The sequence below is a fragment of the Nicotiana tabacum genome, chromosome 17, assembly GCF_000715075.1.
Source record: "Nicotiana tabacum cultivar K326 chromosome 17, ASM71507v2, whole genome shotgun sequence".
In the NCBI taxonomy this organism is placed as follows: Eukaryota; Viridiplantae; Streptophyta; class Magnoliopsida; order Solanales; family Solanaceae; genus Nicotiana; species Nicotiana tabacum.
The window spans coordinates 96,430,341-96,502,429 of record NC_134096.1 but is presented as its reverse complement, the minus strand read 5'-3'; the positions used below and the strand labels follow the sequence as shown (position 1 = coordinate 96,502,429).

General features: G+C 34.4%; 2 protein-coding genes and 1 long non-coding RNA gene across 3 annotated transcripts; 1 reads left to right on the top strand and 2 right to left on the bottom strand.

The window, feature by feature from the left end:
• Positions 1 to 23,582: 23,582 nt before the first annotated feature.
• Positions 23,583 to 23,984, bottom strand: LOC142171987 (uncharacterized). The gene has a single exon (XM_075235732.1). The coding sequence runs from the start codon at positions 23,982 to 23,984 to the stop codon at positions 23,583 to 23,585; it is 402 nt and encodes a 133-aa protein (XP_075091833.1).
• Positions 23,985 to 35,196: 11,212 nt separating this feature from the next.
• Positions 35,197 to 36,881, top strand: LOC107804337 (zinc-finger homeodomain protein 8). Its single transcript, XM_016628215.2, has one exon. It carries the CDS (start codon positions 35,499 to 35,501, stop codon positions 36,582 to 36,584), a length of 1,086 nt encoding a protein of 361 aa, XP_016483701.1. The 5' UTR covers positions 35,197 to 35,498; the 3' UTR covers positions 36,585 to 36,881.
• Positions 36,882 to 48,340: 11,459 nt separating this feature from the next.
• On the bottom strand, positions 48,341 to 49,505 carry LOC107804335 (uncharacterized). The gene is made up of 2 exons (XR_012701344.1): positions 48,996 to 49,505; positions 48,341 to 48,588 (listed from the first exon to the last, which is right to left on the bottom strand). It is a non-coding gene; the product is annotated as an uncharacterized LOC107804335 (long non-coding RNA).
• Between the last annotated feature and the right edge of the window lie 22,584 nt (positions 49,506 to 72,089).

Sequence of the window (72,089 nt, the reverse complement as noted above, 5' to 3'; positions counted from 1 at the left end):
AGGACCACTCCATTTAGACTTATGCTTCCCCGGAAACATCTTCAACCTTGAGTTAAACAACAATACAAGATCGCGCACCTTGAACTCTTTGTTCCATATGTATATGACATGAAGATATTTCATCTTTTCTTTGTACAAGGACGAACTTGCATAAGCATGGTATAGGAACTCGTCCAATTCATTCAAATGTGCAACCCTCAAGTTAGCGGCTACATCCCAATCAAGATTCAACTTCTTTATAGCCCACATGGCCTTGTGCTCTAGTTCTACCGGAAGATGACAAGCTTTCCGAACACCAACCGGTATGGTGACATCCCGATAGGTGTTTTGTAAGCCGTCTGATAAGCCCATAATGCATCATCAAGCTTCTTGGACCAATCCGTCTGATTAGCATTCACCGTTTTGGACAAGATACTTTTTATCTCCCGGTTGGAAACTTCCACTTGTCCACTAGCTTGTGGGTGATAAGGAGTCGTGACTTTGTGAGTAACACCATACTTGCTAAGCAAGGTGTCAAAAGTCTTGTTGCAAAAATGTGACCCCTCATCGCTTATAATAGTATGTGGAGTACCAAACCGTGGGAAAATATTCTTCTTCAAGAAAGCCACCATACTTCTCGCCTCGTTATTGGGTAAAGTAACGGCCTCAACCCTTTTGGATGCATAATCAACCAAGACCAAGATGTAGGTGTTTCCACAAGAACTCACAAAAGGGCCCATGAAGTCAATACCCCACACATCAAAAATATCAATCTCCAAGATGGTTGTGAGAGGCATTTCATTCTTCTTTGAGATTCCACCGGCCCGTTGACATTCATTACATCTCTTCACTAGCTCACTTGCTTCCTTGTAAATAGTGGGCCAATAAAAGCCGCAACTAAGAACTTTGGCCACCATTCTTGCTCCACCATGATGACCACCATATGGCGAAGAATGACAAGCCCCATGAATTTCACCTTGTTCTTCTTCCGATACACATCTTCTAATCATCTCATCCGTATAAATTCAGAAAAGGTATGGTTTATCCCAATAATAATCTTGACAATTCCATTTGAGCTTCTTCCTTTGGTTCGAAGAGAACTCATTCGGAAAGATTCCACACACAAGAAAATTTGCTAGATCAGCGAACTATGGTACTTCTTTCATTGAAATAGCCAAGAGTTGCTCATCAGGGAAGGAGTCATTGATTTCAAGGCCATCATGCGCCTCCCCTCCTCCTCTCTTTTCTATGTTGGATGTCAATATCAAACTCTTGAAACACCCATCTCATAAATCGAGCTTTGGAGTCCTTCTTGCTCATAAGATAATGAAGTGCCACATGATCCGTGTGGACAATGACTTTTGCACCCATCAAGTACGGGCGGAACTTCTCAATTGCAAACACAATAGCAAGAAGCTATTTCTCCATAGCGGTATAGATGACATGGGCACTATTCATGGTCTTACAAGTATAGTAGACCGGATGAAAAATTTTGCTAATGCGTCTCCACAAAATAGCCTCAACCGCTATGTCACGTGCATCACACATGAATTCAAAAGGGACACTCCAATTTGGAGCGGTGATGATGGGAGTAGTTGTCAACTTGAACTTCAACAATTCAAAATCTCTCATGCAATAATCATTGAAGTTAAACTTAGCATTCTTCTCAAAAAGCTTGCACAACAGGTTCACCACCTTAGAGAAATCTTTTATAAAACGCCGGTAAAATCCCACGTGGCCTAAGAAACTCTGCACACCCTTCACCGAAGTTAGAGATGAAAGTTTAGAAATCACATCAATCTTTGACTTGTCAACTTCAATTCCATTCTTTGAGATTTTGTGGCCAAGGACAATGCCTTCCTTGACCATGAAATGACATTTCTCCCAATTAAGCACTAAATTTGTTTCTTCACATCTAGCCAATACTTTAGCCAAATTTGCAAGACAATCATCAAGAGAATCTCTAACCACCAAGAAGTCATCCATGAAAACTTCAAGGTAGTCCTCCACCATGTCCGTAAAGATAGCTGTCATACACCTTTGAAAAGTCGTCGGTGCATTGCACAAACCGAATGGTATCCACTTGAAGGCAAAAGTACCATAGGGACATGTAAAGGTTATTTTATCTTGATCTTCCGGAGTAATAAGAATTTGGTTGTAGACCGAATACCCACCAAGAAAGAAATAGAAAGCACGTCCAGCCAATCTATCAAGCATTTGATCTAAGGAAGGAAGTGGAAAGTGATCCTTACTTGTGACTTTGTTGAGCTTGCAATAGTCCATACAAACCCTCCATATGGTCACCGTTCTTGTAGGAATCAACTCATTCTTTTCATTGGTGATCACCGGCATGCCCCCCTTCTTTAGAACACATTGAACCGGAGAAGTCCATGAATTATCGGAGATGGGATAGATAACTCCGGCATCGAACCACTTGATAATCTCCTTCTTGAAAACTTTTTGCATAGCCTCATTGAGTCTCCTTTTACGTTCAATAAATGATTTGGCTCCATCCTCCAACTTGATCTTATGCATGCAAAAGGCAGGGCTTATCCCCCAAATATCCGCCAATGTCCACCCAATAGCCTTCTTCCTCTTGTGTAGCACTGCCAATGTGAAATCTACCTGCACGTTAGTCAAACAAGAGGAAAAAATAACCGATAAAGTAGAACAAGGGTCAAGAAATTCATATCGAAGATGCGGAGGCAATGGATTCAACTCCAAGGTGGGAGGCTCTTCAATAGAAGGCTTTGTATGAGGAGTTGTCCTATTTTCAAGATCCAAAGATAATTTTCAGGGGCATAGTTGTACGGCTACATTCCTTACAAAGAGTTCACACATTAGATGAATCCATCCATCTCGTCATCATCAACGTTGAGCAAGACGCTCTCCAACATATCACCAACATAGATTGTAGCACTTGTGTCATCAATAATAACATCAGTCACCAAGTCTACAAAAGAGCACACCTCATTGCTATTTGGTTGCCGCATGGACTTGCATACATGGAATACCACTTTTTTATCACCAACCCGGAATGTAAGTTCTCCGGCTTCAACATCACAAAGAGCCTTCCCTATAGCAAGGAAAGCTCTTCCAAGAATAATCGGCACCTCATAATAAATTTCACAATCTAGAATGACAAAATTCGCAGGGAGAATGAATTTATCAACACAAACCAAGACATCTTCAATCACTCCCAAAGGTCTCTTCATAGTACGATCGACCATTTGCAATCTCATAGAGGTGGGTCTTGGTTGCCCGATCCCCAAAATCTTGAAAATCGAATAGGACATCCAATTGATACTTGCCCCAAGATAACAAAGAGCTTTAGAAAACTCGGCACTTCCAATTGTATAAGGAATCGTGAAAGCACCGGGATCCTCCAACTTAGGAGCCATTGAATGCACAATTGCACTCACTTGATGAGTGACTTTGATAGTTTCAAAATTCATTGACCGCTTCTTTGACATGAGATCCTTCATAAACTTAGCATAACCGGGCATTTGTTCCAAAGCTTCAACTAATGGCACATTAATTGAGAGACTCTTCATCATTTGAATGAACTTATTGAGTTGATTCTTACCATTTTGCTTGGCAAGTCTTTGAGGGTATGGAGGTGGAGGCTTAGGCAATGGTGACTTAGCCTTTTGAACTACCAGCTCCGGTATGTCAATAATGTGATCCCTAAACGGGTTTACCTCCTCTTAAGTGTCTTCCACAATATCATCAATATCAATCCGAACTTCATCATTAGGTTGCACCTCATTGCTCGGGCTCTCTTATTCTTGCACCACTTGCTCATCATCCACAAGTTGCCCTTGACTTGAGGTGGGTGCATTCCCACCTCTTCAACTTCTTGTAGTAATGTCCATGGCATGCCCCGTATTATTTCCACCCGTTGGGTTTACTACCGTGTCATTTAGTAGTGCCCCCTTAGAACGAGAATTTAGAGCTTGAGAGATTTACCCCATTTGAACTGCTAAGTTGCAGATTGATGTGTTGTGTGAGGTAAGTTGGGCATCCGAATCGGCATTCTTTTCCATCATTTGCTTGAACATGTTTTCAATTCGCCCATCTCGTTGTTTGAAGAACTTTAACCATGGTAAGGACAGGGAGTTGTTCGGTTGTTGATACATTGGAGCCTTTGAATGCCCGACCCCCGGTTGCCTTGATTATTGTTCCATCCTTCTTGATTGTTACCCCCCTCCCCTAATTTCCTTGATTATTTCCGCTCTGATTTCCTTGATTGTTGTTGTTATGCCAATTCCCTTGATTGTTGCCACCACTCCAATTTCCTTGGTTGTTAGAATTTCAATTGTCTTGATTGTTTTGAGGTCACCATTGTTGTTGGTTAGGGCCTTGGAAGTTGTTTCTTTTCCCTTGAAAGTTGTTCACATATTGCACCTTCTCTTCTTGTTCATTTTAAGAACAATCTTGATCAAAACTATTATCTTCTTGCGCATAATTCTCCACTAGATTTTGCTTTTGTGGGCCTTTAGTCCTCCTTTTGTTCACCATTATGTTCACTCCCTCCATGGCATTGACTTGCTTGGGCCTTTCCTAGTTGCATCATAGTGGTTGTCAACTCGGTAATGGCTTGCCCATGGTCTTGCAATTCTTTGTGAAGGTGAATCATGTTTGGGTCACCTTGTGGAACATTGGCCCGGGATTCCAAGCCGATGACGTTTCTGCCATCTCATCCAAAACCTCACATGCCTCCGCATAAGGGGTAGTCATGAAATTTCCACCGACAAGTTGATTCACTACATATTAGTTGGTTGTATTAATCCCACAATAGAAAGTTTGTTGAATCATATTCTCCGTCATATCATTGTTGGGACATTCCTTAGCGTTCCTATATCTCGTGTAGTGGTTCATTTGGCTCTTGCTTGAATGCCAAAATCTAATCTCGAAGTGTAGCCATGTGCCCCGGAGAGAAAAACTTAGAAATAAACTTTTCTGCCAACTTAATCCAAGTGTGAATGGAATGGTTCGGCAATCGTTCCAACCAATCTAAAGCTTTTCCCCCGTAAAGAGAAGAGAAAAAGCCTTAGCCCCAATACATCCTCGGAGATATTTGTTTGTCTGTTCCCCCAACATGTATCCACAAACCCCTTCAAATGTTTGTACGTATTTTGAGTTGGAGCACCAGTGAAAAAACTTTGTTGCTCAAACAAAGTGAGAATCACATTGGTGATTTGAAAGTTGCCCGCCCTAATACGGGGATGGACTATTACACTTGCATATCCTTCATTGGGTAATATCCGGTGTGGATCCGCTCATGGTAGAGGAGGGGGTGGAGCAGGGACATTGTCATGAGGAACTCGGCCTCTTCTATTAGCTTGAGTTCAAGAGGAACCTCATCAACTTGATCATCCTCGACGTGCACATCCCCTAAAGATAAATTTCCGAGCTGATTGTTTTCCATGGTTGTACCTGTGGTTTCTCAAACAAGTTAGTAACATGGAAGGAAAAGAAGATATTCTAAAAACACACCTAAATATATAGCTAACACCGTTTTAACTCCCGGGCAACGGCGCCAAAAATTGATGACGTCCACAACACACCTCTATAGGAGATATGATACGGTCGTATGCAATAATAATTACCCAACTATGAGTCGGGGTTGAATCCACTGGGAGTTATGAGGGGTGTTATGAGTATATATTTGAAACAAGCAAATGGGTTATCTAATATTGCACTTCCACAACAAGGTTTTGTGTTTTATTTCTACTGTTACTCTAATAAATGTAAGCTAAAGAAAATAGATTAATAGATAAATATTTTTGAGGTTTTTTCAATTGGATTAAAGGCCTAGGGCTGTGACCATAACCTAGGTGTTTTCCTAGTGGGATAAAGATGTTTATACTTGTTTTGTTTGTTGGGGTATATTATAACTCTCAACTCCAAGTTACCCACTCAATACCTCTCGGTCAGAGAGTGATTTTGCCCAATTTAGCTTTCTCAAGTCCAAATGGGTATCAACCAAAATAGTTGATAAGAGCTCAAGTCGGGTTCTTACTATCTCTAGTTTGAACCCTTTAATTATGTTAATCAATCTCTTATTTAATCCAATTCCTTGTTAGCTAAGTTATCCTAGACTAAGTCCCTCTTTCTCAAGTAGAGACTAAGTCAAATGGGCATGAATCAATATTTGCAACCATTAATTCTAAAATTGAAGCATGAACTAAGTTAAATAATCAACACCCAATCATGAACAACTATAAAATTAATCACCCATAAGGTTTACACACTAGGGTTGGGTCACAATCCTAGTAAAAATCTTGCTACTCATAATGGGATTTGAAGAAAATAAAGATGAAAAGCTAATTAAACTCATAATGGAAGATTAAAATGATGAAATCTAATGTTAACATACTCAAATAATCTAAAACTTCCTAAAATAGCAAAGAGAAACGAGTACAATAATTTTGTCATGTACCATGGAAAAAGTAAAGTTACTATATTTAATCACTCTTTTTCGTCGCGGTGTTTACTATGACAACAATTAGATCTTGGTTTGAGAGCTTTATGTAAAATGCAACTCAGAGAAAGTGACAATTTGAATTTCAGAAGGCAAGTTGAAGGTACTTATTACACTTGAAATGGTATGTAGAAACAATTTAGAGGTATATGTAAGCATGCAAAATTTATTGAATTTAAATTCAATAAAATATTTTGGACTATACTTTAAATATATATTAGTCCAAATAAATATTATGGACCTATATGATTGGATTATTTATATTAGTCCAATATATGTTGATTAAATAAGTAAATCCAAATTTATTGGGCTAACCCATTCACTTGGGCCACAAGTGATGGGCCCACTTTATTAGGCTCAAGATGTCATCTTCCTGAAGGCCCAGTTTAGTACCACGTGTCAAATGACGTGGCGCGCCAAGTCAAACAAAAGAGCCAATAGGATCATGCTACATGTCAAAATGACGAGGCACGCAAGTCAAATTAAAAGGCCAATAAAGCTATGCTACATGTGCAAGTGACATGTTCTGGCCAATCAAATGCGGCCTTGTCACACTTCAATCCGATTGGTCAAAAAGAGTTTATTCTCATCACAACTCTTCTCTTCCACAACTATAAATAGGGATCTTCATAACTCAAAAATTGGACCATGAGTTATAATAAGAAGACACAAGGGAGCTCGTGGATCAAATGCCATAATTCTCTACAAACTGCAAGTGTTCATGCATTCAAGCAATTCAACACAAATTTCAAGTATTCATCAAAATCAAGACTGAAGTCAAATCAAATACAAGGCGTTCAAGATCAAGACTACTTGTTCGTGATAAAATTTGTGGCAACAATCAAAGCGTTCGCGGCGGATAAATTAAGTTCAAATTCAAGATCAAGTTTAAAGGCTCTTGAATTTATATTGGAAAAGTAGAATTAGAGGAACCATAGAGATTGTAATACTCAAACTATTTGAAATCAAATACTACAATTGTTGTAATATTTTCGGTCTCGATTATTTTTCTTGACGCAAATTTATTGTCTACAAATTCTGGCACGCCCAGTGAGACAATCTCTACTTTTCGATCACCAAAGGTCAAGAACATCAAAATGTCTTCAAATAAAATCAACTCCAAATCAACTTCCACTAAAGATGCTAATTCCAAGTTTTGTGCTAATGTGGAAAACATCCTCAATATTACCTTTGGAAGATTTGGGCCAGTTATAAGGAGCAAACTAAGCTCTTTAGGAAAACAAACACTTCAAGTGTCATCCACATCAACCCCTGTTGTCGGATCTTCATACTCAAAAGGAACAAGTTCCTCTACAAGCGCGACCCAAAAAGGGAACGATGTCGCCGAAAGGATCGAAAAGGTTCTTGCTCAACTTAGTTTATCTAAGTCCAAGAAATTTTTCATGCAAGTCAATGATGATGACTTGAGAGTTGGATCTCCTCTAGTCTCCATTAATGCAACCTCTAAGCTCTATCCCAATAATGATCTATATTATTTTTCATCCTCTACGGCGATCATGCAAGCAATGGTTATTGAAGCTTCTACTATAGAAGAACAACTTGCAAATTTGACGAAAGCTGTTGAAAGCCTATCAAAGCGAGTGCAAGATCAAGATGATAAACTTTCCAAGTTAAAAAATATATTGGATAGCATAGTAGAGGGAGAATCCACACAAGCACCTTTAAATCTTCAAAGTTCAAAAGAGAAAGAAGACTCCTCCGAAAAGTTAGCAACAACCAAGGAGATTCAAGTCTCCGCTGAAGGTCTGATTCTTGTTGAGAAAGGACTTCATCATGGAGGCTATCAAAGATAAGCCTGAGTCGTCCAAATTATCTCTCACATATGCAAAGCCGTACATGCAAAGAATCGATAACTTGAAGATACATGTTGGTTATCAACCTCCTAAGTTGCAATAATTCGATGGCAAGGGAAATCCGAGACAACATGTAGCACACTTTGTTGCAACAATGCTGGAACTTATGGAGATTATCTTGTCAAAACATTTGTGCGATCTCTCAAAGGTAATGCATTCGATTGGTGCACAGATATCAAATCTAGTTCCATCGATTGTTGGGAGCAGTTGGAGGATGAGTTTCTCAATCGTTTCTATAGCACAAGACGCATCGTAAGCATAATCGAACTTACAAACTCTCATCAACGAAAGGATTAGATAGTTATTGACTTTATCAACCGCTGGAGAAGCTTAAGCCCCAACTGCAAAGATCGCCTTAGCATAACTTCTGGCATCGAAATGTACATTCAAAGCATGCATTGGGGTCTTCGATATATCTTATAAGTTATAAAGCCCAAAATATTTGAAGAACTAGCAACTCGTGCTCACAATATAGAACTAAGTATGGCCATAAGTGCAGACCAAGGGCTACCTGTGTTTGAGGCTTACGAAGAAGAAGAAGAAGAAGAATGAAGAAGAAGAAGAAGAAGAAGAAGAAGAAGAAGAAGAAGAAGAAGAAGAAGAAGAAGAAGAAGAAGAAGAACAAGAAGAAGAACAAGAAGGCGAGGATGGGGGAATGTTTTCGTCCGAAAATGAAACCGAATAGGCTATGCATGTCACTATGCTCCTTAACGCATGAGCCTATACTGCAAGTTATAATGCTCCTTAACGTATGAACCTAAACTGCAAGTTATAATGCTCCTCAACGCATGAGCCTAAACTGCAAGTTATAATGCTCCTCAACGCACTAGCCTAAACTGCAAGTTATAATGCTTCTTAGCACATGAGTGTATATTGTATGTCACCAAGCTCCCTAATTTTGAACTAAATCTTTAAGACATAAAGCTCTTCAAATTCAAGCAAAGTCTTCAAGTTTCAAAGCTCTTCAAATTCGAGCAAAGTGTTCAAGTTGCAAATTTTTTCAAATTCGAGCAAAGACTCAAGTCGAAAGCTCTTCAAAGTCGAGCAAAGACTTCAAGTTGCAAAGCTTTTTAAATTCGAGCCAAACTTCAAGACATAAAGCTCTTCAAATTAGAGCAAAGTCTTCAAGTTGTAAAACTCTTCAAATTCGAGCAAAGTGTTCAAGTTGCAAAGTTCTTCAAATTCGAGCAAAGACTCAAGTTGAAAGCTCTTCAAAGTCGAGCAAAGATTTCAAGTTGCAAAGCTTTCTAAATTCGAGCCAAACTTCAAGATGTAAAGCCCTTCAAATTCGACAAAAGTTTTTATATTGTAAATCTCTCCAAATTCGAGCAAAGTGTTCAGGTTGCAAATCTCTTTAGCTTTGAGCTAAATCTTTAAGTCACAAACCTCTTCAAATTCGAGCGGAACTTCAAGTAGCAAAGCTCTTCAAAATTGAGAAAGTCTTCAAGTCGCGAAGCATTTCGAATTGTAAGGTAAATCTTCAAATTACAACGCTCCTAGACGCACGAGCCTAAACCTGCATGTCATGAAGCTCTTCAAATTTGAGCAAAATCTTCAAGTTGAAAAGCTCATCAAAATACGAGTTTAAATTTCAAGTCACTACGCTCCTAACCCAAAAGCATAAATTGCATGTTACTCCTAGCCCGCAAGAGTATAAACTGTGTGCGTACCATAAAAAAAGGGAAGTACGCTAGGTCAAAAACCTCAAAAGAAGCGGTCTAGGCAAAAGTTAGGATATTAAAATAAATAAATAAAAAACTCACCCGTTCTGAACTACGGTATGACTTGATCTTTTTCACCAAGGTACGTAGGCAGCTTGGAGTTTCTTTCTAAGTTCAGTCACATGAGTTCAAAAATATATATCGCTTTTATTGAGCTTCGTGCCTTATCGGATATCGATGATTCAATGGGGGCAAGCCTCCAAAGGAAATTGACATCTATGATAGGATGGTTGTAGTATTCCTGAAAGAGGCCAAATATTCAAGTTGCTCTCTACAAGTCCACCGGTCTTCAAGTTGTAGTTTTCAAGTTCGACGGCACGTGAGTTTAAGTATTCGATCCCTCCAAATCTTCAAGTTGAACTCCGCGAGTCCTTCAAGTCTTCAAGTCTGCTAATTCTTCAAGTTGAAGTTTTCAAGTCCACCACTCTTCAAGTTGAAGTGTCAAAGTCTGCCCAATTTTCAAGCCCGCCTTAAAGTCTGCAAAATCTCAAGTTTGTTGGTCTTCAAGTTGAAGTCGGCAAGTCCGCCAAGTCTTCAAAGTTTGTCAAGTGTTTAAGTCGAAGTCGTAAATTCCATCAAGTCTTCAAGTTGAGCTTTATAATTTTTCAATCTTAAGGTGGGCATTTAAGTCCCTTTGCACCTTAAGTTGGCCTATTTGCGGGGTTGTCCTTAAAAGAAACTATAATTTTCCAATCTTAAGGTGGATGTTTAAGTCCCTTTACACCTTAAGTTGGCCTATTTGAGGGTTTTTCCTTAAAAGGAACTATACTTTTTCAATCTTAAGATGGACGTTTAAGTCTCTTTGCACCTTAAGTTGGTCTCTTCGTGTGATTGCCCTTAAAAGGATCTATAATTTTTCAATCTTAAGGCGGACATTTAAGTCACTGTGCATCTTAAGCCGGTCTTGTTGCGGTTTGATTCTTCAATATATTGTTAAGAATTTGTCCTTCTTTATGTTTCCATATGGATTTGTCCTTATATATGCCATATGAACCTTTGCGCTTTAAGATCACGCCTCTGATTTTCGTGCGGGGATGAGTATCCATCCCTTCATACCCTAAGATTATCTCTTTGATTCTGAGGCGGGGATAAGTATCCATCCTTTCACATCCTAAGATTGCCTTATTCATGGATCATTTTGATAAACAAGAACATGTCCTTCTCGTTTGACCTAAAAAAAAAAAGAGGAACAAGCAAGAAAATGCAAAAGAAAAGAAAAAAAAGTTACCTCGACACTGTATTTCTTGTGAATTGCAACACTGTAAATTAGTGTTCAATGAAGGAAAGCAGGTAGCCTTGTATAGGTAATTAGATTAGATACGGCGTTGAAACTCTAATTTCGGTATGGCACTAGGTGTAAAGGCGGCGGAAATAAGTTGTCGTAGACAAGGACTCTAAGTGTAGTCTTTAATATCAAATATTCATAGTCTCTCTCCTAAAGAGATTTGGATAGTGATGGTGCAGTGATACAGGAGGTTTGGGATTGAGCTACGTGGCAAACGCATGCACTGGACGTATACTACACATATGACAATATAATGATTCTCAATTAAAAGAGATATTTGTTTTATCAAAGTTAAAATAGAACATTAGCAAGCAATTACAATGTTCAACGTGACTGGAAATTGAAAATTTGGTGTTTCAAGCTTTGGAGTTATCATTATTAATTTAAGGTAGATTGGCCGAATTTTACGTGAAAGAAAGAGAAGAAAGGTATGCTGCTTCATAATACTTTAAGCCTAGTCTTAAAGCTTATATCTAGATAAGTCTTGAAGTAGGGGTATTTGTAAGCATACAAAATTATTGAATTTAAATTCAATAAAATATTTTGGACTATACTTTAAATATATATTAGTCCAAATAAATATTATGAACCTATATGATTGGATTATTTATATTAGTCCAATATATGTAGATTAAATAAGTAAATCCAAATTTATTGGGCTAACCCATTCACTTGGGCCACAAGTGATAAAATTCATGGTAACAATCAAAACGTTCGCGACGGATAAATTAAATTCAAATTCAAGATCAGGCTTAAAGGCTCTTGAATTTATATTGAAAAAGTAGAATCAGAGGAACTATACTGGAGCATAGTTTTAGCCTCCTGAATCAACTAAGGAGAGAAGCCAGTGATTAAGAGGTCATCGACATATATCAAGATAATGACCAATTCAGTGCCATACTGCTTGCTAAAAAGGGAATAGTTATGGTGACTCTGCACAAAGCCTGAGGATGAGAGGGCCTCACTTAGCTTCAAGTTCCATTGTCTAGAGACTTGCCTGAGCCCAAACAATGATTTCTAAAGCTTGCAAACTCTAGGAGGCTCCCCTTCACCTAGAAGACCAGGGGGTGGAGTCATGTAAATTCTTCCAGTAAATCATCTTGAAGAAATGTATTGAAGACATCCATTTGGTGGAGCTTTCATCCTTTCATAGCAGCTAAGGACAAGACAGTCTTTACTATGACCATCTTCACCACAAGGGAGAAGGTATCTTGATAGTAAAGACCCTCTTGTTGTGTGTAACCTTTGGCCACCAAGCAAGCTTTATAGCTTTCCACCTCCCCTTTGGCATTGTACTTTACCATAAACACACATTTACACCCTATAGCCCTCTTGTCGGCTGGAAAGGGAACTAAACTCCAGGTGTAGTTATCCTGTAAAGCCTGCAATTCTTCATCCATGTCAGCAATCTATTTGGGATCTTGAAGAGCATCAGCATAGGAAGTTGGTTCTGTAACAACTGAGAACGAACAAAGTGCCTTGAAGTAAGGTGGAGACAATGAAGCGTAGGACATGTAGGCAGATATGGGGTAGCTGGATCCCAAAGCAGTAGAAGGACCAGTTATTGGCATTCCATGAATAAAATCATTGAGCCAGCCAGGTGGCTTGGAGGTCCTAGTAGACTTCCTTAAACCCTCTTCTGGCATGTCATGTAAGGGAGCTATAGTTGTGTGTGACATCACTGCTGCAAGAAGTGATGTGAGGTGAGACTGTTGTAGGGCCTCAGGAGCTAGACCATCAGGGTCAAGAGTTGAGGAAACCTCAGGAGAAGGTTGAGGTGCAACTGATGAATCAAGAGCTGTCTCTGAGACTTCTGAGGTTGGATCTTTGATGAATGCATCATCAGCATCAACAAACTACTCAACATTAGGCCTCATGTTTGTAGATGTTTTTGTCTTGAAGGGAAAAATATATTCCTTAAAAGATACATCCTTGCTTACAAAAAAATGTTTATTAGTAAGAGTATAACCTATAACCCTTTTGAGTAGATGAGTATCCCATATGTACTGTTGGTTCTGATCTAACTCCAAATTTGTCACTTCTATCAGTGACACTTGCATAACATAAGCTTCCTAGAACCCTGAGATGTTGCAATCTAGGTGGTCGGCCATAGAATATTTCAAAGGGAGACCTCCCTGCTAATGTTGTGAAGGGAATTCTATTGATTATATATACTGCATTTTGCACACAAAATCCCCAGAACTTCAATGGAATGCTCCCCTGGAACCTGATGGCTCTAGCAACCTCAAGAATATATCTGGGTTTCCTCTCTATCACCCCATTCTGTTGGGGTGTATAGACACAGGATCTTTGATGAACCACACTTGCAGCCTTAAATAAATCTGTGCAATGAGAATTAAAGAACTTTGTTTCATTGTCTGATCTGAACACCTTTATTGCACTATTAAACTGAGTCTTTACAAGAGTTATGAAGTCCTTTATTATAGTAGGTACATCACTTTTAAGCTTGAGCAGAAATATCCAAACCATTCTACTATAGTCATCTACTAAAGTGAGAAAGTATCTATTCCCATCATAGGTAGGGGTTTTATAAGGACCTCATACATCACCATGTAAAAAATCAAATGCTTGTCACACCTCCTTTTTACCGAATGAATAAGGAATTTTTTCTAATTTAAGTGACATTAATCGAAATGAGATTATTTATTTGATCAGAGCCGCCACTTGGAATAAGTTATGGTGTCCCAAGTCACCGGTTTATTTTAAAATTCCAAATCGAGGAAATTTAACTCTATTTATGGTCCACGAATACAGAAGACCGGGTAAAGAAATTCTGTTAATCCGGGAGAAGGTGTGAGGCACTCCCGAGTTTCGTGGTTTTAGCACGGTCGCTCAACTATTAATAATTGGCCTAATTATCTGATTTATTATATGTTTAAAAGCCTATTGTGCATTTTTAATTTTTAAACCGCTTTTAGTATTTATGAAATTTATTTGAACAAGTCGCGATGTCGCACACTCGTTTGTTTTATACATATTATGAATCACGCCACGTGAAATGCACCCGCGATTTACAACATGTTAATTGTTTATTATTATTCAAAGTTGTGGTCGAGTCGCGTGAAACGCGCACTCGAATTGGGGATTACGTATCATGACTATGCCATGGGAACCATATTCATAGTCACGATGATTTATTAATCGCGCCTAAAGCAACTAGCGCATTTATGATTATTTCTTAACTTTAAGATTATTGTAAAGGCCATGATTTATGAAAATATAAAATTATGGAAAAATGTGAAATTGATCACTAAGCGTATTCAAAGCTTCTCTTCCAGCACTTATCAAATGAAGTATCAATGATATTGAATAGAGAATCGGGATACAAATCAACCTAAAAAAAAGGTTCATGTCATCAACTCTTTTAGCTTATGTGGAGTCCAAATCAAATCAAATTAAGCAAATACAATTTCAGGATATTCATCAATACATAAAGCAACAAACAAGATAGGATTGAACTTAAACTAGTAAGAATATCATCAGTAAAGAAAATAAAAGTAACATGATGAAAGAAAAATTGATCCCTATTTACTACAACAAACAAGCTTTTACTGCAATATGAACTTTCAAAATTGCCAAACTCATATAAAACAAACCATGAGAATAACATAAATGCTTGCCAAAACAGTTCATAACTCAAGGTGTTAGAATCACAGCTTCATCACTACCTGGAACCACTTTTGTTCATATTTCACACAGATTTTAAATTAATAGCATGTACAATGAAGGATGGGGGGATCGTAAGCTGAATTCTCGAAAATTCATGTAATACAGGCAAGCAAATCAAGTGAACTCAGAAATCAATAAACCAAACAACATATTCAGGATCCAAATCAAACAAATTTGAGTATGTAAATTGAGGTGAGTAACTAGTCGTGCGAAAACAAATAGAGAATGCCAAATAAAGGCTGAGAAGGAAGCAAATGAAGCTGAGCGGAGCAGTAATCAGAAGCAATGAACTTAACCTTCAGCAACCTTTAAACCCAAAAAATCGTTTTTCAAAGCTTGTTTTCAGATCTCCTTTTTTGAGTTTTTGAATTTTTGGAAAGTTTTTGTTTCTACCTCTATGGTGAGCTCTTTTCGTGTGTGAGCCGTGAGTGAGAGGTGTGCATATGCCTCTGTATTCAGACGGGAGTGAGGCAAGAATGAGCTTATGTGATAGAGAGAAAAGAAAAGAGAGGGGCGGCGACTAGGGTTTTTTTGGGTGTAGAGGGGGGAAATCTGATCTCTTCTTCAGGTAGTGATGGAGAGGGGAACTAGGTTGTATTTTAGACATGAGGGGGGGATTTTGGGCCGGCGGGTAGTGGGCTGGGGCGAATGGAAGGAAAATGGGCCACTAGAAGCACCTGGCCCAAAGATGTAATGAGATCCCATAGCCTTCTCTTTTCTTTCTTTGTATTTTGCAAGACTAATCAATTTATTTAACACTCCTAATTCTAACTAATTTGTAAAATTAACCAAATGACCTATTTTTCTATAATTAACTAATTCATTTAGCTAACCAATGCATGTAAAGTTACTAATGTATTTTTTGGTATTTTAGTATTTTACAAATGCAATTGATTATGCAATTAAAATCTAAAAAATGTAAAAATTTAAAATATTTTTGTATTTTCTTTAAGATTTAAAATGAAACTTAAAAATGCATCAAACATGAATACGTACAAAGCAAACTAAGTAAAAAAAAATAGAAAAATAATTTAAAGTTATTTTTTGGATTTTTTAGGATTACTTTTATATAAGGGCAAACTTTAGGTGCTCACAGCTGCCCCTCTTTACTTGGAAACATGAAGAGTTTTCGGGCAAAGATAAAGTGAGCAATTACGAGCAATTTTTGCACATTTGGATACTCCATGGGAAGCGTTTTTTGAAACGTTTGATCGAACCTTACTTCAGAGGTTGCCTACATATCCTTGGCTATAAAAGAATCAGGTTAGTGTAGTTCTGGAAGTTTAGATAGCTGGAACTACCGAGAAGCTGTGATTTCACTGTTATTGTTGTTGTTTACTGCTTGCTGAGCTCCTTATTACACCAAAGTCAAAATGAAAAAGACTAACTAAGCCTATTAGCTACGAGTTACAAGATTCCTATCTATGAGTCTTTTGAAGCTTGATCTTGAGTTTTGGCTGGTTCTTCCTGCAGACTCTGATCTGAACCTTGATGCTTGCTAGCTGCAGGTGCTAGTTCATTCTTCTTCGGCTTTTCAGATCAAGATGCGACATGCAAAGCTTGCGACTTCAATCATGTCTTGGTCATCCTGGACTGTCGACTTGCATTCTTGAGGTGAGCTTCTGTACTTCTAACTTGAATTGAATTCTGAAATAACTTCCCTCATTCTTCAGGTGGGCACCTGCAACTGACTTGAAATTTGAACTGAATTCCCTCGTTCTCCAGGTGCCTGCTAATGACTTGAAAATTGAAACAAATTCCCACATTCTCCAAGTGGGTGCCTGCCGCTAACTTAAAACTTGAAATAAATTTCCTCATTCTCCAGGTGGGCGCCTGATGACTTAAAACTTGAAATAAATTCCCTCATTCTCCAGGTGGGCGCCTGCTGACTTTAAAATCTTGAAATGAATTCCCTCGTTTTCCAGATGGGTGCCTGATGTTGACTTAACACTTGAAATGAATTCCCTCATTCTCCAGGTGGGCGCCTGATGTTGACTTAAAACTTGAAATAAATTCCCTCGTTCTCTAGGTGGGCGCCTGATGACTTAAAACTTGAAATAAATTCCCTCATTCTCTAGGTGGGCACATGCTGACTTAAAAACTTGAAATAAATTCCCTCGTTTTTCAGGTGGGTGCCTGATGTTGACTTACACTTGAAATGAATTCCCACATTCTCCAGGTGGGTGCCTGATGCTACAACAAAATAGACAAAACAAAAGAAACTTTTCTGCCCCAGTTTGTACTAGGAAGATTTGTGAGTTGTTAGCAGAACTATAAATCACCTATGTTATTGATGAATGATGCAATGATGAGAGTAAAATTAAAGACTCGACTAGGATGTGCGTCTCCTAAAGAAATAAAAATCTGAAAAACCTAAACTAGAAAGTGCGTCTCCTAAATTTTAGATTGAGCTTGCGGAAAACTATAAACTAAGCTTGACTAAACTAAAAACTGACCCTATTCTCCAGGCGGGACCCCTGATTTCAAGAAAACTAAAGATTGATAATTTAAGAAAACTGAAAATTGACCCTTTCTTTTTAAAAAAAGAAAAAGAAAAAAAAATCCAGACTTCCCTTTTTTTAAACTTATTATCGTAGCAGAAAATTCATTAGATTAGGTTTTAATCTTAGGAGAAAGATTCATCAGACTAAGATTTTGATCCTAGGAAAAAAATTCATCAGACTAGGTCTCTTTTTTTTTTTTGGTATCTTTGGAGAAAGATTCATCAGACTAAGATTTCTATCCTAGGAGAAAGTTCATCAGACTAGGTTTTCAATCTTAGGAGAAAGATTCATCAGACTAAGATTTCGATCCTAGGAGAAAATTCATCAGACTAGGTCTCTTTTTTATTATCTTAGGAGAAAGATTCATCAGACTAAGATTTCGATTCTAGGAGAAAATTCATCAGACTAGGTTTTCTATCTTAGGAGAAAGATTCATCAGACTAAGATTTTGATCCTAGGAGAAAGTTCATCAGACTAGGTCTTTTTTTTTTTGTTATCTTAGGAGAAAGATTCATCAGACTAAAACGTTTATCCTAGGAGAAACTTCATCATACTAGATTTTCTATCTTAGGAGAAAGATTCATCAGACTAAGATTTTGATCCTTGGAGAAAGTTCATCAGACTAGGTCCTTTTTTTATGGTATCTTAGGAGAAAGATTCATCAGACTAAGATTTTGATCCTAGGAAAAAGTTCATCAGACTAGGTTTTCTATCTTAGAAGAAAAATTCATCAGACTAAGATTTTTATTGGGAGAAAATCCATCAGACTAGGACTATTTATCCTAGGAGGAAAAATGTGAAAAGCAATGGAAACATTTTATGCACACTAGTAAGACAGATAAAGGCAAAGATTTGAGAAACTTCCTTTTGTCGGCTCTTCTCTTCTTCTTTTTTTGGTCTTTCTTTTCTTCTCTTTTTTTTTTGTTTTTGAACCAACTTCCTTGCACTGCTTTGTTCCTATTTCAAACAAAGAAAATTTTATAAGTTTTAAAAATGATGGTCGGTTTGTGGCCTTGAGTCTTGGGCAGCTTGGCTTTTGCTCAATCAGCTTGAGTCAGTTTCAAGAAACTTTTTGCTCTGCATCAACCCTGATTGTTTCACACTCAGTACCATTTGTATTTGTGGCTCAATCAGCCTTATCTCAAAAAAGAGATTTCTTTTCTTGGATAACCTTTTCTGATATCTTAAATGGCTTTGCTTTTGGAGCAATTTGTCTATCAGAGAGAATCACAACGGGTAAGAGCCTTTTGCACGATATGCACACTTCGTAGTTATTCTTCGATACTACAGAGAATCTTTGATTAACCTTGAGGTTATCTTTGCTTGCTTTACCCGAATAGGCTGACATCTTTTGGGGGAAAGCCTTTGCGTGAATCCGCAAGGCATGTTGACAGTAACAACTAAGTGTGCTGGCCAAATTTACTTTGTGCAACTGAAAAGCTGGTAGCAGATTTTGAAATCTTTTCTTACTTATTTTGACAAGGACTGACCCAGAGTGAAGGGACACAATGGTGCAAAGAAACAGTATTAACAAGAAGTGCCCCTGTCAGGAAGGACAGAAGGAAGAGTTTTTTTTTTCAATAGCTAGCCTTAATGATCATGACATGCATTTTGGACTTAACAGTCTGATCTATCAAACTGACCAAATCTTCCCTTTTACCATTCTTATGATTTTGAAGTCGGGCTTGTTCGTGCCAATCATTTGCATCAGCTTCACGACTCACTATCGACTAATGGTGCCCCGAGAGGTTTTTACCAACAAGTCTCTCTCATTTATTCATCTCTGCTTACCGTCGTCTTACAATGCTCATGAGGGTTTTCACTAGTAAGACTCTCATTTTTTCTTCTTTATTTTTCTTTTTCTTTTGCTTTCTAGTGTGAGCAACTGACAATGTTTTATGTTACGTGACAATCGTTGCTCATTGCATACTTCTCTTGGCATTCTTAAAGGCATATCGGGAGGTCTTTATTCGGAAGGTTTTTGGATGGGTTGGAAAGAAAGGACGGCATTAGACTCAAAATACACTCAAAATGAGGGGTTGTAGACTTACAACTCTTGGAATCGACTCTTTCAAAAGTGGAATAAAATCTTTGTCCCTGTTTCTGATACTGGGGATTTTTGGATTTTTTTATTTTCTTTTTTTTTTTTGAATTCTTATTTGGTTGGACCGAACCGTGTAAAGCTGCCTACGTATCCTTTTTTTTAAGGAATCAGATCTAACGTAGTTCAAACATATGACTTAACTTTTTTTTCATCTTTCTTTCTTTTTCTTTGTCTTCTTTTTTCTTTTTTCTTCTTTTTCCAAAACAAGTTGCCCCAACTTTTATTTTCGGAGGGCATGAGACTTTGACTGTTCTTTTCTTCTTTTTCTATTACTTGAACTTTCTAAAATCAAATAATAGACAAAAACTAAGTATAACAGTTATTCTAAGCTCGAATTCTGAACTCTGAACCAGAGATTCTGGGTTCTATTCTCCAGCAGAGTCGCCAGAGCTGTCATACCTCCTTTTTCCCGAAGGGATAGGGTTTTTTTTCCAATTTAAGTGACATTAATCGAAATGAGATTATTTATTTGATCAGAGTCGCCACTTTGAATAAGTTATGGTGTCCCAAGTCACCGGTTTATTTTAAAATCTCAAATCGAGAAAATTTGACTCTATTTATAGTCCACGAACACAGAAGACCGGGTAAGAAATTCTATTAACCCGGGAGAAGGTGTGAGGCACTCCCGAGTTCCATGATTTTAGCACGGTCGCTCAACTATTAATAATTGGCCTAATTATCTGATTTATTACATGTTTAAAAGCCTATTATGCATTTTTAACTTTTAAACTGCTTTTAGTATTATGAAATTTGTTTGAACAAGTCGCGATGTCGTGCACTCGTTTGTTTTGTACATATTACGAATCGCGCCACGTGAAACGCACCCGCGATTTATAACATGTTAATTTTTTATTATTATTCGAAGTTGTGGTCAAGTCGCGTGAAACGCACACTCGAATTGGGGATTACGTATCATGACTATGCCACAGGAACCATACCCATAGCCACGATAATTTATTAATCGCGCCTAAAGCAACTAGCGCATTTATGATTATTTCTTAACTTTGAGATTATTGTAAAGGCCATGATTTATGAAAAAATAAAATTATGGGGAAATGTGAAATTGATCACTAAGCGTATTCAAAGCTTCTCAAAGCTTCTCTTCCAGCACTTATCAAATGAAGTATCAATGATATTGAATAGAGAATCGGGATACAAATCAACCTAAAAAAAAAACTTCACGTCATCAACTCTTTTAACTTATGTGGAGTCCAAATCAAATCAAATCAAGCAAATACAATTTCAGGATATTCATCAATACATAAAACAACAAACAAGATAGGATTGAACTTAAACTAGTAAGAATATCATCAGTAAGGAAAATAAAAGTAACATGATGAAAGAAAAATTGATCCCTATTTACTACAACGAACAAGCTTTTACTGCAATATGAACTTTCAAAATTGCCAAACTCATATAAAAAAAACCATGAGAATAACATAAATGTTTGCCAAAACAGTTCATAACTCAAGGTGTTAGAATCACAGCTTCATCACTACCGGAACCACTTTTGTTCATATTTCACACAGATTTCAAATTAACAGCATGTACAATGAAGGATGACGGGATCGTAAGCTGAATTCTCGAAAATTCATGTAATACAGGCAAGCAAATCAAGTGAACTCAGAAAGCAATAAACCAAACAACATAGTCAGGATCTAAATCAAACAAATTTGAGTATGTAAATTGAGGTGAGTACCTAGTCGTGCGAAAACAAATAGCGAATGCCAAATAAAGGCTGAGAAGGAAGCAAATGAAGCTGAGCGGAGCAGTAATCAGAAGCAACGAACTTAACCTTCAGCAACCTTTAAACCCAGAAAATCGTTTCTCAAAGCTTATTTTCAGATCTCCTTTTTTGAGTTTTTGAATTTTTGGAAAGTTTTTATTTCTACCTCTATGGTGAGCTCTTTTCATGTGTGATCCGTGAGTGAGAGGTGTGCATATGCCTCTGTATTCAGACGGGAGTGAGGCAAGAATGAGCTTATGTGATAGAGAGAAAAGAAAAGAGAGGGGCGGCGACTAAGGTTTTTTTGAGTGTAGAAGGGGGAAATCTGATCTCTTCTTCCGGTGGTGATGGAGAGGGGAACTAGGGTGTATTTTAGACATGAGGGGGGGATTTTGGGCCGGCGGGTAGTGGGCTGGAGCGAATGGAAGGAAAATGGGCCACTAGAAGCACCTGGCCCAAAGATGTAATGAGATCCCATAGCCTTCTCTTTTCTTTCTTTGTATTTTGCAAGACTAATCAATTTATTTAACACTCCTAATTCTAACTAATTTGTAAAATTAACCAAATGACCTATTTTTCTATCATTAACTAATTCATTTAGCTAACCAATGCATGTAAAGTTACTAATATATTTTTTGGTATTTTAGTGTTTTACAAATGCAATTGACTACAATTAAAATCTAAAAAAATATAAAAATTTAAAATATTTCTGTATTTTCTTTAAGATTTAAAATACAACTTAAAAATGCATCAAACATGAATACGTACAAAGCAAACTAAGAAAAAAAAATAGAAAAATAATTTAAAGCTATTTTTTGGATTTTTTAGGAGTAATTTTATATTAGGGCAAAAATTAGGTACTCACAATGCTTTAGAAGCTCTGCTACTACTTTGTGGAAAAGAAAATCTTGTTTGCTTCGCCAAAGGACAAATAGGATAGACATTATTATTATGCAACTTATTGTGCTTTATTATATGCATTTGTTGTAAAACCTTAGGTGGAATGTGCCCAAATCTTCTATGTCATAGCTCTTCTTCATTGGTCACACACAGTATTGCTGAAGCGTGAACCCTGTCTTTATCACTGTGAGGCCAATAGTATAGATCTCCTTTCAACCTACCAGTCCCCTTCACCTTTCCAGTGTGAAGGTCCTGCATTAGGCAAAAATCAGGAAAGAACAACATACAACAGTTTAATTCCCTAGTCAGTTTCGACACTGACACTAGATTGAATTTAAAACCTGGGATGCAAAGCACATTGGATATAATCCCTTGATCTAACTCAGAATTTCCTACACAAAAAATGGCCAAGCTATCTCCATTTGGTAAATAAACTTTTCCACCAATACAGCTAGATTGCTCCTTAGGCTTAGAAATCATTTCACTATTTGAAACCATGTGATCTGTTGCACCTGTATCTACTATCTATTTATCACCCTTTTCTTTACTGTCAGTAGAACTAGTTACACTAACTGCATTTCCAAGCATTAGAGGACCAGTTATACCTGCTGCATTAGCTGTTGGCTCAGGTGTATTGTCTTTTTGTAGCATCATCAGAATTTGATCATACTGTTCTGGAGTGAATGGCATTGGCATGCTCAATCCTGTGTACCCTGCATTGGTATGATCAACACTTGGACCTAATGGTCGTGTAGCTCCATGACTTGTGTGTCCATTTCTTGGATTATTTCCCATTCCTTGATATTGTGCATGATTTCCTAATTGTGTAGAGTCACCAAAGGGCGCTGAATTAGCCACTTGCTTCCTTCTGCCTTTGAAATCTGCTAGATATCCAATCAATTGATAGCAATTCTCCTTACTGTGTCCTTTCATTTTACAGAATTCACACTGTATACTAAAATTTTTTCTAGGTTTCTGCATCTGAGATCCTTTAGCACTCCAAAATGCAATAATGTCATTTCCTTCCACTAATAAGTTGAGACCTGCAGAGTTATGCCCTCGTGATCCTCTCTGAGTCTCATCCTCAATAACCATGGAATATGCCTCATTTAGACTTTGTTCAATGGATTTCATTAGGATTTGGCGTCTTGCCTGACTATACGAGTCATTTAGACCTCCTAAAAATTGAAGTAGCCTCTACTGACTTAGGTGCTAAACATAGTCCTTCACAGAGCTAGGAGGCGGCACTATGGAGTCAAATTCCCCCCCCCCCCCCAATTCCTTCAATTTTGTGAAATATGTAGAAACAGAATCAGTACCTTGATATTGTTGCAATTTCCCTATGTAGCTGATAGATCCTCCTTCGATTGACTTTGTCAAGCCTTTCACGAAGATCCTCCCATACAGCTTGGGCATTCGATGCATACATTATCCCACTGAGTAAATCTGGTGATACAGTATTCATAATCCATGAAAGGACTATAGTGTTACAAGTTTTCCAATTCTCATGCAATGCTGCCGGAAATAAGGCCTGGGTGTGTTTACCATCAACGAACCCTAGCTTTCGCTTGGCTTGAAGTGTAATCTTCATCGATCTCCACCACAAGCCATAGTTCTCGGATTCTTTGAGCTGAACCGGAATTAGCACTGAGCTCGAAGTATCTGACGGATGCACGAACAACGGATGAGTATGATTAATTTTGTTTTCCCCCATTTCTAAGTCGAAGAAAACATAATTGCAAAAGAAATTTCGCAAATGCCAGAATTTTGAGAAATCAACTATCTTCTAACGAGCTTTAGCTTCTGTAATCTAATGATCGAGAAGCGTACTCAGATCTTCTCTGATGGCTTTGATACCATGTCAAAGTCAGCATGGAAGCACTCAAGCTAGAACTTGGTCGCAGTAGAAGAGAGAAGAGAGACTGGAAATGTAAACTGTTTTTATTGAAAAACAAAGCCACAGTATTAATACACATTTACTGACCGACTAAACTAACAAATGCACAAATTACATAATTATCCCCAACACACTAACTACATAACTACCCCTATGCCTATGTTCTCAATATAAACATTAATACGTTGAAATCGAAGAACACATAGACGCCCCAAAGCAACGGCAATCAGGAGTGACCCATTCTTTTCCTTGATTATACCAGTGATCACTTCTTCTTTTGCAAGCCCAAAAGTGTTAACTATTTTTCTACTAGTATTTGTAATTATTTCTTTACGAAATAACATCCACATTGAGCATTAACCATTTGATAATGAGATTCAAGGCATTATTTGTTTGATTCACCACATCTGCCTGATTTCCAAATATTTTTCCTTATACTTTCACACTTTCTTTCTAACGAGAATTTATTTTCAAAATATATGGAATCTTGCAAATAGCTACAGATTCAAGGCAAGTTATTTGTAAATAAAACTCATATATCAAAATATACTCATGTATCGACATCCACCAGGAACTTCTGAACTAACTCCCTTTCTTCTTGCTTCACTCCACCCAAATCATTCAGTTCCCATCAATATTCAAGTTTTTCCGTTGAAAGAAATATGAATCAGTGTACATGTGTCGATATGGTACATCAACATATAAATAAAAAATAAATTTTATACAAATTTAATGCAAATTTGAATATCTACAATAACATACATAGTAAAAATAAATTTCATACAACTAATTATACATTATACAATTTATTTACAACTTATGTACAACTTTCATACATTATTTTTACCCAATTAAATGCAACTACAATATCATACAACTGAAATATAATTTTTATACAAATTTTATACAATATGTCTTTTTTATATTTTGTATAAGATTTTATACATAATAAAAATAAATTTTATACAACTAATTATATATTATACAACTTATCTACAACTTTCATACATTATTTCTATCCAGTTAAATACAATTACAATATCATACAACTTAAATATAATTTTTATACATATTTTATACAACTAGTCCTATGTTACGCGCGTTGCGCGTGTACTCTATGTCGATGGGTAACAGATTTTAAAAAATTACATAAAAATTATCTATTGAGTTATAAAATAAAAGTAAAAATTATTAAGAATTATCTACTGAGTTATAAAAAGTAATTTAAATTCCTTGAAATAATGGATATTGATTCTACTTAGCAAACTCAATAACGGAAACAATATTATTCCACATAAGTCCTCATAGCCTCAACTCAAATTATTTAGTAACTTATTTTTCGTCAGAATATTTTATTTTTCTAAGAGAATGATTTGAAGTCCGAATTGAATATATATGCTAATTATCTCTATAGTGTGTTTGTTCAAGTGAGATTTATATTTAGAAAATTCTTTTAGTATTAGTTAAATTCAAACCCTAAACATTTATTTCCTATAAGTTTTGGACTTTGAAGCCCGTCTTTGTAGTTTTGTAACCACGTATCATATTAGTAGACTCTATCATTTCATATAATTGAAAATTATTATAGATATTTATCAAAAATTAAATCAAAACGTACAATAGCTAATTGTGCAAACAAATCTCTATTTTTTCCTTATAAATATGGTTCTCGCAAAGAAGTATTTATTTGAACATATAATATGTAAAAACATGTAATAAAACCTTAACAATATAAATGAGAAATAAAATTTGAAAAAAAAAAAATTGCCTTTAAAATCCCGTCCTAGTCGGCTCTAAGTCTCAATCACACGCTCCACATGAATCTTTTTTCATCTGCACAATAATATTAAAGACTCGATCAAGAATGACTTACATAAATTTGTTAAATATATATTGTTTGAAGAAAGTGAAAAGTCTAATAACTTTAAAAAATAACAAATATTGATAAGGAAATAAGTAAAAAAAGAATAGCAGTATCCATAGAACATTAGATAAGGGAAAAAGTAGAAAAGAGTTAGCTTGTTTTGAACCTTGAACGCATGTCGATGGGGAACTAACAATAGGATGAAATATTCCAACGAAGTCAAACCTAAAGAAGCCTAAACCTAAAAGAAAGCAACACGTTAGTAAATACTAAAGAATGCTAATCCTAAACAAATAAAGCCTAAAGAATCCTAAACATAAATAAAGTCATCTCCAATAAAAACGGTGATACACGACAGTTTTGGTTTTATCCTCAAAAATAAAATAAAAAATTAGTAGTGATTACAATTACAATTATATCCAACATAAAATAAATTTACGAAGGATAAAAAAGGCGAACAACATTTCGATAGGGGTTTCGTGCTTTTAATATAGTATAGATATATCTTTTGTATATTTTGTATCTGATTTGTATATATTTTGTATGTGGTGTGTGCTTCTTCCTCTCTAAAATTCCAATCAAAACTTACTCTCTTAATACAATTTTGATACATATCAACAACTTTAGGTAAAAAGATAGTATTGATAACTTAAATACAAATTTTATACAACGATTCATACATTATACAATTATTTTTCAACTTTCATACAACATTCAAATAAAATAAAATATATAACTACAACAGAATACAATTTACATACAATTATAATATAACTTTACTACAATTTCGTAAGTATATTGTATGCCATGTGTTCTACTTCTTCTTCTTCGAGTTTCAATCTGAAATTCAGTCAAAATCAAGTCTAATCTTTACCAAAACACCCTCAAAATTGAGATATAAACTCCAAACAATATTCTTAATTATTTGCAACAACACCAAATCCAAACAAATAATGATTTTTGAAAATCCAAATTCGATTTCAAAGCTTCAAAACTTTTTAATGGTTGTTAGTGATGGAGAGTCAAACACCTTCAAAATTCATTGATTGACAATTTCGATTTGAACACCAATTGTACAACATGAAAGAAAATTGGTAAGTTAAAACGATTGAAATCCATTGATGAATTTCATTATAACTTTATACAATAAGAAAGCATAAAAAAATAGAGAACATCAAATGAAGAAAAATTGGGGAAAACAGAGAAGGAGAGTAGATAGACGGGGAGAGAGAGAGAGAGAGAGAGAGAGAGAGAGAGAGAGAGAGAGAGAGAGGGGGCAAGTATAAAGGGATAAGGAAATAACTTATATTCCTTATCCAATTCCTAATGTAAAGGGATATTTATTTAAAACTTATTTGTATATAATTGGTAAATTGTATATGGCCATGTAATTAAATTGAAACATGTGTAGAGAGGGTAATAAGGTTTCAAATAATGTATAGGAAGGGAAAAAATTACAATTATTATTCCGCGCAAGAGCGACAGATCATAGATCCACATTTTAAGGAAAAATAGGGATGATGTCTGAGTTCAACTTAGGATAAACCCCATTAACCCAGCGTTAGTTTTTTTCCACCAAGTTAATAGAGAACTAAGAAGCAGCGATCAAAAGGTCGATGAGATCGAACTCATGATATTGCATTCCAATTATAGTCTCTTGATCTCACTTGGGGACAATAGGCCATGTTAGTTTATAAACTCGACACCGACATACTCGTAGAGTGAGAGTGACTCTTTTCCTAACTTTATTATTTTAATTTGGTACAATTTGGAGTATATATATGAGCATATTATAAAGGAAAATATTTTATTATAAATCTCTGATTCTGGAAGAAAAACATCTGCAAAGGAATTATTGATACTAAAGTGTAATCGCCAAGAAGCAGAAGGAGCTTGTTGGAAGGACGAGGTGGAAGGAGTAGCATTTTCTTGGTTATAATTTTGTTAAACCTAATGAGTAAAATAATAAAAAGGTGAGAAACCATTCCTAGTAAATAGTTATTGGAGGGTAACAATTGACTTTGTAGATGTGCCACACCTAATGATGTTAAGATGAGCTTTCAACATTGCTGCACCGATTGCAGACCTTGCATTCTCAAAGTGAAATTTAAAAACATGGCTTATGAAAAGTAATGAACTTGTCATCAAACAAAATATTGGAAATTTTAAAACTAATTTATGACCCTTATATAGCAAATTAAAATGTAATGGAGAAATAAGGTACGTACACCCCTGAGTTCATCCATGTTATGAAGTTGTGGGTCAGTAATGGGCTTCTGAAGAATATGGTTTTTAATCGTGACTACGTGCGACCCCATCAACATAAAAATGAATGGGAATTAAGTATTAATTCTGGTCTATTAAACATTTACGGCTTTACGATTTGCTTTAAGATCTTTGATTCTCTAGAAGAATGGAACTTCAGACAAGATTAATAATTCCTAAAGTCATTAAGTCAAAGGCTACTCCCTTCTAATTGATAGAGTTGTAGGCACACTAATATTTGTGACGAAAACAAGCTTCAAGAAAATTGCAACTCTTTTCCTAACCTGTTATCACTATGTCTCTGGACCTTATAAGTTTTTGGTGTTATTACTAAGATTAAGGTTAGGATAGAAAACTAAAGGACAAAATGCAATTTTTAATTTATAAGGACTTTATATGTTCCTTTTTGGTTAAAGGCAAAAGGAAAAAGTAAATTATGAACCATTTTCCTTAGTTATTAACATGCAAGCCTTAGTTGAGACTTTTGAATAGTTTGAGGACTTGTGGTATTATTTGTCCTTAATGATGTTAACATATCCAGAATCAGCTTAATGATCATTTCGAGGAATAAAAAGGTTCTCCCTCTATCTTAATATTAAGATTTTTTTTTTATTTATGTTTAACTTCATTTTATGAATAAACCTTTCTATTGCAATATAAATTTCATGAAATTTAAATCGTAACAATCAAGTTTAAGTTTTACTGTGATATCTTTCATGAAACTAAATTTTAACATTTAGTTTAATATTTTCTAGCACTATTAAAATAATACCATATTTAAAGTAATATTACAAACGACGCGCACAATCAAATAATCAAGAAAAAAGGTAAAATTCAATCATTTTACCGGACCAAATCAGTGCGTAAATCGATTACTTTTACATGCGAGGAGTAAGGCAACACCAATTCTCCTATTTCTTTTTTTCTCACCAGGATATGGAGCCTTTTTTATATTAATTTGGGTAAATACTCGAAGTAGGTACAATTGAATTTCTTTGTCGAATAATAATATTGCAGAATTTTATTATATGTATAATTGTCAAAATCTTGTGTATGATATTCAAAACGAAAGGGCCAGAACTGTCCCTGAAGTATTGGAATTGGTACAAAATTGTCCTCCGTCCACCTATTTGAATAAAAATGTCCTTACCGTTATTTTTTTGGCTCAACATTACCCTTATTACTAACAGAAAATTTATTTTTAAAAAATAAATAATATCCACGTGTCACCGTCCCATTGGTCTAACATAAACCCCAACCCGTAACCCGCCCAGATATTGACCCGTCCCAATTTTAAAATATAGCTCTCTCTCTCTCTCTCTTCGCTATTTCATATTAGTGAGCATTTACTTACGAGTGTATGTCTACTATTATTCATGAGGCAAACTCAAAATTGAGTTCTCTATTAGAATTATTTTTATGGAAGATGGAAGAAATTGTCATATTCTTCTTAATGCAAAAAGTTTAGATTCTTTTTGTTTATGCAATGGGTATTTTTTGTTATATAATTTCCTTTATTTAAAATTTGTGGGAGGGTTTCTTCACTATTTTTTGTTATTCCTCCGTGAAAATTTGAGGATTTATTTTTCAATTTTTTTATTATTTATGTGATGTGTATTTCTATTTTTTTATTTATTTCATTATTTATTCAATTAATATGTAAGTTTTTCTACTCCGTGTAACGGGTATTGTGCAATTGTCACATTTCATACACACTGGGTTCATATGATGTACTAATAATAATTAACAATTTTTTTAGATCATTTCTTCAGTATTTTTTTTCTTATTTTGATTGTTATCATGGATTCAATTTTCTCGATTAGATTATTATGTTAAATCTAGTAAAAAAAGGATTTTCTACTCATAATTTGCAAATGAGAGAGGCTACTGTGTACGCTACTATTTCCGGCGGATCCGCCGGTGAATTCCGCCCAAGTAGCAATAAGGCAGAGAGAGAGAGAGAGAGAGAGAGAGGGGTTTTAAAATTGGAGCGGGTCAATATTCGGACGGGTTAAGGGTGAGTTTAGTTATATTTTAGTTGAAGTTTAAGTTAGGCCAATGGAACGGTGGCACGTGGATATTAATTAAATATTTTTTTTTTCAGAATTTTCTGTTAGTAATAAGGGCAATGTTGAGCCAAAAAAATAATAATAAGGACATTTTTATTCAAATAGGTAGACGGATGACATTTTTGTACCAATTTTAATACTTCAAGGGCAGTTTTGGCCCTTTTCCGTATTCAAAATTTTAATAAATTTCACGGTAAGAGTAAAGAGTCCGCGGCTCAACAATCATCAATGATCTCAAACTTTACAAGATTCATTTCATTAAATGAAATCTATAATGTTTAAAACAAAAATCCATATCAAAATTCAAATTTAGATAATTAAAATCAAATTGAACGAAGAGTTTCAAATATTTTCCACGTTCAAAGAAAAAGTTTCACATCAGTTGTGTAGAATTCAATAATAATAATATTGAAACAAAAAAATTGCTTATGTCAATCTCACCAGAAAAAGCTCTAAAATAAACTTAATTTAACACCGTATTCAGTGCACATCAACTGTTTCAACATTTGGGATCAGATACCGAGCAAATTTTAAATAACAAAAATATATTACGTACAGAAAAATGTATGCTACTCCACCTCCACCGTACCTCTCTTTTGGATTTAATATTCTCTTCCCTATATTTGGTTGTTAAGCCCTAAAAGAAGTGACAAGCTGACAATTAATTTTAAAACTTCTACGTAATCATACTTGTGCTTTTGAGTGAAAGATGTAATTTTGTACGTGGCAGGTTTTTAGGGTAAACAAGTACGTCCACGTGTCGCCGCAAAGCAAAGTTAAGTACACGTGGCTGGGATTTGAGCATGCTTTAGAGGAATTAATTGTTATATTAGATAGGTAAGTACTCGTGTTACATGCACTAAACACCAAAAGCAAAAAGGCTAAGGTTGAGGCACGTACGTTTCTGTTACGTAAGCTTGGCATGCACTCTTCTCCTCCCCACATTTCAAACAAACGATGTCGTATGATTTAAAATATTGTTTCTTTCTCGAACAAACGTCTTGCTTTCACTATTCAATCCCCTTGACAAAAATGCAATTTTTTCCTTTTAACGTTAAACTATTGTGTTCCATTAATTAGAGTCCACCTAAAACTTCACTATAGTAAAGTTTAAGGGCCCATTAACATTTTTTATTTACTTAGGAAGATCTAATTTTATGAGTTCAAACTGAGATAAATTTTTTATACCATTTCACCATATAACATGTCTAGATGACAAGAATGTTTTTAATGCGATGATATGGCAAACTTACGATGCTAATTAACGTCTTGCTTCCAGTAATAACGTAGATTTTTTTTTTTACTTTTTCTCAACAAAAAAATATTATTTATTCATAAAATTTGATTAGTTCTTGAAAAAAAAAATGAAGAAAAAATTTCAAGTTTCAAAACTGATTAGGGCTAGTTTTTGGGTGTAAATATTTTGTTTCCTTCAAAAAATTTTAACTTTTAATATATGTCCAAGTACAATTTTACAATACAACTTTAGTTTTTAAAAAAAAGAATTTAGCCAAATTTATGTGGAAATGCTAGCTATGTCCTTTGGTGGTGATGTTTGGAGATGGAAGACGCTATCTTCATGTCATGCTCTGCTTCTCCAACTGGCAACTTTGACAAATTAAGGGTGGGTTCAGTAAATGCATCAGACCTGCAACCCCTGCTTTAGTCATTTCGATGATAATCAATATATACTATAGTACTTAAGTCGCAAGAAAATATTTCCATCTTTTCAAACATAATCTCCTATTAGTCACAATCTAGATTAGGACTAGCTGATTATCCAACGCGGACATGGTCCACATATAGCCTGTTTGGTCGAGCCGGATAAATTGCGAGAAGTGCTTTTGAAAAAAGTATTTTTGGAGATAAATATTTGGTGTTTGCCTAATCACTTTGAAAAGCATTTTTGAGCAATAATTTGTATTTGGCTAAGCTTTTCAGAAAATACTTTTAAGTATCAAATTACGAATAAGGACATGAATAGATTTACTTAATAGTTAATACTATAAGTGAATAAATAATCTTAAAAATTTATTATTACAGGCAATAATTAAATCTTTTTATTTTATTTAAGTAAAATAAGAAAATAAAATTTAAAAGTACTTAATTCTTTTAATATAAGTTAAATGTATTAAAAAATATTCAACAAATATAAAAGCATTCACTCCTAAAATCACTATATATTAGTTATCCTAAAAATAATAATAAATATTTATACATTAATATTCTAAGTATTAGGTTTAACAGTTATTTTGGTATATATTATATTTTGTTAAGGATATTTTTTGTAAGAAGAAAAGTCAAAACTGCTTCTGCTTCTACTTTTGAAAGAAGCTACTTTTTTCTACTTCTCATAAAATGCTTCTGTTTCTTCCCAAAAGCACTAGTTTTTCCCCAAAAAACTTGACGAAACACCTCAAGTTAGGGAAAAAAAGTGCTTTTGAGAAAGAAGAAAAATACTTTTGGACTTTTGAGAAGCTTGGTCAAACAGGCTAATAATCTCTGATGATCTAAATCAATTAGGATCGTTTGGTACGAGGGATAAGATCTGAATTAAATTTATATCGTGTTTGGTTGGCGGTATAAATTTATTGCAGGATAAATTTATACCGCCAACTAAACACGATATAAATTTAGTCTCAGATTTAATTCGGAATATCCCATCTTATCTTATCAAATTTAGAATTATTTTATCCGGATAATTTAGTCCCGGATTATAATCCCGGGATAAAGTGGCACCATTAATTTGGTCAATTCTTAAGGACATTGCCACCTATTGAAAAGATTAATTGATGGAATGTACCACCTTTCAGGGGTCCAATGCTATCAGATCATTAATGACATTTCAGACTTTGTTCTAACTATCAATCTTAAGGTAAATTATTTGGTTTACTGCCTACTCCCTTTCCTCAATGGAAGTTACACACAAAAAGATGGGAAAAAGAGGAATTTTCGGGTGTGTTTGGTAGAACTGAAAATGTTTTTCAAAAAAATATTTTTTTGGAAAACAAGTAATAATTTTATGCATTTGTGGTGTTTGATTCGCAAATTAAGAAAAATAATTTTTCAAGAATATTCATAAATAATTTAAATACAATAAACATGAATCCATAAACTTTCGAACTAATAACCTTCCGAACCCACAAATTGCATAAACTTCCGAGCCGCTAAACTATCGAATTCGTAAACTCTATAATCTCTAAACCCGCAAACTTCCGAACACATAAACCACTAAACTCATAACTTTGGAACTCGTAAAATTTCGAACCTGTAAACTGAAAAATGAAAAAACCAGAATTGAAAATATAAAAATATAATATATTTTTTGCGTGCGTGCGTGCGTGCAGGGGGAGGAGAGGGGGTCTATGGGGGTGCTGTAGAAAAAAATTTACTGAAAATTGAAAATATAAAAAAAAAGTTTAAAAAGAAATCGGATTGAAAATATAAGGAGGGCATCGGGAGGTGAGGGGTTAGCAGGGTGGGTGGTGACGGAAAATAAAAAGAAATAAATTCTCGAAAAAGAAAAAACTTTTTGGAGAGAGGGGGTGGGAGAGATGGGGTGGGGAGAGAAGGGGGAGGGGGTTGGGGTGAGATTTGAGGGTAGATGGAGTTTTTAGAAAATATTTTCCTAACTTTTTCTAGGAAAATTATTTTACTCCAATTTCAGGAAAATGTGATATATAGAAAAATATTTTTTAAATTATTTTGTGCAACCAAATAGTAAAAAATGAAAAAATATTTTCCGTCATACCAAACACACCCTTCCTAAACAACTATTGTTTAGAGTCTAGTAATTATAGTTTGCCTAATTACCATTCGTAACTACTATTTAGTTGTTACTAACGTGTATTCAAACGCGCGACGAATACAATCTGTGGTAAATTTTATTCGTTCGTGCAACAAATACAACATGTATCAACTGTATTCGTTCGCACAATTATATTCATTCGTATAATTAATACAATATGTATCAATTGTAACTAAGGCGGAATACAAGGGTGCATACAAAGAATACAACTTGTATCGACTGTATACAGGGGTGTATACAAAGAATACAAACATGTATCGATTGTATTTGTTCGCGCAACGAATACAACTAAGATGAAATACATAAATACAAAAGAAAAAAAATGTTCTTGTTGAGGGTCGAACTCAAGACCTCCTTTCACTAAACGGACGTTCTACAATATAAATACGAATGGTAAATTTGTTAAAAATATAACTACGAATAAAAAATATAGTGTAAATATTTGATTGTGTTAGCATTATTTTCCCAAAAAAAAAAATAGAAAGAGCAGAGGAAATGAAAGGAAATGAGTACTAGTATCAGCTTAGTCAAAACAATACTGATAGCTAGTTGTAGGTTTTCTGTATCAAAGTCTATGGAAGGTCCAAGCTTGTATGATTAAACAGTGAGGTAATGCATTCAGTATATTTCCTGTCTCAATTTGTTTATAACTTCTCATTTATCTTAATTAGGTAGATTACACTAATATTTCAGAACCAAACCAAACATAAATTCGATGATATTTTTCAAATATTAAGTTTGAGTATATAAAAATAAATACACAAAAGCAACTACTAATATATTATAGTAATGAATAATTCCTTTAAAGGTATTTGTCACAAATTATTTTGTTTAACAGTTAAAAAAAAAGGAAAAATAACAATCATTTCACTTCATTTCAGCTTAAGAAAGAAGATTGGTCAAGTAGTTTCCCAGATTTAAAGGAGACAAAGGCATATTAAGGGGAAGTGGTATTTATTACACACATGACATAACGTCTTAACCAGCAAGTGGGGGTGGGGTCAATAGCAGCAGCTGCAGGTTAACCATAGATTAGATTAGAACCAAGGTCAAAAAATACACAAGTGGTTAACAAGGACGACCACAAACCTATAGATTCTTACATTGTCTACAGTCATCATCATCTTCATCAACCCATAACCAAAAATACAAAACACAAAACTTCCCTTCCCTTTTTCATCTCTTTCTCTTAATTTTCTCTACAAAAAGCTCTACTACTATCTTCTTCCTTTTTGCATGAAATGTTAGACCAAAGTCTAACAACAATCAACTCTTAAATCTCAAGAAAAATGCAAAAGCACTAAAGCTAACTAGATGTTTGAGAAATGGACATAAGCAGCAACACAACCACTGCCATAGCCACTACTGTCAAAACAACCGAAGCTGAACCCGAAACCCCTATTCGGATCCAACCCGCTAAGCCCATTTCTTTTAGCAACGGTGTCCTCAAACGCCACAATTCTCTTCATCTTCCCCACCACCATGGCTTTAACAAAAACAACCACCACCACCACCACCACGCGGTGGTGGTCACTTACAAGGAATGTTTGAAAAATCACGCTGCCAGCTTAGGTGGTCACGCCGTTGACGGTTGTGGGGAATTTATGCCCTCTCCCACTGCTAATCCGGTGGACCCTACTTCGCTAAAATGCGCTGCTTGTGGCTGTCACCGTAATTTTCACCGCCGCGAGCCGGAAGAGCCAGTACTCCCGAATCAGAACACTATTCCGGCGTTAGAGTACCAACCTCACCATCGCCACCACCCTCCTCCACCACCGCCGCCGCATCATGGTGCAAGTGGAGGCCACAGTAGTCCTAATTCCCCATCTCCACCTCCGATCTCCTCTGCTTATTACCCCGCCTCTGCACCCCACATGCTCCTTGCACTTAGTGCTGGCTTGTCTAGCCCACCTGCTGAGAATAATCAGCTAATTTCTCCATCTTCAAACCCGATGTCATCTGCTAATTTAACAAACCCTAATGGGAGTGGAAGAAAGCGATTCAGAACTAAATTCACGCAAGATCAGAAGGAGAGAATGCTGGAATTCGCAGAGAAAGTTGAGTGGAAAATACAGAAGCGAGATGAAGAGCTGATTAACGACTTCTGCAGCAAAATCGGAGTTGAAAAAGGGGTTCTTAAGGTATGGATGCACAATAATAAGTGCAAGAAAGATCAAGCCACCGCCGCTGCCGCTGTTAACACCGTCGCTACCACCAACCTCCTCAATGGTAATAATGGTAACGGTTTTGGTTTAATTAGTAGAAATAACACTGACACTATTGCTTCTGAATTCCATCTTCACCACGAAAGCAGCAAAGATAATGACAAAGACCACAGCCACCAACTTCATAACAACGATAGTGTTAGTGCTCATGGTGTTACCACTAATGGGTCGTCTTCTTCATCTTAATCTTCGAATTAATTGGTGGATAAAATAAGGCCTATCTTAAGTATTAGTTCTAGAATGAGAAAAAAAGAAATTTCAGGCTCTACTGTTAGTTTATGTTACTTCTATTAGTTTTTTTTTCCTGTTCGTAAAATTTAGCGTTAAGAACTTGATGATGATAACGATGGAGAGATATTGTTCCAATTAGCAATTTAATTTTTTTATTTCCTTTTCGTTCGTGCCACTGTAAACTACACTAATTATGTCTCTGTTGATTGACATAAGTGTTTTACCTTTACTAATTGGGCTTCACAATTTCAAGTCATTTTTTCTTGGTTTAATAGTTTGCTTCAAATTCTTACACTTTTGCACGTATTTAACACCTATAGCCATGGAAAATTAAACAGAGAAGAAAGCTGGAATGGTGTGACTGGATCGAGGTGGGGGGTGAGGTTTAGGGGGAGGGGGAGTATTTATTTTGATTCTTGTCTGAGATAAAGAAGCACAAAGTGGCATACATGCAATGGGGCGGTTACGAATATTATTTTAATGCGCTAGCAGTAGCTAGCTTTACATAATATTCTAATTTGTTCTTTTTGTTAAAGTAACAATACTTATAAGTACGTGATTAGTGTTTGATCATTTTTAATGTTTTATTTATCCTTTCTAAAGCCGCAGCATTCTTCTTTAGATATTTTTAAAACCTTTTCTTTTCTATTGAATTGTGTGATGTCTATTTTGTGTTAGGTCACCATGACATGTTAATCCTGACAAAGATAGGATATCTCGATTAGTTTTCTTTTTCAAAAGCAGAAAAAATTTAGGGTCATCGAAAAAAGTGAAAAATTCCTCATTTAACCACTTGATGACTTAAATGTAATAAACTTTTGTGGTAGGAATTTAATAGGATGGTTTCATGAAGTAATCTCCATGTATGATGATATCGAAGTTAACTTTCTAAGCAATTTGGGGTTATGGGTAAAGTGTGGTTTGGTTGGCTTTCTTTATAAAAATTAAAAGATAACGCTATCCATTAACAAAGTTTAATGATTGTTAAGGGGATAATCTAACTTTATTTAGGTGTGACTTATCGCCTATAAGTATGACTTTCCTTTTAAGGGAAGCAGTCGAATGACAATAATTGATTATTAAAAGGTGATGAAAGATTAGTGTCGTGTCATTACCTCCTGTGGCCCTAAGTGGGTAGTTTGGTTTCGTTCTGGATCTCTGATTAATGCAGTAATCTTTATTTTGCTGAAACTTGAAAGGAAAAAAATTCTTTGTTTTCGGCTTGATAAAGTCGTTCTAACGATAAATTATTAGGTTGATTGAGATTCAACAACCTAAAAGTATGGGTTGAAGGGTCGTTCAGGCTTTTCATTAATTTAGGTGTAGGGTTGGGTATATAGCTGTCTGGTCTGTATTACATAAGCATTATCATTTACTATTCAGACACATGATTGTCTGTTTACTTTTTCAAGCGGAAATCATGATTGATTACTTGCATATATAAAAGCTGTAATAACAGTACTTTTCTTTCCCTAAACATCAAGTAATAAGTTTGTTACGTGTCTCTTCAACCGATGTAAGGCAAAATTAAGAAAATCTTCTTTTTCTGTTCGAGTCAAATAATCTTGGATTTGCATTCTGATCGATCCAATGTACAAAAGGAAGAATCACTCCTTATTAAAAGTTTCTTCATTCTCCTGAGCTTAAAATTTATAGTTAAAGATAATTGAATCTTTACTATTGATGAGCGAAGAAGTTCACTGCTTTGTCTTTGGGTGCGAGTGGGGATCTGGGAAGGAAGAAAAGTGGTTGGTGGAAAGGTTCAGAATAAGGACTAAGGTGATATTAAAATTAATATACGAGGGGCCTTAAAACATACCCCATTTGTTTAAAAAAGAATGAAACTATTATTATTTGCCGACTCAAACAAGATATCTTTGATCATATTTTTGCATTTTTTTTTTAGATATTTTGAATTGTTAACTATTGTGATATACTCTCTTGTTTCAATTTAAATGACACGCTTTCCTTATTAATATGTTCAAAAAAGAATAATATATTTCTATATTTGAAAATAATTTAGCTTTAAACTTTCCATTTATCCACTTTACCCTTAATGAGAAGCTTTTATAGCCACAAAAATATAATGGCCCTACGAAGCTTTTGACTCTTAAGCATTTAGGATCACATGTTTCGAAAGTCTTCTTTTTTTAAATTTTTTTTTGTGTTAAGTCAAACTACATCATTTAAATTGAAACAGATGGACTAGTACTTTCTATAGTTTCTAAATATCTAAATTTTATTTTAAATAACTTAAAGATTTTTATTCAAATTCATACTTAAAATTAGTTAATTTGATCCTAGTACTCCAAAAAGGTTCAAATAAATTAAAATGGACAAAGTATATCATATATACATAAATATCATATGCCCCGGGGTCGAAAGGCATATCTTATTTGGATTCTTACGGCGACTTATATTTTTTTAGTATTATAGGGAGTATAGGTCATGGTGGGGCTTTTTAGCCCCCAACTAGATGGATTTTCGAGTTGAGGTGATGCTCACAATTAATCCCATAATCTAGTAATCAATTCAATTCATATCAATTTATTAAGGCTTCTATAGAATTGGCATTCACAATAATAAGTATAATAAAGTTGGCATGCATGCAATTGAATTTTTTGTTGTTCCTATCATGTTTTTCTTTCACAAAATCCCAACCCTTAAATACCATGATATATAAAGCTGTAAAAAGAAAAGGACTCATAAAGAGCTCTTTTCTAAAGAATCTAAAAATGGTAGACAGTTGAAATTATAACGAAGACGAGTAACTTTTAAGTTAAATTACCTAAGGTCATAACAGCTACTTTTTAATTTTCTCAACTCTTTTCAAACGATTTCATACACAACCACCCGTCCAACACTCTTCTCTGATAATGTGTTTTCAGAAGCAATTCGACTAGAAACTCAGTTTGTCACAGTTGAAATCCTACGAGAACAGCCTAATTTCAAAAAAAACACAGCAGATCTGCGAGTTTCTGAAAGTTGATAACTTATTCCAAACAAGGAAATTAAAGACCACTGAAAAAAAAAAAGAAAGGGCCAATCCTCATTGCGGGGATAAACAGAGGACCACATCCTTTATTATGGGCATAAAGGGCACTGCACTTTCTTGCGTTTTCAATGTGGTCCAACAAATTTTGAGGTCACACAAGATTAAGTGTCTATTAATTCTACGGTGGTAGATAACGTTCCAAAAGTTCCATAATATTTACCAGCATATGATTCCAACGTAACCCTCTCCCAGCCCACAAAAAATTAAAAGACAAAACTATAGAAGAAAAAAATCTTTTTGTTTGTGAAAGAAAAGATTGAAAATCTTTTTCAAGTTGGTTCTCGTAAATACATGGGAAGATCTGCAAAAACATTTATGAAAACATGGCGTATATAACTTAATTTCTACCCAAATTCTGAAGACCACTAAGATTTCACTTTTAGAAATGAGGACATTTAGGAAAAAATCGCAGAAAGAGAGAGAGAGAGAGAGAGAGAGAGAGAGAGAGAGAGAGAGAGAGAGAGAGAGAGAGAGAGAGAGAGAGAGAGAGAGAGAGAGAGAGAGAGAGACACTTGCTAAGTTTCATAGATCTCATGTGTTGCACACTATATAAAGCTCACGGAATAAAGAATGATGTTTGGATTTGAACCTATAATTGTTGAATTCCTAGATATTATTGCTTAATCATTCAGTATTATAACAATTATTCCATTAATTCGAATGTGCACGCAGAGTGCCTATTTTAGGAAAATAATTAGCTGAAAAGATGGAGAGCATACATATAAGGTGTAGGGATCTCTTAACGGTGTGAGACTGTGTGGACTTGGCCCAAAACGAATAATATCACACCATGTTAAGAGTATATTTGGATTGATTTAGCCCAACAAAGAATTTCTTCATTTACGCGCCTCGATCTTAAGATTTCTGATTAAGTTTAGAAAAAACTTGTGCGTTCCACCATATTTGCTGATGTTGAATCCAAGCGTTAATTGGAGGTTGTTTCTTAATGCGTTTGAAGTTACCTTCAATTTTTTAAGACTCGTAACAAACAAAATAGGAGGGGTTGGATGTGAAACTCCACTTGGTCCAACAAAAATAGACCAACAATTGTACTAGTGAAATGTGGAAAAGTGAGAAAAGGGTGCCAAGCCAACAAAAGGCCCATGTGTTAGAATTGCAGAAAGAGACGTTCGTCTAACTAAAAACGGAAGACGGGCGGCAATGCTACATCTTCTTCCTTTTCAACTATCGCTTGTTGGCCATGAAATTTCATTTTGTAAAATGTTAATGCAAATTCATTTTCCACTTGCGAACTAAAGCTTGCCTTGAAAAGACATGGCCGTTGCAATTTTTAAGCTAAATTCTGGACTCTCTTCTTTTTTTGTGTGTGTGGGGGGTATAGTATCACTAGAGGAGTCATAATGTAAAATTTATGGGTTTCGTAATTTTTGGCTTTTTAAGTTATATGATTCTATATATTTAAGGTCTAGGAACGGGAAAGATGAAAGCGGCAACTATCTAGAAGATCGAGGGATATATTACCTAATAGTCCATTCATGTAGTCACTTGTATAAGTGATATAAAGGGCGGAACTAGAGTGTGAGTTATGGATTCGATCAAATTTACTAGTTTTACCAGGGAAACTCTTTTTAGTATGAGTTGAGGCATGTTAGCAGGGGCGGACCCACCTTGTAGGTACGGGATTCAGTTAAACCCGTTTCGTTAGAAAAATTAATTAATTTTACCTTGGAATTTTATCAGAAAATTATGAAACTAGTAAATATTATAATATCTGAACTCATTTGACATTAACTAAAGTTGTAAAGCAGTGGCAAGTGGGTTCAAAGTAATTAAGGCCCAGGGTTACAAGTTCGAACTTCTACAAAAGCATTGATCAATGTACGTGTATAAATGAATGAAATGCATTTCTGTCTTCATACCCTGTCGTTTTTGAGTATTTGAGTATTTGTCTGTATTGGAGTCCTATCAATACAAAATATAAATGATTTCTCACCTGCTTTATTCAATTTTAGTTTGGCATTAATGCGGAGAAAATGGCATTGTTTGATAATACATAAGGAGAATTGGTAATTTTTTGGCCTTATATTAGGTTTGGCAATAGAAGCGCAAAAGAATTCCGTATCTTCTCTCTCTCTCTCTCTCTCTCTCTCTCTCTCTCTCTCTCTCTCTCTCTTTTTCTCTCTCCATTTCTTCATTGTGCATCATGTAAGGTAACCATTTTTCGACTATTGCATTCCGTATCTTCCTCCATAAATGGTGCCTTATTCTCTTTAGTTTTCTTTATTAAAGAATCTCTCTCTTCTAATTGCTCGCAGCCATCTTCCTAAAAATTATGTTTTATTTTCTTTCAAAAGTACCTAAAAATTTTTAAAATCTCCTTATATCCCTTTTCTTATTTTTTATTTTATTTTTCACTTAGCAATGTATATAAGTTTAGAGCAAGTTCTAAGACATAAAAATAATAAATATAATTATAAGAGTAAATAAATTTTTTATATACATTTTGATATACAAAGATGGGAAATAAATTTTTGATATATAAAAAGAAGGAAAATAAATTTATGATATATATATTGGTATACACATTATTTTATATGTTATACACTATGATATATAAATAATATAATTATTTGTATTATGATAATACATTCGTATAGAGATAACAATAAATTTTGAATAACTATATTTATAAATTCATAGTTTGGATATACAAAGAAGGAAAATAAAATTTTAATATTCATTTTGATATACACAAAGAGCGACAATAAAATTATGATATACATTTCGCAAATAATCACCAATACATATTTTGGCTGTTATATATCAGTGCGTATATCACACAATATTTTTATTGATATACATAAACATGTATACCACATTGCATATTAGTGTATATCACAACATATTTTCATTGATATACGTAGACATGTATATAAATATGCATGATATATATGAAATAAACAGATATACAGGGTGATATATAGATATATCAGTTGATATACACTGAGATGTGTATTCACCCAAATTCGAAAGTTCAAAAAACTTAGAATGTGTATAGTCACCCAAATTCATTCCTCTTTCAATTCAAACAGAATGTTTCTCTTTTGGACAAATGTTTTGTGCAAATTTGTAGAAAGTTTGCTTGATTTTGTCTATTAATGGTAAGTGAGAATGAAAAAACTTGTGGCAACTTCGAAAACGGGCCACGAGAATTCAGTTTCATGGTTTGATTCATTCTTTTGGACATCTATTTATGTCAATTGCTCTAAAATTTTCTGGTGTGAGGAGAGAGGATGAGGAGATATGGAGAAGAGAAGCGAAGAGAGAGAGAGAGAGAGAAAGAGTGACATTCAGGGAGAATGTCTAACCTGGTTTATTATACAAATTTAATTTTTTAAATTAAAACATAAATGTGAGTCATAAGATGCCAATAACAATAAGTTGGGCTTTTTTATGCCATTTATTAAGTTAGGTTGTCATACAATGCCAAAACCCCGTTCCAAAATCCTGATAATCGTTAATCTTATAAGCCTAAGTTGTGTTAATCTTGTGGGCCTAAGTTGTTTCTCGATCCCATTTTAATGAAGATGTTTAATTTTGATAGAAAGTTTAATTAAGATATTAATTTCATTTGAAAAATATAAGGTTGTTGAATTCTTAAAAGTTATATAAGTTGCATAAAACTTGAATCATGTTAAAGATTTGAGATGTTAGAGTATCATATAAATTGGAATATAGCGATAGTAACTAAACAGTATTAGATTTAAATAATTGGACTTAAGTATTATATTATTAATAAAGGAGATGTAATAAGTAAAAGCTGAAAAAGTGATTTTGTTTGAATATAAATTTGTGATACAGTAGAGAAAAGACATGTGTGAGGAATAATATTTTTTCTCAAACAAAGGAAATGATTTGTCATCAACCACCATTTATAGAAATCTTTTCGGTCCTTGTGCAAAAAATTGCTTCAGACTTTATTTAATAAGGAAGCACAATCACGTGATGAACATGACTTTTCTATTCAATTGTCCTCTCAAATTAATCCCATCTTCATTCATTTGTTTCAACTTCTACTTACAACGATGACTTCTATTAATAATTGCTAGGAACAACAACAAAAAAATGTTTTTACATTGTTTTTTCTTTTATTTTTTTGTTACGGAAAGACCAATCCTGAGAAAGTAAATACAACAGAATTCCTTCTTTTATGTCTCATAAAGACATCAAAGTGTGTTCAGAACGGAATAATTGCACTTTTGATCCCTCGCTTATTGATAAACTTTGATTTTAATTCTATGATATTGAAACAAGCACATTTATTTTAGAACTACATTACCCTCAAATATATAACATTACCAATTTAACAAAAAAATAGATAATTGAATAAATTAACAATTAATAATTTGTTAATTTTGTAAAGATTCACAAGTATGAGGATAAAAACTGCATATTTTAATTAATTGGAGGTAAAATATGTTTAATCGGATATCATAAGTACCGAAATTGGACTATTTCAGTATTTCAAGGTAGAAAGAGCAAAATTCCCTGTGAGAAAAATAAAAAGAGGAGTAGGACAAATGTCATAGAGAAGTTGTCAATTATAATAGGGCTAAACAAAGAGAGACGTCATGATTAGGGTTAGGTGTTGAATGTGGATTTGCTTGGTTTCAAGCACAACAAAATTGCAGATCTGGCTGTTTCTTCAATGCCTTTTATGGGTAAAATGAAAGAGGAAAGACGTAACAATATTGAAAAAAGAAGGCCCATCACTTTGTGAGGACCACAGCATACCCCTTAGATAATTACAAAAGGTTTGTAAAATGGGGAAATATGCAATTTATAAATATAGCTTCATTAACATTTTCAATTTGTCAGCCTCAAACACATGGTTTCTGCTGCAATGCTTATTAGTTATTTGAGTATTATAATATTTCATAGAAATAGTCATAATTTAAAGTTTATGAGTTATAAATTTATGTTGAACTCATAGTTCGTTTTAGTTATTGAATTTATAATTAAATATTTATATATATTTAATAAATTTTATAAAACAAATATAGATTCGAAGCAAAAGCTTGTAACTAATTTGTGGCTTCGCACCTGCATTATATATTTCGTTTCCTGAAAATGATAATGAGTGAGTTCGACAAAGGAATGATTGATAAAGTATAGATTATAATTTAAAATCGTTTTTTAGCTGCCAAATCGCTGTTAGCAATATAAAATTGATGCAATCTAAATCAGTGAAAAATACCTTTTTTCTGTCGATGTAAAGTCAGCTTAAAAAAATAATTCTAAATAGACAAAGAAAAATTCAAAAGATAATTGCAAAAAAGTTATAAGAAAGAAAAATAATTTACGAAAAAGAAAAAGAAAAGGGATGTTTTGTTTTTGGAAAAGAGTGAGTATTAAGGAAAATGCATATACTGATTTGACACCAAAAATAGGCCTATGTTTTAGATATGGAAAAATGGCCAAATATACCCCTCTATTTTAGCTAGCGTTTGGCCATACATTTCCAAATTTGTTCTGAAAAATCTGATTTGGGTGAAGTTTGGTTTGAAGATGAAAATATGTTTGGACATCAGTTTTCAAAACATATTTTCCAAATTTATTTTGGAAAAACATGAAACATGACTTATACCCACAAGTTCTAAAAACTATCACAAATATCCAACAGTACCATTATCAATAATATTCATTATATTATCGCAAACTATAGTCCTGAACATAAATAAATTTGATACAAAATTATCACTTTTATAATGAACTACATCATACACTATCAGGTGGCCGAGAAGACGAAGCAACATTGTTACAAAATAATAAATGTTGGGCTCTTTTATAAAATACAAAAGTTTGGGGTAATTTTTAAAAAATGTAGCAATGATATTTTGGCCCAAAACCAGCTCTTTTGGGATTTGAGATTTTGCCAAAATGTAGGCAAAATCTATGGCCAAACATGTGTTTACCAAACAAAATTTAAATTTATTTTGGAAAAATCCATGGCCAAACGGGTCCTTAGTATATTGTTCATATCTACCCTCCGTTATACTATCGGGTCACATCTACCCTTATCGTTAGCCAAACTTTTTAAAAATACCCTCCACCTAACGGAAAGCCACCAAATTAAAAAAATACCTATTTTTTTAAAACCCATTAATAACCCGTTAAATCTTTTTTATTTACTGCACTTCTTCCTTACAGATTAGTCATCTCCTTCGTAGTCATTTGTTGAACTTAAGACGTGAAAGACATAAAAATACCGACAATCATATATTCATATTCTCGGTTTGTATAATATGGCAGTAGACAAAGGAATGCCATATTATAACCACAAAAAATACAACCAAAAGTGATAATATGACATTCTAACGCCACCATGAACAACTAAGAACCAAAAATATAAATTCTTACTAATCCTACTTCCACTATTATTCTCGGTATCTCTCTAAATGAATAAAATGTGTTAAGACGTCTGAGAAATTTAGGTTTCGTATTTTTATATGATGGGTTTAACGGGTTATGGGTTAATGAATTTTTTTTAAAATGATTATTTTATTAATCTGGCGGATTCCGTTAGATGGAGGGTATTTTAAAAAAAGTTTTGTTAACGGTAAAGGTAGATATGTCCCGATAGTATAAAGGGGGATAGATGTGAACAATATACCGAAGTTGAGAAATATATTTGGCCATTTTCCCTTTATAATCTGCTGAAATTGTTTCCTCAGACGATCGTGATATAAGAGAACCTTCATCCTCTGGGCTCTAAGTTAGGTCGTTCGGTGAAGAAAAAAGAAAAAACAGCTCATGAGCCAGCCTAAAATAAGGGAGCGTTTGAGTGCTTCTTTAGCCCAATTCGCTTAGTAGAATTGTAAGGTGTTTGGCCCACTAATTATTTCTTGTTTATTGTGGGTCCTTACACCATTTAAAGACTCGATGGTCAGAAAGAAATTTTCCTCTTTTTCTTTTAATTTTTTTCCGGTCAAAATTTGATTGAGTAATTGGATTTATAAGGTACATAAATATCGAGATAATACCAACAATTTTGAATTTTAGATGGATTCACTAGAAAGTGGACAATATGACACTACAGCATCTTTTTTGCTTATTTCCTTTTACTTTTTTTATACGTTGACAGAAAACTGCTCCCGGTCTTCCTAATTATATTCGCGCTGAGTGGATAATATCGTCTATCTTTGTACATATACTTAAATTGACTAGCAATTATCTGATCGTCCACATATACTTGACATTCATAAGTTGCTCAGGTGCATGAGAGATTGATTCATCTGGAGGACTTCCCTAGTATTTGACTGTTTTTTCACACACATATATATTTGGTAAACAATAAACATATTGAAACTATATCATGATTAAGTAGATTTGACATTAGTACATGCTGCATGCAACCTTAGTTGTAGAATTTCATTCATTGAGATGTTAGTATCTACATTATAGTCGTTAAATCGCAATGATTAGGAAAGCATAGAATGATCAAGAATGTCATCAAATAATTCAACTCACCACAGTTTAACATGAAGAGTTTAACTGATCAGCATATAGCAAGAAAACCAATATGTGTTAGAGTCCCACATTAGTGGGATATATATTTTTTGTTCTTCAGATTTTGGGTAATCCTCACATCTTGAACTACCTTTTGGGGTTTACTTAAGCTCAAGGTCCATTTTTTTCCCCATGATAGCAGAGTCAGACTCATCCCAATTGATTGCTTACCCGATGTTGGGCCTCATCTTATATTGTTCACGCTCCATATGTTTCTTGGTCTCCTAGTATGGTTTTAAATAATTTTCACCTCTTGAACTAATTTTTGGGGTTGAGTTAGACCTAAAGTCTTTTTTTTTCTTTTCAATATAGACGTTAGAGTAGGGTAAGGAGTAAGGATCATGTAAAAGTAGAAAAGGGCACTCTTTTTCTGTAATTTATAAGCAGATAACTGTTATACATGTGTTAAACGGAATCCTATAATGGCTTGAAATTAAAGTTGGAAGCCATGTTTTCAATCGGGTACAAAAAGAAAGTGGTGGAACTCGAAAAACAAGCGGCTGTGAGGCTTCAATACATTCATAGATTTGACACTTACCTGATTAAAAATTAACACTTACCTAAAGCTTTGTTCCCTTCCCATAATACCTAACTCCAACTGAGAGATTCAGACATTTGTGCTTACCAGCCACATGCCATATACTGAACATGACTCTTTTGGAAATCTCTTCATTCTTTTTTATTTTCCACTTAAATGCATGCCTCCACCTCTCTGATCTTTACGGTTTTACCAGCCACCTTCCTTCTGTTTTCTAATTGAAAGAACTTTTGTAGAAGAATCAATAGGGTTATAACAATGTCTTTATAATGTTCAAAGGGATAACAGAAGATTAGTGAACGATGCTTTCAACAAATTTCTCCCTGGAGGAATGGATTTACTGCATTGAGCGAGGATAAATATCCAAGAGAAAACCAAATATACGAGGAGAGTTAGGCCAAATTTGACACTACTTACAACCCATGTTTCCATATCCATATAGTGTACTTCATTTACCAATTTGTTATACAGACTAACGAAAAGTAACTCAATGTTACATAATAACGTTGATTGTTGAGACATAATATAATTAGGTAATCAAACGAATATGTTCTCTCTAGAATTCAAAGCCAAAACCCTTGACAACTGTTAGATTAAATGCTCTTTATGATTAAGGAAACAAAATTTTGTCATCACCTAAAATTAACTACACAACATATGTAAAGTTCACTTAACAGATAAAAGAAAGCTACTTAATTTTTCACTAACTTCAATTTAGATCATTTGTTTGTAACAAACCTTTTTAACATTGGCCTTCCGTCCCCACTCTTCAACCGGCCTAACCTTATCTTGACCAATCAGAGATCCTTCAAGCAACACAGCTTCTTTAACTGGCTCTGTTACGAGATTAAAATAACTTTTGTTTGGCGCAAAATGCTGGTAATTAAATTTAAGCAAAAGATTTGAGACAACAAATTAAAAGTTAGCAACAACATAATACAGCCTACAATATCATGCAGAAAATTTGATGAACACACCATCATGTCTAATCAAAAACAGAAACACAACTTATCTCCCCTAATATATGATTTATTCTAAAAAGGGTTCACTCATTACAAACGATCTCACACCTTCACACATATAAACAAAGCCAAATACAAATCAAAAGAGAAGGAATTAGAAACTTTCCCATAGTTTCTTAATAACCTTCACTCTTGAACACGCAGAAAAATTAAATATGTACAAACACATACTCAAATACAGACCAGACCCTCAATTAAAATTTAGTAGTACTAAAACTTACTTCATGTAGTAATGGAAGAAGCAGAAGTACAATCAGAAGCAACATCAGTTTCCACTTCCTTTCTATGAAAGTTGCGGTGACAGCCACAGGCTGCACAAGTTAGGGCGGCGCCGGAAGTTTCTCCCGGCATGAACTCCCGGCAACCGTCAATGACATATCCGCCGACGCTGGCGGCGTGATTCTTTTGACACTCTACATATCTCACTGTCCTCACGGTAAAGGTTGATGAATTTGTAGAGTTGTGTGAGGAGTCATTTGATGATTTCCTCAAAACTTTTTTCATCTCTCTTCTTCAGTGTAGAGAGTTCTCAGCCGAACAACGAGAAAATAAATGGCATATGGGTGGTGGAGATTAAGGAAATTAAGATTAAATAGCTACTTTCTCTTTTGTTCTTTGGCAAACCCTAACCCTAATAGGCACATTTATACAGCGACTCAATAAAACCTTTTTTCTAAGTGTCTTACTGTAGCATAGGTTTGGTTTCTCAGTTATTTTAATAAATTTATATCATATCAATTTTTAAGTTAATTTATTTCGTTTAGCTAAAATTAATCTTTTCTAGACCGTCCCGTTTATCTCCAATTACCGTGTTTTTACTGTTCATTCATTCATTCATGTCCATTTGGGTCTGTCCATGGTAAATTTTTCTATATAATAATGATCATTGTCATGAATTGATAGCACAACTTCCAATCACGTATCAAATTAGATTGGCTTTAAAAGGATTTGTCGTTTCGCATTTTTGAAAAAAATTTGAACAAATTATTTCTAAGATTTCCATTTGGCGAGTAACAGTGATGTATTTTTATGGAAGTGGTGAAGCCAAGAATTTTCACTAAGGACATTTAAAATTTAATATATATGTATAAAAAGTAATTTTTGATTTACATATACATAGTATAAGTTTTTATATATACAATATAAATTTTCGATAAAGGATATTCAACTAACCATCATTCATTGTATGTGGCTAAGCCACTGCCTGAGGGGAAAATGTAATTTGTTTAAACAACATTTCAAAATTGTGTAGACAAACCGTTTGTGTTCTGTTCAAGTTTATTTCCATGTAGGTAATAAGAGTACTAAATTACACAAATTAAAATCAGTGATATTCCAACTACACACAATAGCTAGGTTGCGACAAATTAAAAAGAAACGAGAGGTTTATAGTCTTTATTTGCTTATGAAACTCTCTTTCTTCCTATTAAGGATGAATTAAGCAAAACTGCTTTTACTAAATAAGCTAGAAGAACAAAATCTCTTTGCTTTGTCTAACGGTGGAATTCACCAGATCAAATCCTGTCTGCACACTTGGACAAAACAGAAAATTAGGCCTCACATGTTATAATCTTTTCCTAACAATTTATTCGTCAAGACAATGTGTTTGGCAATGGTGGATAACGACCTCAATGAGCCTTAAATGTTTTTCACCCATTTCTGTTGCACATATAAGTCGGTTGAAAATTGTAATCTGCCAAATGATTTCTTTTTCTCGAGTCATTAAACTATCCTTCGATAGAAAACTTTTTTCCTTCTTGCTTGAGTCATTTCAGTGTCTATTTTTATTTTCTATCCTTCTACCCAACCATTTTCCTTCCTATTTGTTATGTTACATATTCGATGCTAAATCAACACGGGAATTCCAAAATAGATACATGGTAACAGAGCAGATAGAAGTCCTACGTTCAAGTCTCACCATCACTTATTGTTAAAAAGAAAGAAAAAATTCACATGGTTGATTTACAAAAAAATACTCAAACATGTACGTGAGGGAGCTGTTTGAAACATAATTAAGTAAATAAAAGTATACTCCTTTAGTAGTTTAACCATTTAGATGAAATGAGTTACACAATTTATCACCTAGAACCAGTGTCTTTAAAAGCGAAACTCATTGATCGACATCCACTAAAAAAAGATGCTCAGCTCGACTCATGAAAAAAAATCAAATGCAGGCTTGTTGAAGATATACTTTAAGTATATGAGATCATGACCTATATCATCTCTGATAGTTTAAACTTTTAAACAGATTTTCATAGAATTTATCAACAACTATAAATTTTAACATGAACAAAACTTTGAATCCCACTAAGTTTCCACTTGAGATGTGAAATGGACACCTAATGGTAATTAGACCCCATTATCCCCATTGTCATTATTATTACCTGAAAATTGACCCAAGGTATGAGATGACCATAACTAGAAGACTAGATGAAACACATTTAATTTGGTGTAAGGGAAACAGACAAATCAATTCTTGGACTATCACACAAATAAATTGTAGTGCTATTTCTCAAAGGATGTCTAGGCGCAAAAAATAGATAGCCGTAAATGTTAATTATCAACCTCTTGATCTTGCTAATCCATTAGTAACTCCTCGAAATGTTGCCTAAATTTCTTAAATATGTTTTACCTTCACAGAAATATTTAATGATTAAACTTCTCTATATTACTATTTAATAAGTGTATGATAAGTTAGACAGGACTAATTAAGAAAAGATACGCGCGTTTCTTCAAATAGAAAACAATAAAATAATCATAATGAGGGCGCTTGTTATCTTTCGCAAAATTTCTGATACTATTTAATTGAATCGCAAAAAGTTGCGTGCACACATTAGTCTGTATCTAAACATATAAACATATGCATGTACATTATTTATATGGAAGCTGCTAGTCTGATATGTCTAAAATCGATAGTAAAAGTTGAGGGGGGTGGGTGAATGAACTAGGAAGGCAGTTTAATTATAATATTCATTAGATAAAGTAATTGAAATAAAGTGTTTAAAGAAGGTAGTTAGTAAATGTTAATGATAATGGATTTTGAGGTTGAAAGGTACTTAATTAAAGAGAAGCATGATTATGCTTTTGTGAAGGATTAAACTGAATTATGACTCATAAGGCAGATTTTGCTTCTCACCAACCCGACCCATCTTGTGACGCCCACAGAAAAAAGGTTTCTGAGTTTCACTAGTTTTTGGGACCAGTAAACAAAGAATCGTAGGCTCCTATATTAGTTTGTGAAGGAAATTGGCATAACTAATAATCAAATCAATAAGACAACTACGCACGATTTTAATTATTGAACCAGACAATGAAGATGTTTGCTTGAATCTGGAAATTTGGTGTTGATTGATGCAACTTGACACAAGTTAGATGCCGTCTCATACTTTTGTAATTGAAAATACCATTTGCTTTAACTAATTACAGGATAGTTCTTCTTTTTTCTTTCTCTGCTGTTTTCCACACGATAAGTGCACCTTATAAAATTTTAAACATATGTTAGGGTGTAAATCGTAAAAGAGAATACATGTTAGGGGTGCATAACGCAAACATAAAACTCCAGGTAATACACATAAGTATAACTAACAGAAATGATAATGTTGAGGTCCTGAAGAGGGTTCTCATTTTCGTCAAAAATAATGGAATATAATATTTCAAATATTAACTTGTGGATTCTCTTATTATGTGAGTAATTTGGTAATATGAGTTCCATTGCATTAAATTAGTTCACACTTGTTATAAATCCAACGAATATGGATGTCACTTTCAATGTATGTAGATGTTCTCTTCGTAACTGTCTTTGGCAAATTCAATACCAAACGAATGAGTTCATTAATACATGTAACTTGAGAAGAGATTTGTAACCTATAAATAGGATGTTATTCTCCTATGGAATATACATAAGAAGCATACTTGAAATAAGACGAAAAGTTTCCTTCTCCTCTCTACATCTCTTATCTATTCTTGTCTTCTTCTCTTTTGGTGCTTTAGTTTATAATTATAATATTTATTTTATAACACGTTATCAGCACGATTCTCTAACTATAGGTGTTGAGTTGATATTCTTTCCGACTCAGTCTGGCCGTATTTGAAGCTAGAGGCTTCGGCATAAGAAATTCAATTTATAATAAAATTATAAGCAGACAATGAGGTCCGTTGCTGACCTCAAGTTATATTTACTTTGATTTTGCTGGTAGGATACAATGCTATCATTAGATGAATTAGGTACGCATACTACATGATAAATTAATCTTTAATCATATATTTAGCTCTAAAAGCGTGACTATAAAGTAACATTAAAGAAGATGGGATACCGATGGAATAGAATCATTATACAATGCCACGATTCTTCGGTCTTATTCACTTCCAATTGAATTGCATGATAGTTTAATATATGCATGTAGTAAATTATATTCAATAATGGTTATGAGTTTCTAAGGTAGTGCTTGCATTTTTCTTTCATAAAAAAAATATATGACTGAAATGGGTTAATTTATCTCATAGGTTTTATATATAAGTTTTACCGATTTTTATAGCACTGCGGAAAGTAGAGTCCTTCAATAACTTGGCTATTCTCTAACTCTAGAGACAGGTTAACTCAATAAATAAAAGTCACCAGAATGTACATCTTTAATGAAGAGCATTTAAGAATTTAGAAAATCGTTGTTCACATAGATGTTTTGACAAATACATTGGTCTATGATAAAAGACTTTACACGTGACTACAATCTCCATTAATCTATGCAAATAAATAAGTTCCAAAGGCATTGGTCTGTGTCATATGTGTTCGTTTCATTAGCAAATATTGGTTACATAATTATAATAAATATATGACATTTAGAGTGATAATTAATATTCCTAAAGATTCATTATGACTAAGCATTTATGCTTATAAATGCTAAATTAAGTGATAATACGTTCAAAGTATTGTTAGCTATGATTGTTTGTTATGATCATTAAAAGTGGTAATATTTTCAAATGCTAAATTTATTATGAATGAAGACGTGTTAGAGAATTATTCTCTATGTTACATGCCTCAAATTTGCTCCAGAAGTAACAATATTTCGGAAGAGGTATTCAGACATCGGATTTGAATCCTGGTGCATCATGATGATAAGACATTGGGTTTGAGTTCCAACGCATTATGGCTTAACATGCCTTTATGATGGTAAGACATTGAGTTTGAGTCCTAATGCACCACATTAATGATATAATGATGACTGAGGCAAAATAATATGCTTTTAATGAAGCATGTCCCTCTAGATCTGCTCCATTCCCTGAAGCAAATGTGATAGCAATAGATCAAAGTCTGAAAGAAGACTAAATAATTATCGGGGCTGTATGAATACATACGTGGACGTGGCAATAGATGAAATAATAATCGTCATCATGATTTTAATTATAAAATGGAGAACAATAAGGGTTCTCATATTAAAATTATCCTTCAAAAGGTGAAGGTAATATTTACCATGATATGGTATGAAAGGGCATTGGATATAGGAATATAGTACACCTGAACATTTTGCGCAGCTTTAATCAATCCTCTATCAAAATAAAGGAAAATAAATGCAAACTTAACCTTACAAAATGATATTAAGGAGGGCCATAAAAACAAATATGATAAATGATAAGGCAACACAATAAGCTTATGCTGAGAAATCATGAGACGTGTTCAGATGATTATGATACATTCCAAAAGTGAATGTGACCGTATGAAATAAACTCATGAACATGGATACACTCTTGATTTGTTGAAATCTCACAACTCACCTCTAAAGAGGTTTGAGAGAAATAAAGAGGATAAATATCATTATGTGACCGCATGATTATGTCATTAGTCGTATACCTATTTTACGTCAAAAATATTTTGCCAGGCGTTATGAAAAATTATTAAAAGGGCAAAAGTAAAGCAAGAAATAGGTCTTGCTTATAATGATTTTGACCATGACAATAATGATAATGACTTTCTTCTAGAAAGAGATGTTTCGCCATATGGATGGTAACAAATATGAAGATGAACATGCGGCTTGTATAAGTAGTATAGTTGGATCGCATGCCATAGTAAACCAGGGGTTACTAATAATTTTATTATTTGGCATGGCCAGTTGGGCCATCCCGGATATAATATGATGCGCAAAAAAATTGAGAATTCACATGATCATTCATTGAAGAACTAGAAGATTCTTTAAACTAAAGAATTCTCTTGTGCTGCATGTTTTCAATGCAAACTAATTATTAGACCATCAACAATTAAAATTGGGAGTGAATTCCCTGCATTTTTGGAACGTATATATGGTAATATATGTGGGCTCATACACCCTCCATGTGGACCATTTAGATATTATATGATTTTGATAGATGCATCTACAAGATGGTCACATGTGTGCTTGTTGTCAACCCGAAATTTGGCATTCCCGGGGTTGTTGGCCGCATTAATATGATTAAAAGCATGATTTCCAGATTATGCGATTAAGACACTTCGTCTTGTTAGTGAGTTTACATCATATGCATTTAATACTTATTGTATATCAACTGGTATAACAATTAAGCATCTGGTTGCTCATGTTCTTACTCAAAATGGTCTAGCAGAATCATTAATAAAATAACGCCTCCAATTAATTGCTAGACCAATGCTTATGATAACAAAAAAATTTATCTCGACATGGGGTCATGCTATTTGCATGCATCAGTTCTTGTATGGATCAGACCACAAGTTGTCATAAAGTCTTCCCATTACAATTGGCTTATGATCAGGAGCCAAATATTTCTCATCTCAGAATATTTGAATGTGTGATATATATATATATTCTAATTACTCCACCACAATGCACAAAGATAAGTCCTCAAAGAAGATTGGAATATATATTGGTATACCCAACATTAGGGGGAGAAAATGAGCAGCTAGAATAAGAGACAGATTGAAATGCATCATCTCCGAGATATCAAATAAAGTTTTCATCAGGGGGAGTATAATACGCGTTGTACTCTCTTTTCCCTTAACCAAGGTTTTGTCCCAATTGGGTTTTCCTGATAAGGTTTTTAATGAGGCACCACTCAATGTGTATTACAAGATGTGTGTACTCTTTTTCTTCACTAGGCTTTTTCCGATCGAGAGTTTTTTTAGGAAGATTTCAACGAGACATATTATCTATGGACATCCAAGGGAGTGTTATAAATCCAATGTATATGGATGCCACTTTCAATATATGTAAATGCTCTCTTCGTAACTGTCTTTGACAAATTCAATACCAAACGAATGAGTTCATTAATACATGTAACTTGAAAAGAGATTTATAACCTATAAATAGGATGTTATTCTCCTATGGAATATACATAAGAAGCCTACTTGAAATAAGACGTAAAGTTCCCTTCTTCTCTCTATATCTCTTATCTATACTTGTCTTCTTCTCTTTTGGTGCTTTAGTTTACAATTATAATATTTATTTTATAACAACACTTTAGTAGTATTTTCAATAATAATGAGTTATATGTATCAAAGGTCTTTTAATTAATTGAAATGATGAGCAAAATATCGATCCCCCTCAAAGACTTTCTATTCACTATCTTTAAAAAGAGTACTAGCTATTATTCCAGTTTGAATATAAACCAATATAAACTTTCCTTAAATATTTAAATATATTATAATTTGTTAATGAAAATATAGGAGGCAATTTCATCAAGTATTCTCCCTGTTTTGTAACATACTCCCGCTCTTAACAACTAGACTTATTTTCCATTTCCTTTTTATTTCTTATTGTATTTATGCAAATGTTGAGGAAATAAAATCTCCTCTGACCCCATGGTTATATTGCTTCTTCTGTTTCTTTTTCACATCCAACAAATGTAAGTCACGCAGTGGATAGAATTTTTTTTTATGTTATATAATTTTCCTTTTAATACTCACATTGGATAAAATTGGAATGAAACCAAAAGATAGACACAAGTTAAAGTTTAGCAACTCCAAAATAAAATAAGAAGAATTTCTTTGCGGATACGAAAATAAACTACAATTTAACTTACTCAACTTTCATTTTATTCATATTCTCTCAATTGTCTTGTTGGACTATATTTTTATTTTTTAAAATTTTTCACAAAGGACTAAGTTTTTCTTTACATACATGATATGCAGAAGCATTATACAACTTGCAGCCCAATTTTCAATCTTCAAACCCAAAAGGCTGAATTACCAACCCTCGCACTATTGGGCTTCTTCCTTAAGTGGGCTTACTTTAGTAAGAGATAACTTGGGCCTAATTTTCAGTCTTCTATTGGGCTCTTTCTATCAATTGGGCTAATTTAGTTTCAAGTCGCTTTACTGGTAATCTAAATTCAACCTTGGTCCAAGCCCATCAGTCTTTTGAGTGTGCTTCCACAAGCCCACAGAACAACGCACCAGACTCAGTTGCAAGAAAAATGGTATTCTACTTTTCCCTACGTTCACTTTTACTTGCCAATATATTTTCATTTTTACTAGTCAATTTTACCAAATTAAGAGAAAGATAATTTATTTTGGGATTTTTTTCTTCCTATACAATATTTGAAACTTATTTACCAAAATTATTCTAATTTTGTATATTACCCGCCATAAACAAGGATTACTTACAAATTATATACAATCCATTATTAGTGCCTTAAATTAGAAGATTCAGTTACACCCTTTTTTTTTTCTCCTCTCCTTTTTCTTTATTTTTCTTCCCCCTTAATTGCTTGTAAAATTAAGGAAAAATCTTTTTAGAGCGATAAGAAAATGTCAAAAAAAATTGGCTGCCTTAATTGCTTTTAACAAAACTTGACTCTATGAATTTCACAAGAATTTCCTTACTTAATTATCATCGTCATACACTGCTTTAAGGGGAAAGACCAGTGTATGATCTGATCTTCTGAGAGAAATTTGTTGTTCTTTTTCGCTTTCGTAGATAGAACTGTTGAGGATCTTTTGATTCTTTTTCTCTCGTTTTCCTTTTTTCCTGGGGATTTTTACATAACTCAACTGCTCACTGATATGCAATGACCAAATCTTTACTATTTTCTAGGCAATATCTTGCAAATTTCTTTAGCTTATAACCAACCAACAGGTTCGACTTGACAATTTTATTTTTTGAGAAAAGAGTTCTCCACTGCCATTGACACCATCAAATGCTCCATCACAATCTTCATCTAAAAGTACATAAGTTAATTTGGAATTCATTCTCTACTTTTTTTTTCTTAATAAATCAACTGAGAAAAAAAATAATGTATGGTACATCAACATACAAATTAAAAACAAATTTCATACAAATTTAATACATATTTGAATATCTACAACAATATACATAGTAAAAACAAACTTCATACAACTAATTATATAGTACACAACTTATTTATAACTTGTTTACAACTTTCATATATTATTTATACCCAGTTAAATACAACTACAATATCATACAATTTAAATACAATTTTCATACAAATTTTATATAATATGTCTTTAGTATATTTTGTATATGATTTGCATATATTTTGTATGTGGTATGTGCTTCTTCCTCTCTAAAATTCCAATCAAAACTTTCTCTCTTAATACAATTTTGATGCATATCAATAACTTTATTTAAAAAGATAGTATTGATAACTTAAATACAAATTTTATATAACGATTCATACATTATACAACTATTTTTCAATTTTCATACAACATTCAAATAAAAATATATATATAACTATAACATATAAAAAATATATATATAACTACAACAGAATACAATTATAATACAACTTTACTACAATTTCGTAAGTATATTGTATGTCATGTGTTCTTCTTCTTCTTCTTCTTCTTCTTCTTCTTCTTCTTCTTCTTCTTCTTCACCAAATATCATTAAAATTGAGATATAAACTCCAAATAATATTCCCAATTGTTTGCAACAACACCCAATCCAAACAAATAATAGTTTTTGAAAATTCAAATTCGAATTCAATGCTTCAAAGCTTTTTAATGGATATCAATGGTGGAGAGTCAAACACCTTCAAAATTTATTGATTGACAATTTTAATTTGAACACCAATTGTGCAATATGAATTGAAATTGCTAAGTTAAAACTTTATAGTAAAACGATTGAAATCCATTGATGAATTTCATTAAAAATATATACAACATGAAATGATTAAAAGTAAAGGACATTAGAGGAAGAAAAATTGGGGAAAGAACAGAGAATTATATATATATATATATATATATATATATATATATATATATATATATATATATATATATATAGAGAGAGAGAGAGAGAGAGAGAGAGAGAGAGAGAGCAGAGATAGAAAATAACTGATTCCTTATTCAATTCCTAATTTAAAGGTGTAATGACCCGACTTGTCATTTTAATATTTAACGCCACGTTCAACGACTTAAGGTCCCAAGCAACTTCGTAATATGTATTAAATTGAAAGAACAATTTTTATTTTTGATGCTTAAATGAAAAGAGTTGATCGGAGTTTGACTTTTTAGAAAACGACTCCGGAATGAAATTGTGATAATGTCAATAGTTTCGTATGGTAATTTCGTACTTAGGTGTATGTCCGGATTTTGATTTGGAAGTCCGTAGGATAATTCGACATATTTCGGCGAAAAGTTGGAAAATGAAGTTCTTGAAATATTCCTAAATTCGACCGTAAGTCGATTGGTTGATAATGAGGCCGGATTTCGAGTACAAAAATTGGAACAGCTCAATTATGACATTTATGACTCGTGTGCAAAATTTGATGTCATTCGAGATTGATTTGATAGGTTTCGGTATCGAATGTAAAATTTGGAATTCGGAAGTTCATAAGTTTCTTAGGCTTGAATCGATGCGTGATTTGTGATTTTAAGGTTTGGTACCTCGGGAAAATTCTTGAATAAATTTTGTGTGAAAGTGGTGGTTGCCGAAATAACCTTGACCCGGATGAAATAGAAAAGATTTTCCGTCACCAGCGCCCAGGGTAGCATGGGGCGCTAGCCCAGGCACTGGAATTTTTGAGGTTCTGGAAACAGGGCCACAGGTAGCGCCCCACGCCACCTGTGGTGCTCGAAATATTATATACTCACTTTGGGGTTCATTTTTCCCTTTTCCTCTTGGCCAAATTTTGCGGGTTTCCTCCACTCTCTCAAGACCTCCAACTCCCCCCATCTCCAAGGTGAATAATCCCTACTAATTTGGTGTTTCATTCTATCATTTCCATTCTATAACTAACTCAATCCACCATAAAATCCTTAGATCTTCAAGAAATTTCTTCAAGAACTCAAAAGAGGGTTTTGGCAAGATTTCTTGCAAAAGGTAATCCTACACCTTTAGACATATATGCATGGATTTATTATGAGTATTTGAGCAAGAAATAAGTATTAGAACTTATTGGATGGTGCTTAGAAACCATAAATACATAAACTAGATTATTTGGTGTTGTAGAGATTTTGTAATGAATTAATTAGTAACAATTGGTGGATGTGAGTTCATTGATGATTTTAATGGTGCTAAAGAAGGTTGTTTGTAGACAAAGAATGGTTTAGTATCTCTTGTTGGTGGGAAGGAGAAATTGTTGGATGAAGAAACACCATTACTAGAGGTAGTAAAATGCTATGTACTCTAGGTGTTTGATAAAATGCCTAAATGACCAAAAATCTGAAAATTTATTTACTAATATTGGTCCAATTAAATTTTGTTGATGTAGATTGAAGTTGTAAGAGTAGTGAGAGGTTTTAATACCACTAAAGAGCTGAATTAAGAAAGCTCAATTTGTGGCGATCTTATTTTCGAGGGATTTTCAAGGAAATCATCGAGATTTGAGCCGTCCGGAGGTAGCTTCACTCGCGAAGATCATTTAAAGACTCGGTTTAGTTTCGTCGAGGTAAGTATCTTGCCTAACCTTGTGTGAGAGAATTTTTCCTTAGGCATTGAGTCTTATATGAAAATTGTGTGATTGAAAGCCATATACGCGATGTGACGAGTACATGCTTAGTTTATATGTGCAAAGTATACCGGTTAAAATTTGTAGACACCCTTATGTATTAAATTAAAAAATTGTTGTAACTTATTAAATCCTTTATTTGTCATGCCTCACTCCTTACTTGCCGAGGTTGTTTTTATGTGATAATTTAGTGTGATTGTCACTTTAATTTTTATGTGAGATGTCGTGGTTGGTTGGGTTGACATTTCTTGGAAATAATTTCATTATGGATTCTTCATCTGCAAATAATTAATTAAATATGTTAAAAAAGAGGCATTAATATATTTATCAAAAATTTGGATTAAAGAAGTCGTTGTCCTATGCGGAGCTATTTTTCCTATCCTTGTTATTGTTTTTGTGGTTTTATATACATTGTATTGAGCCGTGGGCTATCTGCTGTGAAATGGATTGATTTAGTTGTACCTTTGGAAAGGTTGTGGCATACGAGCAATTTGTAAATACGAGTTGATTATGCTGTGTTGTTGTGATAATATTTTGTGTGAATTGTTGTGTGATTGGGTTACTGTTATGTGGCATATAAGGGTGGTATTCCACTATTGATTTTATGCGAGTATAAGGGTGGCATTTCACTGTTGTTATGTGTGTTGGGATATTATTTGGGCGGAGCGATAAGGGAGGCTATTAAACAGAGCGATAAGGGAGGCTATTATAGGAGTGATAAGGGTGGTTATAGGAGCGATAAAGGTGGCTATTGATATTGTCAAGGCGGAGGGATAAGGGAGGCTATTATAGGAGTGATGCGGGTGGCTATAGGAGAGATAAGGGTGACTATTATCAGGGATGATATGTGATGATGTGGGGTTATTGTGCTGGCAATTTTCATGTGATGTTGTGATTTTCTTTGTGTTTATTTTTATATCTTATGCAACTTGTCTTGTTATTTCGGTAAACTTGATAATAGTCTGATCTATGTTGAAATTGTGAGTTTGTGGCTATTGCCGGACGGATTATGATATTGGCACGTGAATTGTCCGTGCATATGTGATATGAAATGTGGGCACGAGGTGCCAGAAAAATATAATGATTATGTTATTGGCACGCGAACTATCCGTGCAGATGTGATATGAAATGCGGGCACGAGATGTTGGGGAAATATAATGATTTTTATTATTGACACGTGAGTTGTCCGTGTGATTTTGATAAAAATATGGGCATAAGGTGCCGTGGAAATATGAAAGTGGGCTGAGACCCGTGTTACGAAAATATGAAAGTGGGCGAAGACCCGTGATTTATGATTGTGAAATGAGATATCATAGATTGACTTTTATTTGAAAGAATTTATATTCGAAAGATATTTATTTGAAAGAATTATATTCGAAAGATATTTATTTGAAAGAAGTATAATCGGAAGGCATTTATTCAAAAGAATTATATGTGAAAGATTTATATTGGAAAGACTTGACTAATTGGTTATACTTGTGTTTCTTATTCGTTTGAGCAATAATTATGGTGTTCTTGTTGCCTTACTGTTTATATCACTGGTTGATTTTGTTGCTATCATTGCTAGTTATTTTTCAGTACTATTGTATACTGCTATATTACACAGGTTATTTGATTAGTGAGTGTCTTGACTGTACCTCGTCACTGCTCTATCGAGATTAGTCTTGATACTTATTGGGTACCGACCGTGGTGTACTCATACTACACTTTTGCACATTTTTGTGTAGAGCCAGGTATTGGAGATATCAGACTCAGGCAGAGTTAGAGTGTGATCGCAAGGATTCAAGGTAGAGCTGCTTGGTCATCGCAGTCCCTTGGAGTCTTTTTATTTTATTGTACTATCAACTCTTATTCGAACATTATTGTATATTCGATCCTTAAGATCATTGCATGTATTGAGTTAGAGTTCGTGACTCAGTATTACCAGTCTTGGGAGGTTGTTTGAATATTTCCGTTGTTGGTTTTGACACTTGTATTGAATTAAAAAAATGGCTTGAATTGTTATTATGATCAGCTTACTTAGTCTTAAAGATAATTGTCATCACGACGCTTGTGGTGGGATTTTGGGTCGTGACAAGTTAGTATCAGAGCTCTAGGTTCATAGGTCCTACGAGTCACGAACGAGTTTAGTAGAGTCTTGCAAATCGGTACGGAGACGTCACTACTTATGTTCAAGAGGCTACAGAACTGTTAGGAAATTTTCATTTCTTTCATTCTTGTCTTGCGGATTTGTTGATTTCGGAATTTGAGCCTTTGTATCTCTATTCTCTCACTGATGGTGAGGACACATGGTACCGGATCAGATGAGAAGATACCCGCACATACTGCTAGGGCCTCAAGAGGCCAGAGCCGAGGTAGAGGCCGAGGAAGGGCACGTGTCGTAGCTAGAGCACCTGTCAAAGCAGTAGTTGAGGAGCCACCAGTAGCTCCGGTTGGGGGACAGGCACCAGAGACACTTGTTGTTACCGCTGGATTTCAGGAGACCTTAGCACAGTTCCTGAACATGTTTGGTACATTAACTCCGACATTGATCTCTGATTCGCCAAATATTTCAGAAATTGGGGGAGGAACTCAGACTCCTAGCAACCGTACTCCATAGCAGCCGGTTCACATTGGTCAGGTTCCGGGTGTGGTGCTGGTACAACCTGTTATTCCGGTTCAGCCTAAGGTCAGGCCAGAGGCATACGAAGAGAAACAAAAGAGACTTGAGAGGTTTAAGAGGTATAGCCCACCTACTTTCAGTGGCACAACTACAGAGGATGACCAAGGATTTCTACAAAAAGTGTCATCGTATTTTCCGCACCATGGGTATTGTGGAAGTGAGTGTAGTTGCCTTTACTATATTTTAGCTATCAGGAGCAGCGTATCAGTAGTGGTAAGTTCGTGAAGGAGGTAGACCAGCCGATGCAATGCCACCAACTTGAGCTTAATTTTCAGAGATGTTTTTTTGAAATAGTTTGTTCCCCAGACTCTCTGGGATGCGTGGCGCACAGAGTTTGAACGGTTGCGTCAGGGCACCATGACCAATGTCAGAATATGCTATCAGGTTCAGTGAGTTAGCCCGTCATGCACCTATCTTGGTTCCTACAGTTAGAGAGCGAGTCCGCAGATTTATTGAAGGACTCGATTATTATTTTAAAATATATATGGCTCGAGAGTTGCAGACTGATATTACATTTCAGCAAGTAGTAGAGATTGCCAGGATGTTAGAACGTTTTCAAAGTGAGGAAATAGAGTGTAAGGAGGCTAAGAGGTCTCGAAATTCTGGAGGATTTGGTGGATTCTACTTTGCAGCTAACACTCATCATGGCAGAGGCTCAAGCAATCAGTCAGCCCAGTCCGCAATTCAGAATACTCGTAATGCTCGAGTTAATATTTTTAGTGCACCACCGACACGGGATTCTTACAGTGGTTATTCCAGCTATCCGGCATAGACTCAGTACGAGCAATCGCGACCTCATAGGGGTTGTTATGAGTGCGGTGATACTAGGCACATCATGAGAGATTGTCCCAGGCTTGGGAGAGGTGGATTTCATCAAAACACTCAGGCTACAGGCTCTATTCCAGTTACTACCCCACATGCACAGCTAGTTAGGGGTGGAGGACAGGCGGGTAGAGGGCGCCCTAGAGGGGAAGGCCCAACCCGTTGATATAATTGCTATGGTATGGCCGAGGCCTCTACACCAGATGGTGTCATTATAAGTACAATCCCGATTTTTATAAAGGAATATTTTATTTAGTTGGATTCAGTTCTGAGTATCGAGGCGAGTCCTCCTATTATGCTCCACTTATGGGTGGGCTTCGTAATTCTGTAACCTACTTAGGTGTTTACCCATGTTGGGAGATTTTATTACGATAGACGTATCTATCATTTTATTTTGTATACTATTGAGGGCTATGAGTCCAAAAGTGACTTTCTATTACTCACTACAGTGGGTTTTGATATAATTTCGGGATAATTGATTATAATTTTTAGGACATTAAATTACTGCGTGTATTCTTACACACATACTCGTGGCTGATTCTACATTACCGCAAATTTAACATGGGTCCGACAACACCATCTAGTTGATATTATTTCTTTTATCCGCATTTATAAACTTTAAAACCCATTTCTTACACTCCAAACATTTTCAAAAGGCCTAAATTTTATATCAACACACGGTATTAGTCTCAATCGACTGTAGCAACTCGTGCCTATGCGCACATCATACATATTCCCATAACCACATCTCTGGTCATAATAGTTGTTCATAATTAATTCTAGTATCGTCAATTAACCTCACATTATCCAATCGTTTTAAATTTTCACAACACTTACAGTAACACGCGAGGCATGAAGACTTTATATTTATTTACCTGGATTAACGAGTCACATTTAATGTCACATGGGCACTCACCTCGTGGGCTAAAACTCAATAATTACAGTACGAATATGGCTAAATATGCATAGAAAAATACATACAAGAATTATCAAATAAGCCTAACAGGCATAACTCCATATCTGTACTATAATGCAAAACAATTTCAAAAGGGAGAATTTAAAATACATGAATTTAATCACAAGGATCTCATCCTGATATAACTTCCACTGCGGCACGTAGCCCGGGTTAAACATATCAAATCACATTAAACCGCGAGGATCCCATCCTCAATTCTGAATCACAAGTACTTTGCACATTGTGCTAACTGAAATTTTTTATTTCTTTTCTTTCTTCTTTTTAATAAATTCCGTGAAATAATTTCACCACACATAATGAACCCCCATACCGGTAGGGCATAATAATTCTTGGCACATTCGAGGACGAACGTATGTTTAAGAAGGGGAGAATGTAACGACCTAACTTGTTGTTTTAAGAATTAACACCCCGTTCAGTGACTTAAGGTTCCGAACAACTTCGTAATATGTATTATGACCTGTGTGTGTGGTCGAGTTTGGTTTTCAGAAGATTTAGAATTAAATTGAAAGAACAATTCTTATTTTTGAAGCTTAAATGAAAAGAGTTGACCGGAGTTTGACTTTTGAGAAAGCGACTCTGGAATGAAATTGTGGTTATGTCAATAGTTTTGTATGGTGATTTCGAACTTAGGCGTATGTCCGGATTTGGATTTGGAAGTTCGTAGGACAATTCGGCACATTTTGGCGAAAAGTTGGAAAATGAAGTTCTTGAAATATTCATAAATTCGACCGTAAGTCGATTGATTGATAACGAGGTTGGAATTCGATTCCGAAAATTGGAACAACTCCATCATGACATTTATGACTCGTGTGCAAAATTTGAAGTCATTATGAATGTAAAATTTGATAGATTTCGGCATCGAATGTAAAATTTGAAATTCGGAAGTTCATAAGTTTCTTGAACTTGAATCGATGCGTGATTTTTTATTTTAAGGTCTGGTACCTCGGAAAAATTCTTGAATAAATCTTGTATTAAAGTGGTGGTTGCTGAAATAACCTTAACCCAGGCGAAATAGAAAAGATTTCCCGTCACCAGTGATCTTGTCCAATTTTACACCTCAATTCAAGGTTATGAAACGGTCGATTACAATAGTAGTACCCAACAAGAGTCGGGGTTGATTTTCACAGGGAGTTATGAATGGGTGTTGTGCATATATATTGTAGTACGTGAGTTTAAACTACCTCAATTTACACTTCCACAAATTGGGGTTGATTCTATGACTTTTAAACTAAGATTGCAAAGTTAAGAAGTAAAACTAAGAAATTATTTTTGTTGTTTTTCAAGTTTTTTAAAAGCCTAGGGTTATGACCATCATCTAGGTATTTGGCTAATGGGATATAAACCTTAATGCTTGTTTTATTGAACGGGGTGTATTATATCTATCAACTCTCAATTACCCACTCAATACCTCTCGGTCAGAGAGTGATTTTGCCCAATTTGGCTTTCTCATGTCCAAATGGGTATTGCACAAAATGGTTGATAAAAGCTCAAGTCAGATTATTACTATCTCTAGGTTGAACCCTTTAATTAGGATTATCAATATCTCGATTGACCCAATTTCTTATTAGCCGAGTTGTCCTAGACTAAGTCTCTCTTTCTCAAGTAGAGACTAAGTCAAATAGGCATGAACTAATATTTGCAACCATTAATTCCACAAATTAACGCATGAACAAGGCTAAATAATAAATACCTAACCATAAACAAACATTAAGTCAAACACCCATAAGGTTTACACATTAGGGTTGGGTCACAACCCTAGTAAAAATCTAACTACTCATGCTTGAAATTGAAGAAATAGAAGAAGAAATACTAATTAAACTCATATTGTAAAATTAAAATGATAAAATCTATGTTAAAATATCCCAAAGTATGAAAAACTACTAAAAGAAGCAAAGAAAAATGGCTATTGTAGCTGCTGATGTCAAAAGTTGACCTAATTTCGTGAAACTCTTCTATTTATACAAAGCCGATAATTTCGAACAAAAATGCCCCTCGGGAGGTTCTGCGGCCGTGCGGTCTGCATATTTCTTCAACTTGTCAAGAACTGGAGGTTTGCGGCCACGAGGTATTCTTTCTGCGGTCCGCAGATTTGTAACTGCGCTCGTAACTTGGTTCTGCGGTCCGCACATTTACTTTTGCGGCCGCATTTCTGAGGTACTTGGAACTTGGGAATTGCATATTCTCTGAACTTTGTTCCTAGCCCAGCTTTTGCGGCTGCACAATTAATGTGCGGTCTGCAATTTACACCAAAGTCTGCTGGGCTTTCCTTCATCATCCGCGGCTACAGATGAAATTATGCGGTCCACACTTTGTTAGCTACTGTGCCTTTTATATCCTTGAGTTTAGATTACTCCTTTTTGAGTCGGATTTCATCTCGGGAGTCCAACTTTCAACATACCTATAATTTTGCACATTTATCAGTTTCGGGAACACAATTAAACGCTTTTAGACTAAAACAAAAGCTAAAAGGCACAATCAACCAGCGCCTAGGGTAGCAACCAGCATGGGGCGCTAGCCCTGGCGCTGAAATTTTTGAGGTTCTGGAAACAGGGCCACAGGTAGTGCCCCACGCCACCTGTAGCGCTCGAAATATTATATACTCACTTCGGGGTTCATTTTTTCCCATTCCTCTTGGCCGAATTTCGGGGGTTTCCTCCACTCTCTCAAGACCTCCAACTCCCCCCATATCCAAGGTGAGTAATCCCTACTAATTTGGTATTTCATTCTATCATTTCTACTCTATAACTAACTCAATCCACTATGAAATCCTTAGATCTTCAAGAACTCAAAAGAGGGTTTTGGCAAGATTTCTTCCAAAAGGTAATTCTACACCCTTAGACATATATGTATGGATTTATTATGAGTATGTGAGCAAGAAATAAGTATTAGCACTTATTGGATGGTGCTTGAAAGCCATAAATACTTAAACTAGATTATTGGGTGTTGTAAAGATTTTGTAATGAATTAATTAGTAACAATTGGGGGGATGTGAGTTCATTGATGATTTTAATGGTGCTAAAGAAGGTTGTTTGTAGACAAAGGATGGTTTAGTATCTCTTGTTGGTGGGAAAGAGGAATTGTTGGATGAAGAAATACCATTACTAGAGGTAGTAAAATGTTATGTACTCTAGGTGTTTGATAAAATACCTAAATGACCAAAAATCTGAAAATTTGTTTACTAATATTAGTCCAATTGAATTATATTGATGTAAATTGAAGTTGTAAGAGTACTGGGAGGTTTTAATACCACTAAAGAGCTGAATTAAGAAAGCTCGATTTGTGGTGACCTTATTTTCGAGGGATTTTCAAGGAAATCATCGGGATTTGAGCCGTCCGGAGGTGACCTTAGTTTCGTCGAGGTAAGTATCTTGCCTAACCTTGTGTGGGGGAATTTCCCCTTAGGCATTGAGTGTTATGTGGAAATTGTGTGATTGAAAGCTATGTACGCGAGGTGACGAGTACGTACTTGGTTTATATGTGCAAAGTATACCGGTTAAAATTTGTAGACACCCTTATGTATTAAATTGAAAAATTGTTGGAACTTATTAAATCCTTTATTTGTCATGCCTCATTCCTTGCTTGCCGAGGTTGTTTTTATATGCTAATTTGGTGTGATTGCCACTTTAATTTTTATGTGAGATGTCGTGGTTGGTCGGGTTGACATTTTTTGGAAATAATTTCATTATGGATTCATTATATTCAAATAATTAATTAAATAAGTTTAAAAAAGAGAGGCATTAATATATTTATTAAAAATTTGGATTAAATAAGTGTTGTTCTATGCAGAGCTATTTTTCCCATCCTTGTTGTTATTTTTGTGGTTTTATATATATTGTGTTGAGCTGTGAGCTATCTACTGTGAAATGGATTGATTTCGTTGTACCTGTCACACCTCTTTTTACCCCAAAAGATATATGTGTTATGGATTGTTGTGGGTTAAAGAGTTTTTCCAATTAAAGTGACAAATTTGGATAGGGATTATTTTATTTATAGAGTCGCCACTTGGAATTGATTTTTTTTTGTGTTCCAAGTCACCTTTTATTTGAATCCCTAGTCAAAGGAAGGTTTGACTCTATTATTATTGGTCTGCAAAAATAAAGTCCGGGTAAGAAATTATGTTGACCGGAGAGAAGGTGTAAGGTATTACCGAGTCCCGTGGTTCTAGCACAGTCGCTTTATTGACTACAACTTGGCTTGAATTAATTTTAGATAAACTGTGATTTATTGGTTTCCATATTTTATCTGTCCGCTTTTATATTAAAATATAGAATTATCTTTGAAACGAATCACGTATATGAATCTGTTTTATTTATTGTGCCAAAATAATATCACGTGTACGTGCACGCAATTAATAGCATTTTTATTATATTTAAGGTTGTTTCGACCAAAGTTGCGCGAACGCATACCTTGATTTTAGTTTTGGGAATCGTAATTATGTCACGCGAACGTATACATAATCACGATGATTCAATTAATTATGAGTACGCCTAAAGCATTCTAGCGCATTCATGATTTGTTTCTTTCCTAAGTTTGAGATTATTGTGAAGGCCATGAATTATGGAATTACTTGTGGAAGAAGTGTACGATTTTAGATATTTGAATAAATAAACCATCATATACCAATACCCTACAACCCAACAATTGAAACCCAAACTCATTAGGGTCAAAATCTTCCCAACTTTAAAGCAAGTTTGAATACCATATTTTCAAAAACATGATTAAGCATATAACATTTAAGGACTAACTTACATTATTATTTATAAAATTTAAAGACAAATAAATAAAATCACATGAAATAAGATAAAAAGAACAGAGGGAAGAATAAACCTTTAATGCAAAATTTTCAATTAAATGAGTCTCCAAGAACAGGTACAATAACTCAGACGAACGTCGAACAAGCATAAGCGACGAATAACATCAAACCTAGTGAACAGAGCTCCAACGGAATCCTCGACCTCTACTATTGACTCCACTTTTTGGTATGTAAAAAAGGACGTTATGAAGTATTTTTATTGGGTTTTGGGTGATGACTTGTTCGATTGTTTGAAAGAAAGACGAAGAAAGAATGACACGAGTAGAAATTTCCTTAGTGTAGAAGAAGAAAAAATAATTTCTCTCAACTCCCTCCTCCCTTCTTTTTTTCTCTTTCTCCATCCGCTTTCTTTTTTCCTTTCTCTCCTATTTATAGAAATATTTTCGGAATTTTTCAGATTTAAAAAAAAAAATTATTTTATTATTATTTTTTAATTAAAAAGAATTCCCACTTTCCATTTTTCTTCTTTTTAAAAAAAAAAATAATTCCCCACTTTCCTTTACTTTTATTTTTTAATTTCCCATTTTTTACTTTTATTATATTTAAATTTTCACTTTTTTTTACTTTTCTTTTTTTTATTTCCCACTTATTTTACTTTTCTTTTTTTTATTTTTCACTCATTTTACTTTTCTTTCTTTTAATTTCCACTTTCTTTTACTTTTTTTTAAAAAAATTCAGCTACCTTTACTTTAGTTTTTAATTCAAACTTTCTTTTACTTTTCATTTTTTAAATTTTCACATTCTTTTACTTTTATTTTTTTAAATTTTAACTTTCTTTTACTTTTCTATTAAACAATTTTCACCTACTTTTATTTTACTTTTAATTTTTAATTCCATACTTTTAATTTTTCTATTATTTTATTCCCATCCGAAAATTAAAAAAAATATTTAATTTTTTTGGGTTTTTAATTTATTTTATTTTAAAATAAAGATAAAAAAATAATACTAATAGTAATAATTGACCTTTTTAAATTATTTTTAATTTTTACCCTATATAAAAAAAGTGTAACAAAGCTAAAAAATATATATTAAATTTTTAAAAATATTTACATAGTAGAAAGTGATAAAAATTCAAATATAGTCAAAAATTAGGTGCTCACAGCTGCCCCTCTTTGCTTGAAAATATGAAGAGTTTTCAGGCAAAGACTAGGTGAGCCATGTGACTAATATTTGACCAAACCGTTATTCAAAAGGAAAAGAAATAAACGATAAGGTGTAACCGAGTCCTGGTTTTGGACAACCTATATATCCCGAGTTATAGGGGAATCAGGTCACGTGTAGTTCAAGGAGAATGGTGGAATGATGTGTCGAGGAGTCGAGTGAGGTTCCGTCGAGGCTTCGGTCTGTAGTCTAGTTATTACATCAAAATCAAAAAGAAACTAAACAAACCTATCAGCTATGAGTTACAAGATTCCTATCTATAAGTCTTCTAAAACATGATCTTGAATCTTGACTGGTTCTTCACGCAGACTCTCATCTAAACCTTGATGCTCGCTAGCTGTAGGTGCTAGCTCATTGTTCTATAGCTTCTTCTAAAAACGGGACTCCAATGCTAGTGGCTTCAGTCATGTCTTGAGCATTCCACATCTTTTCAACTACTTTTGCATTTTGGATTCACCTATTTTTTCTTTTCTTTTATTCTGAATTGAGACTTCTTCTTTTGTCCATCTCGAACCCTGTGCCTCGATGTAAAACCTACTCAAACACCGAAACAAACAAACGAGCAAAAATTTTCTGCCCCATTTTGCACTAGAAAAATTTCGTGAGTTATTGTAACAAAATTCAAAAGTAGTTCTTTATTGAAAGCAATAAAAGGTCGGGAACGGTGTACCCCGAAAAACAATCAGAGACTATGGAATGAAAATCCTATGTCTAAAATGAAAGAAACTAGGGGGTGGAGTCCCGATATTGGAAAAACGACTAGGGATTGGTGTACCCTGATACTGTTAAGAAAATGTAACAGGGGATGTCACCCTGTATTATGAAAAAGGAAATGTAACCAGGGGTTGGCGCACTGTATTACTGAAAAGGAAATGTAACCAGGGGTTGGCGCCTGTATTACTGAAAAGGAAATGTAACCAGAGGTTGGCGCCCTGTATTACTGAACAGGAAATGTAACCAGGGGT

Coding starts and splice junctions, on each gene's coding strand:
- LOC142171987 (XM_075235732.1), bottom strand. CDS start 23,984: ATGGGGGAAAACAAAATTAATCATACTCATCCGTTGTTCGTGCATCCG.
- LOC107804337 (XM_016628215.2), top strand. CDS start 35,499: ATGGACATAAGCAGCAACACAACCACTGCCATAGCCACTACTGTCAAA.